Raw genomic sequence first — 67,911 nt, 5'->3', positions numbered from 1 at the left:
TCCATGGTGCTGGTGGCTGCAAGAGTTTCGGAGCAGAGGAGACTGATAGGGAGCTAATTATGACATATGGCCTAGTGGTCAATAATTTGAGAAGGTTCCCCATTAGGATCATGTGAAATCACTCCATGAGGAGGCCTCCCATCTTGACCTCAGCTAGACTGCTGCACTAGCCTTTCGAATCTCCCACTGGGATGTAGGGTCCTGGGAATCATATTTTAGAGTAAGCTTGAAAAAACAAAAAACAAACAAACAAACAAAAAAGTGAGATTGATAGGCAGTGACCTAATTGTACATTGGGGAAAAAGTGAAAGTTACAACAAACTTCAAAGAACAGGAATTATATACATTTTACTTTCTGACCATAATGCAATTATGTTAAAATTTAATATTTGAAAATGAAAACAGATCTAAATAATTCACAGGGCCATGCATGGTGGCTCACGCCTGTAATCCCAACACTTTGGGAGGTCAAAGTGGGAGGATGGCTTGAGGCCAGGAGTTCAAGACCAGCCTGGGCAACAAAGTGAGACCCTGTCTCTACAAAAAATTTTAAAAATTGGCTGGGTGTGGTGGCATAATGCTGTAGCCCCAGCTACTGGGGAGGCTGAGGTGGGAGGATCCCTTGAGCCTAGGAGTTTGAGATTGCAGTGAACTGTGATCATGTCATTGCACTCCAGTCTAGGTGACAGAGCGAGACACTAAATAATGATAATAATAATAATAATAATAATAATAATTCATAGGTCAAAGAAGAAAGCACAGTGAAAATTTTAAAGTACTTAGAACCTAATTAAATGATAAAATGGTATAAAAGTTATTCATCCTTTTAACAGATTAACAGAGAAAAGCCATATGATCAACTCAATAGATGCAGAAAGAAATTTTTAAGTTCAATGTTAATTTGTGATTTAAAAAACGAGCCTTAGAAGATTAAGAATAAAAGAGAACTTTCTTAACTTGAGAAAATATGTCTACAAAAATCCTATAATAAACGCCATCCTACATGGGGAAATGTAAGCATTCCCTTTAGAATCCAAGGCTGATGAAGTTGTGGAAAGAGCTAGTGAAGCTAATTTGACATTTTGGCAGAAACCAGAAACCTAATCTTTATTTTAAAGCATATAATCCTGAATTTATCAATTTTGGAATGGAACAGTATGTTAAAACACCCTCAGAAATTTGTGCTATCTTTATGAAATATGTTACAGAAAAATGAAGGTATTAGCAAAGGTGTCTTGCTTTGTTTTTGCTAAAATGTTTATTTTTTGTTTTTTGTTTTTGTTTTTGTTTTAAGACAGAGTTTCACTCTTGTTGCCCAGGCTGAAGTGCAATGGTGGGATTTCAGCTAACCGCAACCTCCACCTCCCAAGTTCAGGCGATTCTCCTGCCTCAGCCTCCCGAGTAGCTGCGATTACAGGTGCTCATCACCATGCCCAGCTAATTTTTTGTATTTTTAGTAGAGATGGGGTTTCATCATATTGGCCAGGCTGGTCTCGAACTCCTGATCTCAGGTGATCCACCCACCTTGGCTTCCCAAAGTGGTGGGATTACAGGTGTGCGCTATTACTCCTGGCTAATTTTTGTATTTTAAGTAGAGACTGGGTTTCGCCACGTTGGGCAGGCTAGTCTCAAACTTCTGGCCTCATGTGATCTGCCTGCCTCGGCTTCCCAAAGTGCTGGGATTACAGGTGTAAGCCACCGTGCCCAGCCCCCAAATTAAGTGTATTTCTATAGACCAGCAATGAATGATCAGAAATTGAAAATTCTGGCTGGTCACAGTGGCTCACACCTGTAATCCTAGCACTTTGGTAGGCCGAGGCAGCCCGATTGCTTGAGTCCAGGGGTTTGAGACCAGCCTGGACAACATGGCGAAACCCTGTCTACAAAAAATACAAAAAACTAGCTGGGCATGGCACACACCTGTCGGGGGCTGAGGCGTGAGGATCACCTGAGTGAGGGAAGTCAAGGCTGCCGTAAGGCTGCAGTAAGCCAAGAGCGCACCACTGTACTTCAGCCTAAATGACAAGAGTGAGACCCTATGAAAGAAAGAAAGAAAGAAGAAAGGAAGGGATAGAGAGAGGGAGGGAGGGAGAGACGAAGGAAGGAAGGAAGGGAGGAAGGAAGGAAGGAGGAAGGAAGGAAGGAAGGAAGTTGAAAAATTTTAAAACACCATCTTTGTGCGGTGGCTCATGCCTGTAATCACAGCACTTTGGGAGGCCAAAGCAGGCAGATCACCTGAAGCCTGGAGTTCAAGACCAGCCTGGCCAACGTGGTGAAACCCCATCTCTACTAAAAATACAAAAATTAGCCAGATGTGGTGGCAGGTGCCTGTAGTCCCAGCTACTCGGGAGGCTGAGGCAGGAGAATTGCTTGAACCTGGGAGACGGAGGTTGCCGTAAGCCTAGATCGCGCCACTGCACTCCAGCCTGGGCGAAAGAGCAAGAGTCTGTCTCAAAATAAATAAATAAATACATAAATAATAAAACAATAAAAACACCATCCCATCTTCAATGGCATTAAAATATGAAATACTTGGGGAAATGGAACAAAAGATGTGCTTGATCTACACACCACTGAAACCTATAAAACTTCCTGAAAAAAAATTAAAGAAGACTTAAATAAACATAGAAATATGCCATGCATATGCATCAGAAGACTCAATATTGTTACCGCGCTAATTCTCTTCAAATTGAATATAAATTCAACGTGATCCTAGCCAAAATCCCAGCAGGCATATTTTTTGGTAGAAAAAATCACATGCCAATTCTAAAATTTATATAGAAATTCAAAGTACTCTAAACTAGCCAAAACAATTTTGAAAAAGAAACATGAAGTTAGATGAATTACACTACTTGATTAGACATTATACATAAAATTGCAATAATCAAGACTGTGTGATAGTGGCATACATAATATAAACAAATAAATCAATGGAACAGATTGAAGAATCCAGAATAGATCAACTCCCCAAAGGTATAAAGGCAATTCTGAGGGGGGAAAGGATAGTTTTTCAATCAAAAATGTCCTCAAATGGATCATAGACATACATGTAAAACTAAAAACCTGGAAGAAAATCATAGAAGAAAATCTTTGTGGTCTTAGGCTAGCCAAAGATTTATTAGACACACCACCAAAATCTTGATTTGTAAAATTTTAAAATGAATAAATTGGGCTTCATCAAAAGGGACAGAAGACTTGAACAAACACTTCACCAAAAAAGACATACTATTCAGATGGCAGTTAGCACATGAAAAGATGCTCAACAATATTTGTATATTCTATGTTATTAAATCTCATTTTACTCAGTATCTTCTGTATCCTAAGTCCTTCTACAAACGGAGATGCTACTTACTGTCTTTGTACTACGACAGGTGAGTTTTATTTTCTTATTTTTGTATTTGAAAACTTTTCTACAACGAACATGCATTAATTTTATCAGCAGCAAAAAGATTTTTTGTTAAACAAAAAAATGTAAAGAGAAATTGACGACCTGTATCACAACCTCCATCACTCATCCAGCGGGATAGGGGTCCTGCATTACTTGTACTTTCAACCACGTCCCCTACTCCAAAATTCTGCGCCTCCTCCGCCAGTTTCTCCTCTGCTTCCTCCTCGCAGCAGCCGGCGCGTCCTCGTTCCGTCCGGGCATCTTCAACGCGTCCCTCCCTCTGGACGCTGCCGAGGAAATACTGAAGTGGTAGAGGGTGTGGGGAGGCCGTCCAAGAGTGGAGGTGTCGCGGGCCTGCTCTCTCCAGGAGGAGGAGTGCAGGCTGGGGTCCATCTCCCCGGTCCAGCAGTGCCGGGTAGGGGACCCCGCACGTGTGCCCGGAGCGCGGACGCGGTGATGCGGCTGCCCCTCGCCCCGGCCCCAGGCTCGCTGCGCCCTCCCTCCCCGGTCGCCTCTGCATTTCTCCCGCCAGCAGGACACCGAGTCTGAGCGCAGCCGCCGACCCTGCGCCTTCCCTGTGCACTCAAAGACCGCCAGCTCTGGGGGAGCCCGGGGACCCACGCCGCTCTGGGTACAGGCGACCGAGGCCAAGGCACTCCGGGTCTCTCCAGTTCCGGCGTCTTCTGGTCCTCGGGCTCCGCTCCGCGGCCACTGGGCCCGCTGCACCCAAGCGCGCCGAACTCTGCCCCCGCTGCTCCTGCGAAGCTGGTGTCCACACCCGCCACCCGCCGTCCTGCAGGCACCTCGGGGCCCACGTGTCCCCCGGCCACATCCCACCTTGGGGCCACCTGTGTCCATCCCAGAGCGTGCGCGGAAGGTGAGGCCTGGGGGCAGGTGCCTATTTTTGCCCCCTCAACCTGCCTCTTTTCTATCCTGGGACTTACTGCTCTTCAGAACTTTCTGGCCCCTGGTAGAAGGAGATGTCTCTCCTGTGTCTGAGATGGGTGGGGCAGGAACTCCCCACAGCCCCGGGCTTCTTAAGTGGAGAAGGGGTGGGAAAGTCAGGAGTTGGACTTTCTGGATTGGTCCTGTAATTTTCTTGTCTTTTTTCTCCCATTTCCATTCCATTTGTTTCATTTGCTTTCTGAGAGATTTACTTGTATCTTCCAACTCCTACTGAAATTTTAATTTCTGCTATCCTGTTTTCAATTTCCAAGAGAATATTTTTATTCTCTGAAGATTCTTTTTTAAAAATAACATTCTATCTTGTTTCTTGAATGCCATATTTGACCTAATCTCTTTGATCTAATCTCAGCGTTAGTGAGATTTCCTTTTCCCTGGATGTCTCTGTTTCCTCCAAGTTGCTCTTTTCACTGTGTGTATTTTGGGTCCCATTTTTCACATTATAGGGTTTCTTTAGAGGTTTCAGGTTTTCAGTCAATTTTACCTTCTCTGAAGAAATCTCTTCTGAAGTCTAGCCTGCTCCCATTTGAAATGTCACAAGCCACACTTGGTGATCAGCTGTCATTCTGGGAATGCCTTGTCTGCCCCTGTTTGAGAACAAGGCACTAAACACGTACAGGGCTGGCTGAGTTCATGGCTGGGCTTACCCACAATGGGGTCACTGTAGTGATCTGACTGGAACTTTTAGGGGGAACCCTTCAGAGTCTTTTCGTCATGAGCTGGTCTGATTCTGTAAGAAGGACTCTTAAACCCCTCCCGTATGGGGTTTAATAATGTGGACAGGGTCTGGGTGCTGAGTGGAAGAGGTTTGGGAAGGGTGGTCTCGAATTTTAACTCATAAAGATTCCCTGTCCCCCTGTTTCCTGAATGGTAGCCCCAGCCCTCGGCTGCATCTGGCATCTCGCAGCTTAGAGACTGTTTATTTTAACCTCTCCACAATAAACCTTCATCTTTTGGGAATTGGAAGGGGAAGTTACCCAGCTGTGTTGAGTGTGGAAGAGAATCTGAGAATGTACCTGTTTCTTAAATAGGCTTTTAAACAATCTTTTTTTTTCTTTTAACCTTACCTTCTTCTCCACTTCCAGAAGTACCTGGTACCTCATATAGCAGGGTCTTTAGGGAGTTATGTGCAAAGCAGAGCTCTGACTGTGCCTTCTCCACTGCTCGTGTCAGAGTCAGTTATTTCAGGTTTATCACTCACTGTTTGTTTCCAGCTTCCACAACAGCCTCCTATTTCAATCACTGTGTTTGCCTTTGTCTGTTTTTTTGTTTTGTTTTGTTTTGTTTTTTTTGACAGAGTCTGTCTCTGTCACCCAGGCTGGAGTGCAGTGGTGTGATCTCGGCTCACTGCAACCTCCGCCTCCTGGGTTCAAGCAGTTCTCCTGTCTCAGCCTCCCAAGTAGCTGGGACTACAGGTGACACCACCACGCCTGGCTAATTTTTGTATTTTTAGTAGAGATGCGGTTTCACCATGTTTGCCAGGCTGGTCTTGAACTCCTGACCTCAAGTGATCCACCTGCCTCAGCCTCCCAAAGTGCTGGGATTACAGGTGTGAGCCACTGCACCTGGCCTCCTTTTCCTTTTAAGGTCTACAAAGATCTTGTTAAAAGAACCCTTTGAATGTGATAACCAGACAGAACCTTGGCTCTACCCAAAGAAATGAAGAGTGGCAAAAATGGCTGATATTAAAGATAAAATTTATATCTTTTACATTTTGTATTTATCTAAAGAATAATTTACTATAAAAATTAACTCCAAATGGATCATACACTTAAATGTAAAACTATAAAACTTCTAGAAAAAAAGTATAACATATTTTTTACTTTCAGTTCGGCAAAAAATTTTTGAATACCACACCAAAGGCATGAGCCATAAGAGAAACTATTGATAAAATTGGACTTCATCAAAATTAAAAATTTCTGCTCTTCAAATGACATTGTTAAGAGAATAAGAAGACAAGCCACAAGCTGGGAGGAAGTATTTGCAAAACATGTATCTGATAAAGAACTTGGACCCAGAATATAGGAAGAATTCTTAAAACTCAGTAATAAGAAACAAACAATCCAATAATAAATGGACAAAAGATTTGAACAGGTGGTTCAGCAAAGATACATTAATGATAAGCACATGAAAAGATGCTCAGATCATTACTCTTTAGGGAAATGCATATGAAAACCACAATGAGATACTACTATACATCTATTAGAATGAGTAAAAACAAACACACAAACACTCTAAAGCCCTGACAATACAAGTAATGATGAAGACGTGGAGCAATTGGAGCTTTCATATATTCTTAGTGGGAATGCAAAATGGTACAGCCACTTTAGGAAACTGTTTGGCAGTCTCTAATAAAATTAAACACACACTTAACAACTTTTATAAAGTTAAATATACACCTAACATAAGACCCAGCAATTTCACTCCTTGATATTTATCCGAGTAAAAGAAAACAGGTTCACTCAAAAATTGGTACATGGGACCTGGCTTGGTGGCTCACGCCTGTAATCCCAGCACTTTAGGAGGCTGAGGCAGGTGGATCACTTGAGCTCAGGAGCTCAAGACCAGCCTGGGCAACGTGGCAAAACCCCGACTCTACAAAAAATACGAAAATTAACTAGTCATGGTGGCTCACGCCTGTGGTCCCAGCTGCTTGGGAGGCTGAGGTGGGAGGATTGCTTGGGCCTGCGAGATGGAGATTGCAGTAAGCTGAGATTTGCGCCACTGCACTCCAGCTTGGGTGACAGAGGGAGAAAAAAAAATTGGCGCATGGATGTCTATAGTGGCTTTTTTCATAATGGCAAGAACTGGAAATAATCCAAATGTCCCTCAACTGGTAAAGGGATACACAAACTATGATACAACCATACAATGGAACACTATTCCACAATAAAAAGAAATGAACCATTGATACACACAACGATACAGATCTCAAATGCAGTATGATAACTAACCAAAGCCAGACTCAAAAGGCTATATATTGTGTTATTCAATTTATGTAACATTCTGGAATAGTGAAAACTTTAGAGACATAAAACAGATCAGTGGGTGTCAGCAACTGGAGGTGGGGAAGGGAGCTGACAACAAAAGGGCAGAAGAGAATTTGGGGGTGATTGTGAATTACAACTGTGTGCATTTGTCAAAAATAATAGAATTGTCCTCTAAAAAGGAAGAATTTTGCTGTATGATCATTGTACTCTAAATAATGCTAAAGTTAATCCATTTGATCTTATTTAGTTATGTTTGGCCAGGAGACAAAGTACATGCATGTGTTCCATCTGTAGTTTTTACATGAACACCATTCTGTATGCATGTTTAATGTAGCTTTAGAATTTCCATTGTGTTGTTTATTTATTCGCTTATTCCCATATGGGATATTAAGGTTTTTGCTATTAAAACCAATGCTAGGCCGGGTGTGGTGACTCATGCCTGTAATCCCACCATTTTGGGAGGCCGAGGCAGGCAGATCACCTGAGGTCAAGAGTTCAAGACCAGCCTGGCCAAGATAGTGAAACCCCATCTCTACTAAAAATACAAAAATTAGCCGGGTGTGGTGGTGGGTGCCTGTAGTCCCAGCTACTTGGGAGGCTGAGGCACGGAGAATTGCTTGAACCTGGGAGGAGGAGGTTGCAGTGAGCTGAGATTGCGCCATTGCACTCCAGCCTGGGCAACAGAGCAAGACTCCATCTCAAAACAACAGCAACAACAACAATGAACAATGCTACAATAAATACCTCCTTCTCATTTGTGCATTTATTTTATGAGATACAGTTCTAAAATTGGGATTCTATGTTGAAGGGCCCCCATTCTCTCCATGAGCGGGTGAAAACAGTGAGTGTGGTTTTAATCCCAAGGGACCGGCAGGAGTGAGTGGAGCTGCCCCGCTGCAGCAGAGCCCCCCATGCTTACCCACCCCTCCATCCAGGAGGAAATCGAGTCTCTCTCCTATTACCTGCCAACCTTACCTCAGGCTCAAAAGTTTTACTAATGGCTGACAGTCAGTACTTTGCTGCAATTAAACTGATGTTCATAAAGTTTTAATCATGCCTGAAGGAGCTTATGTGGTTTATAAAAATTTGCATCAGTGTGACCACAGCAAGGAAAAAATCGAATGCACTAAATGGGAGGAAGCCATCAAAAGACTGCATTTATCATTGTCTTTGGCGGCAAGAATATGAGTGATTATTTTCTCCTCTCGGCATTTCTGCATTTTTCTATATATTAAGAGAGTTGGGGCCAGTGCAGTGGTTCATGCCTGTAATCCCAGCACTTTGAGAGGTTCAGGCAGGTGGATCGCTTGAGCCTGGGAGTTTGAGACCATCCTGGGCAACATGGCAAAACCTTGTCTCTACAAAAAATACAAAAATTAGCCGAGTGTGGTGGTGCATGCCTGTAGTCCCAGCTACTTGGGAGGCTGAAGTGGGAGGATCTCTTGAGCCCAGGAGGTTGAGGCTGCAGTGAGCAGAGATTGTGCCACTGCACTCCAGCCTGGGCAACAGAAAGGTTGATGGGTAGCTTTATAATGGAGGCTTCAAGATGTCACCAACTGAAGCCACAGGTCACTCTTGGTATCACTAAGAATGGGACAACCTGACATTCAGTGCCTCTGGTGGCATGATGTGAAGTACTTAGTACTATCTCTGAAAGAAATGTTCTTATCCAAAAGAAAAGTTAAACTTGAATCGAATCAAGCCTTTAGATCTAACTTCCAGTTCTCAGGAAATACAGAGGATAAAGGAACAAGTTGAATGCCATCACAAAGGAATAAACAGGCTAATCTAGACTATGGGACATTCCATAGGACAACCGGCCTGGTTTCTTCAACAAGACAATAGTTTGAAGGAGGATGAGGAGAGGATAGATAGTCTGGGTTAAAAGATATTTAAGAGACATCATCAAATACAATCTGCAGACCTTAACCAGATCCAGATTCAAACCAACTGACTATAAAAAGATATGCTTGGAACATTTCGGAAAATTTGAAAATGGTTTAGATGTTAGAGAAAGCCAAAGAATGTTATTTTCTTAAGGCATGATACTGGCATTGTGGTTCTGAAGAAAATGTCCACATATTAGAGATGAATAGTGAAATATGTAGGGTTGAAAAGATGTGAGGTCTGGAGTTTAAAACAACAAAACAGAATGAACAGATTAAGCAAGTGGGGCAAATGTTTGACAATTGCTCATTCTAGGAGATGGAAATATGAGGATTTATTATATGTTCCCTCTATAATGTTATTTTATAATGTTTTCATAACAAAAATTTAAAAGAAATACAGTAGGTGGTTATGTTGTACAGATTACAGATAGCAAATGGGTGTCTTGGGATAAAATTTCCAGGGATACCACCATACATGATGTAAAAATTGCTTATTCTCAAATAGCTGAGATAGAAGAGCTTAAACAGCCCTAGCAGTGAAAATAAAAGGGATATGAAAGGAACAATTTGGATCAAATAGTTTCATAAAACGAGAAAGTGACAAAGTTGAATTTCTAAATTAGTCTATAATGTACTATATTATTTTACAAAATGTCACTTTCAATATGAACGTGTACTAAAATTAACAATATAGGCCTGTCGCGGTGACTCACGCCTGTAATCCCAGCACTTCGGGAGGCTGAGGCGGGCAGATCACCTGAGGTCGGGAGTTCAAGACCAGCCTGACCAACATGGAGAAACCCTGTCTCTACTAAAAATACAAAATTAGCCGGGTGTGGTGGCACATGCCGGTAATCCCACCTACTCGGGAGGCTGAGGCAGGAGAATTGCTTTAACCCGGGAGGCAGAGGTTGCAGTGAGCCAAGATCGCACCATTGCACTCCAGCCTGGGCAACAAGAGCAAAACTCCATCTCAAATAAAAACAAAAACAAAAAACAAAAGCCAAGCTAAATATTTTCAACAGTAACAAACCAAGGATGTGAAGATTACAGAGCAATAGTTTTCATTTCTTTGGGTGGCCCAATTTTTCCAGTATATAAACACATTTCTAGGTTTAATTCTTTTCGAGATTCCTTGAGGTATATTCCATATCTTTATTATCTTTTATTTTGCATTTTTGATGCATATAAAATAAGATTTGTGGCATATATTTGGGATATAAATTATAATATTAAAATAAATTCCTGTGAATCAAACACCCTAAGACCAAAACGGTACCAATAATTCTGCATCTATCTGTGTACTCCTTCCCTCTCCAAATCCCTTGGTCTCCCCTAGGTCTCCCCGAGAGTTTACTACTATCCTGAATTATGAGTTTATTTCTTTTTTCTTTCTTTCTTTTTTTTTTGAGACGGAGTCTTGCTGTGTTGCCCAGGCTGCAGTGCAGTGGCACGATCTCAGCTCACCGCAAGCTCTGCCTCCAGGGTTCACACCATTCTCCTGTCTCAGCCTCCTGAGTAGCTGGGACTACAGGCACCTGCCACCACGCCCAGCTAATTTTTTGTATTTTTAGTAGAGACGAGGTTTCACCGTGTTAGCCAGGATGGTCTTGATCTCCTGACCTCGTGATCCACCCACCTCGGCCTCCCAGAGTGCTGGGATTACAGGCGTGAGCCACCGCGTCCGGCCTGAGTTTGTTATTTCTTTGTTAAGAAATTCTTAATCTGGCCAGGCGCAGTGGCTCACACCTGTAATCTCAGCACTCTGGGAGGCCGAGGCAGGTGGATCACTTGAAGTCAAGAGTTTCAGACCAGCCTGGCCAACATGGTGAAACTCTGTCTCTACTAAAAATACAAAAATTAGCTGGGCGTGGTGGTAGGCGCCTGTAATCCCAGCTACTCGGGAGACTGAGGCACAAGAATCGCTTGAACCCAGTAAGCGGAGGTTGCAGTGAGCCGAGATAGCGCCACTGCACTCCAGTCTGGGTGACACAATGAGACCCTGTCTCAACAACAACAACAACAACAAAAAGATTCTTAATCCAATATTCATATATCCTTCAACAAAGTATTATTTAGTTGTGCTTCTTTTTGAGCTTTGTAACTCTTTTCAAGTTTCCCTGGTGATATGGTTTGGCTGTGTCCCTACCCAAATCTCATCTTGAATTCCCACGTGTTGTGGGAGGGACCAGGTGGGAGGTAATTGAATCATGGAGGCAGGTCTTCCCCGTGTTGTTCTCATGATAGTGAATAAGTCTCACAAGATCTGATGGTTTTAAAAAGGGGAGTTTCCCAGCACAACTCTCTTCTCTTTCCACTGCCATGTAAGAAGTGTCTTTCACCTTCCACCATGATTGTGAGGCCTTCCTAGCCACATGGAACTGTACATTAAACCTCTTTCTTTTGTAAATTGCCCAGTCTCAGGTATGTCTTTATCAGCACCGTGAAAGTGGACTAACACACATGGTCTACTGGGTTCAAGACAGGCTGTCTTTGAGTTAATTGAATTAGGAGGAGAAGAATCTGGACCCTAAGTTCTCCTTGAGACCAGAAGTCAAGAGGCCATGGGAGCCAGTTTCATAATTGGCCTTAAATGGGTCCAACCAATCAGCACCCTGGACAGATCAGGGTCATTTCAAGTATTCTGCTACCTTCCCTTTCCCTGAGGTCAAAATAATTTCTCCTCTTTCCTGGCTTCAGGATTTTGCAACACTGTTCCAGGTCCTTACCTGTTGGTTCTGCTGGTTCTGGATTTTTCCCAAGGTGAGAGTCAAGGAATTTGTACTAGGTCCGGGCTTGGGTGATTAGGCCTTCCTTCTCCACCCAATCCTGGACAAAGATCCCAGTTTTCATTGTTACCCCTTCACCACAAATGGCAGAGAGAAAATAGTGGGAAAAAAGTATTTCCAACAACATCCTCAGAAGAGTTATAGCCCAACCTGGCCTCTTTCAATTAAAAAAAAATCAATGAGGGGAATAAACAGGAACATTATCAAGGCCTGGATCGCTCCCATGGAGTATTTTGCTGGATATCTCAAAGTCTCGGGAAGATTTCTGGGCTGCAGAATTTTTTTTGAGCTCAGGCAGGAGGAATTTTATGACACTGGATTAAGGATTATTCCCCTAAATTAACTCAGTCAGTGTTATCACCCAGGAATTACTCTTCCTGTTATAGGAAGCTGAGCCAGCTCCTAACTGGTTTAGGTGGCTGTCCTCACCAAATCTGACCTAAATCATTACCACAACCTTTGCCCTGCTCCTCCTTTTTTCAAGCTTTCCTGCCTTCCCCATCACCGTAGGCGTGGGTGCCACCTCCAGCATATGGTGATAATTGTAAATGATAAGCTGGAAGTGCACTTTCATACATAGTCACAGTAAGAAAAACACTGAATGTTGTTGTTTTGTGTTTTTGTTTTCTTTTTGTTTGTTTGTTTCTTGAGACACAGTCTCGCTCTGTCGCCCAGGCTGGGGTGCAATGGTGTGTTCTCAGCTCATTGCAACCTCCGCCTCCGGGCTTCAAGCAATTCTCCTGCCTCGGCCTCCTAAGTAGCTGGGATTACAGGTGCCTGCCACCACACCCAGCTAATTTTTTGTATTTTTAGCAGAGACAGGGTTTCATCATGTTGGCCAGGCAGGCTTCAAACTCCTGACCTCAGGTGATCCACCCGCCTCGGCCTCCCAAAGTGCTGGGATTACAAGTGTGAGCCATCGCACCCGGCCCTGAGTTTTGTTTTAACCAAAAATTATCGTATAATTATATGGAGAAGATAAATGGGGAGGAAGTGAGTATACGGCCAATGTAAGAGTGCTAAATCCTCATCTTCCTTAATAGATCAATTATTAATAATATTGCTTAAAACTGATAAATCAAGACATTAATATCAGGAGGAGCATGGTATTCCTATATAGGGAAGAAATACCAGAAAAAAATAGCTGAAAGGGTTTGGGCTGAATGACAAAGGGGCTGAGAAAGAATGAAGCAAAGAACCATTGTTTTTTGTAATAAGCACTTTATACACTTAACATTTTTAAAAAATTATTTTTAGTTAATCAATAGTAGTCTTGATAGGCCGGGCTCAGTGGCTCACACCTATAACCCCAGCACTTTGGGAGGCCGAGGCAGGTAGATCACGAGGTCGGGAATTCGAGACTAGCCTGGTCAACGTGGTGAAACCCCGTCTCTACTAAAAATACAAAAATTAGCTGGGCGTGCTGGCAGGTGCCTGTAATCCCAGTTACTTGGGAGGCTGAGGCAGAATCGCTTGAACCCAGGAGGTGGAGGTTGCGGTGACCCGAGATTGTGCCACTGGACTCCAGCCTGAGTGACAGAGTGAGACTCTGTCTCAAAAAAAAAAAAAAAAAAAAAAAAATACAACTACATTGAGAGTGGTCTTGCTATGTTGCCCAGGCTGGTCTCAAACTCCTGGCTTCAATCAATCCTGACACCTTGGCCTCCCAGAGTGTTAGTATTACAGGCATTAACCACTGTGCCCGGCCATATTTTATAAGTTTTAAAACACACACATATGTATGATAAATGTAAAAGTAAATTTTAAAATAGAAAACCCTTAAAAGAGTTTTGCCCTAGTTTTCTTTGACAGGAGGAGGATTTTATACTGTGCAAATGTTACTATGATTTAGATTGTATAATTAATCAATTCATTTCAGGTTAAGTGTGAGATTTTTAAAATCCCTGTTAATATCAAGAATGAGAAGGGATAATCACAAAAGATCCTACAGGCATTAAAAGAAGTTCAACTTAACAACAAATTTGACTATTTGAATTTGAATGGACACACTCTTCCAAATAAAAACCAAAAACTTACCAAACTGGCAGAAGAAAAGGTAAAAGCCTTGAATAGTTCAATATCTGTTAAGCAAATTGTCTCTGTTATTCAAAGTGTTTCCTCAAATAAAGGCCCAGATTGATTTATCAGTGAATATTTTCTTTCTTTCTTTTCTTTTTTTATTGAGACAAGGTCTCACTATGTTGCCTAGGCTGGTCTCAAACTCCTGGTTTCAAGCCATCCTCCCGCCTCAGCCTCCAGACATGCTGGGATTACAGGTGTGAATATTTTCACATTTAAGAATGAGATATCAGCAATATAATCAAAGTCTTCAAGAAAATAGAAAAAGAAGAGGGAACTCCTCCAAACTCTTTTATGAGGCCAGGAAAACGTTTACAGAAAAATCTAGTATTATAAGAAAGAAAAATTAGTGTCCAATTTCTTTCATAAGCATAGATGCAGAGTCCACGTAAGAAAAAAGAAAATTGATTCCAGTGATACATAAAAGGGATAATACCTCATGACCAGGTGGGTTTATTCAAGAAATGCGAAGGTATTTGAAAATAAAATACCCTTGTGGGGCCTTCGCCGCTCCAGGCACAGGCGACCGAGGCTGCGGCATGGCCCGTCCCTCCTGCTTGGGCATCGCTGGTCCTCGGGCTCCGCCCCACGGCCACTGGGCCTGCTGCACCTGAGCCAGTCTGGTTGGGTGGCCGGGCTCTGTCCCAGCTGCTCCTGGGAGGCTGACTTTCACACCCGCCTGCCTGCAGGCACCTCAGGACCCATGTGTCCCCCGGCCACATCCTATCTTGGGGCCACCCTATGTCGGTCCCAGGTGTGGTACCTGGGGGCAGGCGCCCATTTCTGCCCCCTCAACCTGAATTTTTGCCAGGCTGGGACTTCCTGCCCTTCCAGAACTTTCTGCCCCCTTGTAGCTGGAGATGTCTCTCCTGTGTGTGAGCTTCCCACAGCCTGAGCCTCCTTAACTGGGGAGGGGGATCAGTCACCTGACAGACACAGGATGCTTGGTTGTCTAAGGAACTGATGGTGAGAGGGACCACAGAGATAAGGGGTGCTGTCCCCTCCCCTTTGACCATGCCAGAGCCCCCAGCCTTTCTGGGGAGACACTTTGCATCCTCCTATTTTTGGCAGAAGTCTCAGGAGAGTTAAGGCACCAATTGGTGTCTGCAGGTTCACACGCTAAACTCTGCTTCTGTCTCTCTCAGGGGGAATTGCTGCTGCCTTGGGAAGGCCCCCAGGTGTGGGAGCGGCAGAGCTGGTGGTGACCCTGGCCCAGGTCATCTGAAGCCACCCTTGTCCTGTGCTCCACAGCTAAAACAACCCTCAGTCCTCCTCTGTCCTAGGACAAACAAGACACTGTTGAAGGGGTAAGGCCAGCAGCATCACCCCCAAGCTACAAAGGAGGAGACTGAGGCTCAGGAGGTGAAAGGAATAAATGGCAGGGCCAGGACCAGAACTCAGGATTCCTGGCTCTTGGTCCAGGGCTCTTCCCCGCCCAGGCTGCATGGGAGGTGGTGGGAGGTGAATGTGCCAGACTGTGAGGGCTGCGGCCCACTAGGTCCAGCTTGGAAGAGAGTGCCTCTCTTGGGCCTGTAACATCTTGCTAAATGGAGGAGAAGGGAGGGAAGGCCAATGTGACCTGCCTTCTCCATCTCCCACATTTGCCCTCCCTCCTCAGGGGTCCTAGGTGACATGGCTTCCCACAGAAGCCAAGGCTTCTCTGCTAAATTGGCACTGGCTCAATAGCTCCCTTCCTTCTTGTCCTCATTCTCATCCCTCCCAGGAGGGCACCGTGGACACCCCCTCCTTCAAACCATGTGCACGCGTGTGCACACACACACACACACTTCACCCAACGTTAGCCTACAGAACTAAATGCAGGGGTTCCCATCCCAGTGTGTGACGGGCTCTGGGGTGACAGAAGCAGGAGAGGTTTTAGTGGAAACTTAGGGAAAAGTCCGTCTTATGAGGGCTCTGGAGGAGGGGTGTCCTGACCAGCTGTCCTTGGGAGGGATGTCACCTGGAAGTGAAGAGGCACCAGCAAAGGGGGCCTGACCTCCTTCCCCCAGACCATCTGGGCAGCTTTTGGGAGTGACTAGGGACACCTGGGTCTCCCAGAACAGGGGTTTCCTGACTTGTGCGTTCTCTTTGAAGATGAAGATGGGCAGGCAGGGATGGCCGGCAGTCCGTAGGAATGTGGCTGTAACAGTGTCTGCTGCTGCTGTTGATCACTGCTGGGCTGGGTCCAGCCAGGGCCACATCCTTGGAGGCCTGATACGCCACGCAGCTGGTGGTGCAGCCACCTGTCAGGTGGGGCTTGGGATGAGACTAAATTGGTTCTTTCAAGAGCCTGGGGTGCCCTCTTGAGGTTGCCTGGAGAATCTCACCACCTTCGTCCTAGACAGACTGTGGCTGACTCTCAGGCTTTTCTCTCTTCTTCCTGCTCCTGCCCTGGCCCTTCCAATCTCTTCTTCACCCACACCCCTCCCAGAGCCCAGCCCACCCACCTACCCTCCTCTGGACAGATGCTTCATTTTGAGGGGCCTCTCATATTAGGGGTCAGCAAGGCCCAACATCTCCAGGGGCCTGGCATCCTGGGGCATAGTGCCCACGGTTTGGACTTGCTCATCAAAGCCACCCCTCCACATACCTTAGGGCCTGGAGGCATCTTTCAGCAACCTGAAGACTTTGCACCACGTGATGACATGTGTTAATGAGACGTGGGCCGTGCAAGGTGGCTCACGCCTGTAATTCCGGCACTTTAGGAGGCCAACGCTGGAAAGTTGCTTGATCCCAGGAGTTTGAGACCAGACTTGGCAACATAGTGAGACCCTATCTCTACTAAAAATTAAACAAACAAACAAACAAAAACTAGCCAGGTGTGGTAATGTGCACCTGTAGTCCTAGCTAATTGGGAGGCTGAGGTGGAAAGATTGCTGGAGCCCAGGTGTTCAAGGTTGCAGTGAGCTATGATCGCGCCACTGCACTCCAGCCTGGGTTAGACCCTGTCTCTAAAAGAAAAGAGAGAGAGACATGAGTAGTGCTCTAGAACCCCCACCCGTGGAGCCACGCCACGCTCTCCCGGCCCCTGGAACCAGGTGAGACGCCCAGCCATTCACATTCCCTCCATGAGTCCCATGCAGACCTGACTCTGGCCTGTCGGGATCTTGATAACTCTCAGTGTTCCCCTCTGATGGTAATGCCTCTTAAGGTACAGATGAGGAGAAGATGAGGGTATGTGTGGCAAGAATCAGGAAAACCAGTCCCTGGTCCACCACATAAGGCCAGGTGATCTGGTTAAGTGTCTGTACCAGAAATAGGTCATTGGATGAGCGAGACCTGGCCCAGGCCAGCCTGTGAATGTCTCTCTGAAGTCCTACACTGCCCTCCCTGACCACCTTAAGGGGAACAGAGATGGGTCCCAGGGGGAAAGTGCTAAGCCTCTCCTCCTTTTCTACCCCTGCTAGTACTAGAGGGTCTCTAAAAGGGGAAATCACTTACAAAATGTGTCCTTTGCAGTAAGGAGACACCATTAAACTAAAGACCCAATGGCAAGGTCCCTTGAGCATTCCCTAAAGGGATTGGGCATGGCTGGGCAATGTAATCGAGGATCTTTAAGGTGCCTGTGTCAGAACTGGGGCTAGACTAGGGCAGCCTAGAATAGGAGAGCTGTGCACCATTTCAGGGGCAGACTGGAGCCGGTGGAATTGAGGTCGGACGTAAGATCTCTGCATTCTCAGCAGGCGTTGGTCAGGGGCTGGGGGTCACCCCACCACTGTCCCCACTACCTTCATTCTCCCCGAAACAGGGAGGGTGGGACTCCCCTGCACACATCCCCCTGGGCTGCATGCCATCCAGGTGAAGCTGGGAGGCACAGTGCTGGCCCAGCAGCCTCCTCCTGCCCTGAACACCCCTCCACTTTGACTTCATGGAGGGAATGTGAATGGCTGGGCGTCTCACCTGGTTCGGCACTCTTTCCCCTCTCTGTTTACTACACACACACACACACACACACACACAGACACACACACACACACCCTTTATTCAGAAGATGCAAGGAATTGGGGGTTTTATGTATTTTTGACTTTTTTTTTTTTTGCTCCTTCCAACCCAGGTGTCCCTATCAGCTATTCAATAACGATTAATAAAAATTTTAAAAATTGCTTAAATCCCTCTGGGTGGAGCAATTTGGGGGTGGAGGGTCCAAGGAGGCAAAATGAGGACTGAGACACCTCCTGCCTACCTTCCTCTCCCTCTGCCAGCATTGCTTGGCCCGAGCATTTCCCTTGCTGTCCAAGCTCCATCCTCCTTTGCTCATGCAGGGAAGCGGGTCCCTGGTTCTCCAAACTACTGCACTCCAAGCCTAGTCAAGGGCCATTAAGCCCCCAAATTCTCCCCTTTGCCCCAAGCCCACCATGTCCTCCAACCAAGGCAGGAGATCTGGGTCTGTGCTTGGCTCCCCACGACCCAGTGGTAATGGGTACTCCTGTGGGACATCTGGACTAGGCTGACAGGCTTGAGAAGGGGGCCCACCATTCCCTTCTCAGATCACTGACTTGAGCACCCCACCCTGGGATTCTTGGCAGCCAGGAGCTGGCACCGCTCCCTGAACCCCTGGCTGGTGTGGGCCCCTCACACTCTGTCCATGGAGCACAGACTGGGGCCAGAACCCCAGGCTCCCCTCAGCCTGGCCTGAGCTCCCATCAGCAGTGACCCACAAAGCCCTGGCCAGATGGGGAATGTTTCTAAGGAGACCACAGTCCTTCAGATGGCACTGCCCCCTCATCTGCTGGGCCCCAGAAGAAGCAAAAACAACCTTACCCCCTGCTTCCAGCTGTTGAGGTGGCACCTGGGCTGTGCCTGGGAAAGGACTCGGGGGAGGATGCTGGTCTAGAGGGCACAGCCACAGAGGCAGAGGAGTTTTGAGTTTTTTTGGTCTCCCCTAGAAAAATAACTTGGGAATTTGGTCTATTTTAAACTCTGGTTCTCTCTCTTTTTTTTTTAGATGGAGTCTCACTGTGTTGCCCAGGCTGGAATGCAATGGCATGATCTTGACTCACTGCAACCTCTGCCTCCTGGGTTCAAGCAATTCTCCTATCTCAGCCTCCCGAGTAGCTGGGATTACAGGTGTGCACCACACCTGGGTAATTTTTGTATTTTTAGTAGAGATGGGGTTTCACCATCTTGGCCAGGCTGGTCTTGAACTCCTGACCTTGTGATCCACCCGCCTCTGTCTCCCAAAGTGCTGGGATTACACGTGTGAGCCACCGTGCCCAGCCTAAACTCCGGTTCTTAAAATATGTGGCAGTTGTCACGGGCTAGTCGGTCAGGTGCTGTGGTGCTCTGAGGGGAAAGGGCCTGGAGCAGGGCAGCACATGCTATTTAAAAATATCCTGAATGTGTGCGGGCCTTGGCTTTTTTTGGAATGGGTTGAGGTTATTTCTGGCATGTGGTGCCGGGACAAGTGTGTTCATTTTAACTTTGACATTCTCTGTAAATAAACTGGAAACGTGGACCACCGCTCCTCCGCAGGGGATGAGGAGGAAGAAAAAGACGACAATGTGAAGGGCTGTCGTAGCTCAGGCGTCCCCTCTGTTCCTGCCACTCTGCCACCCCCCAAAGAAAGCATGACTTCCTCCTGGGACACTCATCGGACCAGAGCAGGACTGGGGTCGCTGTTGCTGCGGGTGGTGGGGTAGGAGTGGGGGAGAGGGGCTAAGAGAGAACGAATGAAATGAGGAGCCTGGGTTACCTCACATGTTCTCCTTTAAGACACAAAAGGAGCCAAACGAGAGACTGAAGCCTCTAAGCAGAAGGGGAAGGCAACCTGACCAAGATCACACAGCTTCAGAATCAGAGCTGGCCCCAGGGGCCAGGGCAGTGGGGAGGAAAGGCAGCTGGTCCTGTTCTTCCTCCCTCCCTTCCACCCTTGAACACTCATTGATCCTGGGGGGTCAAAGCGGGGTACTAGCACAGACCTGACTTAGGGTGCTGAGTTGGGGGCCAGCACTCTGTGCCAGACAGGGGGCCAGGGGCCATGTGGTTTTCTACCGGTTGAAGAGTTTGGATCTTCCTCTAGGCACTGGGGAGCAGGGGATGTATTTTAAGCAGACATGAGGTGCCACATTTTCTCTTGAAATACCGCCCTGGAAGCCAGGCGCGGTGGCTCATGCCTGTAATCCCAGCCATTTGGGAGGCTTAGGCGGGCAGATCACCTGAAGTAGGGAGTTTGAGACCAGCCTGACCAACATGGAGAAACCTCGTCTCTACTAAAAACACAAAATTAGCCAAGCGTGGTGGCACACATGCCTGTAATCCCAGCTGCTCAGGAGCTGAGGCAGGAGGATTGCTTGGACCCGGGAGGCACAGTTGCGGTGAGCTGAGATCACGCCATTACACGCCAGCCTGGGCAACAAGAGTGAAACTCTGTCTCAAAAAAAAAAAAAAGAAGAAGAAGAAATACCGCCCTGGAGGCCACTGCAATAGTCCAGGCAAGCGTTGATGAGGGCCCAGCCTAGCCAGTGCAATGGAGAGAAGGGGCCAGTGCAGACAGACACCTGGGGTAGAAGTGACAGGGCATCAAGCGGGAGGGAAGATGGCCTCTGGGCTTTTGGCTCAGGTTGGTGGTGGCTGTATTCAATTCCTGAGGTTGCTGTAACAATGCACCACATATTGGGTGACTTAAAACAACAGAAACAGAAATGTATTCTCTCATAGCTGAGGCCAGGTGTGAGCAGGGTTGGCTCCTTCTTGAGGCTCAGTGGGAGAATCTCTCTCAGCCTCTCTCCAAGCTTTGGGCGGTTGCCAGCAGCCTTGGCACTTTTGGCTTTCAGATGCATCGCTCCCATCTCTGCCTACGTCTCCACGTGGCCGACTCCCGTGTGTCTGTTTCACACACTTGTCTTCCCTTGTGTACGTCTGTGTGCCCAAATTTCACTCTACTTATAAGGAGACCAGTCACTGGAGTAGAGCCACCCAAATCCAATGCGACCTCATTTTAACTTGTCTCTGCAAAGACACTTTGCAACTAAGGTCACATGCACGTGCCTGGGGGCTAGAAACATTTCTTGGGGACACAATTCATTTTACCCATGACAGTGGCAGAGGGCTTTCCACTGACCTTGAGCCCACATGTTTTTCAATGAATGGTCACAGGCCAAAGTCTGGGACAGTCTTTATTGGAGCTTGGAATGTCATAGCAATTCGCCCTCATCAGAGGCAGACTGTGAGAAAGAGCAGCGATGTGGTGGACCCCCAGCAGGGGGAAGGCCGGGCTACATGAGGGAGCCCTGCTCGCCTGCAAGCAGGGCACAGGCGCACACACACACACTCTCCTACATGAACTTACACTCACACCTGCGCACTCGCTGCCGGTGGGTCGGAGGCCAGGTGCCTTGGGCTGCTCCCCTTCTCATGGAGAGGCCTCCTCCACTCTGGGGGATCCGCTGAGCTGAGACGGGAGGGAACCACTTGAGGATCAGGGACGAAGGAGCTGGAAGCTGCAGGCATTTTGCAGTTAGGGAGAAGGGATCCAGGACAGGAGGGATGGCCAGGGACCAACCAAAGGGAGCTGGAGAAGGCCCTGCAGGGCCAGGGAAGGGGAAGAAGATGCTGGAGATGGGCAGGGGAAGGTGAGGGAGAACAGATCATCTCCTCTCCTTCACTCACTGCAACCTCACCACCGGGGACAGAGCCCTGGGCACAGAAAGCCTGGGGAGCGTCAAGGGGTCCCCTGTGTCCTAGGAAGGCACTGAAATGGGGAACAGATCCTGGGAGCCAGAGTCTCCCCCAGGTACCCCAAAGGGGACAGGAAGGGGAATGGTGAAGCGGGAAGGGTCTTACATGCTGGTTGTCTGGGGCAAGGAGACTGGGGAAGCACAGATTCTGCTTCTCACCCCAAACGGTGGGGTGGGGGGTGGGCTGAGATGCAGACCCTCTGGCCAGCAGAGGGGAGGGAGGGCCAGGGCTGCCCCTTTGGTCTCAAGGGCAGTGAGGCGGGGAGCCTGGCCTCACCCATGTGTCCGTGGTAGGGGGTGGAGGCAGGAGGAGTGAGGAACCAGAGCCTCCTGCCTCCGGGGCCAGGGCTACCAGAGCACGGCCCCATCCATGTTCCCGTAGCCTGGCTCAGCCCGCAGCCTCCAGTAGGTATTGTTGGTCACCCACCACTCCTTCCCGCTGCTATCTCTCTGCCGCCTGGTGGGAGAAGGCGGTGGCAGTGAGGGGTGAACATCTAGAAGGCAGGCTAGGGTCCTAAGGTGCTGCCTCCCACACCTGCCCTGCTCCAAGCAGGGCTCATGGGGAGACCCAGGGTGGAAGGCGAGGCCGAGGCACCTGAAGAAGCGAGCCTGGTGTACAATGTTGTTTTCCTCCATGACTTTGCGCCTGTCTCGCTGCAGCTGCTCGATCCTTCTCTTCTGGGCCTCAGCGGCCTGTATGTTCCCCTCCTCCAGGTACCTGAGGATCCAGATCAAACTCAGGGGAACTGCCCATCTGCAGGGGCCCCCAAACCCAAGGCCTCTGTCCCTGCCCAACTCAGTCCTCTAGACAAGCCCCATTTCTCTGAGGCCACTCAGTGAGGGCAGGACAAAGCCCCAGCTCTGTACTCTGTGGAGGGAGTGAACTAGATGGTTCTAGGCCGGCACCCATCCGGCACTGACCTCTGGTCTGGCCGGAGCCTCGTGTCGGTGGAAGGCAGTGACCGTTTCAGCTCTGCTGTCAGCTCATTCAGCTCCAAGGCAAACTGGGTGAAGCCGAAGTTTCGCTCATGGTCGGGGGGCATTGAGTCTGAGGGAAGGCAAGGAGCTGGGGCAGGTGCACCATGCCTGAGCTGCTCCAGCCTCCCCCAGCCCTCTGTGACCCCTCCACTTACTGGGTTTCCAGATGCACTGGCCACCTGGCGTGGGTCCCCGGTACAGCCCCTCGTGCCACTTCCCAAAGAGTCGGTGGAGGACACGGCCACTCCGACTGAGCACAGCGCCCTGCACCTCGTGGACATTGGAACTCCAGTACTTGGCCTGGGGTGGGGAAGGCAGGGTTTAGGGAGGTGTCCCCTCCCCCTTAGCCAGGGTGACCTCCAGAGACTGAGGCTGCCGGGGGTGGAGGGCAGGGTCAGGTTGGCACACACACCTTGCAGAAGGTGATCTTGCAGTGGCAGGAGCTGTCCTGTGTGTTTCGGATGAGCACCTCCCCATAGTGCTCAATCCAGCGCTGACCGCTCAGGACATTGTGAATGCAGGACGTCACCTTGTTCCACTCAAAGTGGTCCCCAAACCTGAGAGAGACAAGGTATGGAAGGGCAGCTGGCTGGCCCCAGGCAACAAGTGAGTCAGGGGCCTCCTGTCTTGCTGGAGCAGGTCACATGGGTCTGTGACAGGAACCCTGGGGTCCCAGCTCCAGTTCTGCGGTGAAGGATGACTTATATTCACAAGGCAGAGTGGCCTTCACAGAACGTATTCAACGAACACATCTCCACTCATCTACAAAGCCCCTGAGTGCCTGAGCAACAGGGATGAAAATACACAAAGTGTCCTGCCCTTGGGCACCAGGAACCGTGTGTACGTTCACATCCATTATCCTGCTTAATCCTCACCTCTCTTGGGTATTACTTCTTACTGTCATGTCACAGGCAAGCAGGCTCAAGGCTCTGAAGTGTCAAGTCTTTTTGCTGCTTGCATCACTATTTTTTTTTTTTTTTTTTTGAGACGGAGTCTTGCTCTGTTGCCCAGGCAGGCTGGAGTGCAGTGCAGTGGTGCAATCTCAGCTCACCGCTACCTCCTCCTCCCAGGTTGAAGCAATTCTCCTGACTCAGCCTCCCCAGTAGCTGGGACTACAGGCTGGTGCTAATTTGCATCACTACTGAGTGGCAGAACTCAGGGCTTCTGACTCCAAAATCCAGGATCTCTACCACAACACCCAGACCACTCTCTATACCCTTTTTCTTTCTGGCTTCCGTCCCCTGCCTGTAAAATTAGCTAGATGAGAGTTTTTCAAATTTTGTCTGTGACCCCTGAGTCCTGAGATCAATTTAGGTTTCTGTGTGCGTGTATGTGTACACGTTGGCTTGAAGTCTCAAAGGCATTTCTGACTGTGAGACTGTGAGTCATGGTCAAAAAAGTGTGAAAACCGCTGAGTCAGATGACCTCGATGGGCCCTTCCAGCTCTACTACGTTCCAAGGCTTTTCATCTTTCTCTACTGGCAACTGCTGTAAATATAGGTGTAAAACCTATAGACACTGACCCCACTGCAAGCAGCTTCAGGCCAGACCTTCCTATCCCATCCTTATCCTGTCCCTAAGGCCACGCCCCCTCCAGCCTGAAGGATTGCCTATGGCTTGGCCTGGCTACTGAGAGTCTAAGAATCCCACCTGGGCAGGCTGACGTTGACTGTTCCCACAGGCACAATCTCCAGGGATTTGCCCCAGAACTTGTTCTTCCACTTCATATCTGGAATTGGATTAGGGGAGGGAGAGAGAACAACAGAGATAAGGCCAGAGAGTGTTCCCTTTGCCCAGGGCCACCCCGGCCCTGCCCTCTACTCCTCACCTTGCCAGAAGGCGAAGTTCTCAGACTCTGCATGGCAGGCGGAGATAGGGGGGTGGTGGGAGACCTTGGTGAGCAAAGAAGTTATCTTGAGGCTGTCCCCGAGCACCATTAGGGCACCCCAAAGTCCCTTATTCCCACCCCTAGTTCCCCTAAGTACCACAAGACCAGTTGGTTCCAGATTTCTTGTCCCTATCACCCTTGGCCACCTCCCAAACCCATCATCCTCTCTTCTTCCCATGAGGCCCCTATGTTCTCCCTTTTCACTCGCTCTTCCTCAGGAGCTCCCCTGGCTGGCCCTGTCTATGGCGTCCTCCAGAACCCCTGCTCAAGCCTGAAAAGTTCCCAAAACAGTGATGGGTGGGGCCTCCACCCCATGCCCTGCCTGAAACCCAGCCCTCGCTGATGACCCTCTTCCCCACCATCTCCCCCACTGCACCCCAAAGCTGATCATCACCCTGTAACCACCTGACAGGTGGGAACCCCATCCCCTGCCTGAAATGCAGCCCTTACTGACGACCTTTTTCCCCACCATCTCCCCCCTACCCCACCCCACCCCAAAGCTGATCATCGCCCTGCAACCTCCATCCCACACCCTTGGAAACACTTGGCCTTGTCCCTACTTGGAATGGCTCCACATCTGGAGCCTTCAATTCCAACATCCCACAGCCTGCCTGCCTTGCCTCTCTCTCCGTTCCCTGTCGCCCACGGCTCCAGCCAAGACATCCAGGTCCCTGACTGCACTGCCCTCCCATGGTCTGCCAGCCCCATCCTGCCCTTCACAGCACTCTCACCTAATACCCTCAGCCACCTCCACCACTTGCCAGAAATGCCAGCACCGGCCTCCTCTGTGCACCCCTGGCTCTGACTCTGTTGCCAGAACACAAGACACGACCCACACTAAGTAACTGCTAAATCTACAATGTCCTGTATCTGGGGCCTTGACATCCCTCACCAATCCTCCTCTGAGGACCTAGGCACAAGCCAGGCCCTTCAAACTTCATTCGCCTCCCACAGTCTGTGGCAGAACAGAAGTGGGTCAGGGAGGCGATTCCTTCTGCTCCGGCCGCAGTCAGCCTGCTCCCACCGATGCCCCCCAGGTTCCCCTCCTCCTCCTTCTGCACCTTCAGTCTTTCCCTCTTTATTTCTCTTTCTCTCTGAATATAAAGATTTTCTGTTTCTTCCACCTTAAAAAATAGCAAACCTTTCTTTGCTAGACACACACATCTTTGTTCACATATGCGTAAAACATTTCTGGGAAGAATCCCAAAAGCTGGTAGCAGTAGTCCCTCCGGAGTGTTGGGATGAGAGGGAGGCTTATTTTCTGTTGTACGCATGAGTGTACTGTGTCAATCTTCACCATGTTTCCAAAAACACTTCAAATCCAAACAAACAAACACACAAACTGCCTCGACCTTTATCCCCCACCAACTGCCACTTCTCTCTCCTCTGTCCCTCATGGTAAAATTTTTGGAAAATAGTCTGCTTTTTTCTCTATTTTTTATAAAACCTACACTCTACACCCTCTGTAATCCAGTCTCTGTCCCAATCCTGTCTCGGAAAGCTTCCTCACACAGGAAGCCGATGACACCCCTCAGGTCCCAGGGACCCATGCTCCCTCCCCTTCGGGGCTCCCCAGCGCTCCTGCCTGCCCTCCTCCCTAGACACTGTGAGCAGTCCTCCCGAGGGCAGTCCTCCCTTGATGTCCTCCTCCCTCTAAGCTGGCCACTCCTCGACCTGTTAGTGCCACCTGGTGCTCTTGGAGGAGCTCCAGGCCAGCGACTCCAGAGCCTCCTGGCCATCTCCCGTGGAAGTCGAGCCCACATAGACAGTGTGCTCCCACACACATTGTCCACCTCACTAACTGGCACCACCATGCACCCACTGAATCCCCCAGACCAGGCCGCCCAGACTTCTCCCTCTCGACAAAAACCTCCCCATTCCCTACACGGGAGAGTACCCTGCTGAGCACCAGGCCCTGTCAGGGGCAGCACATAAACAGCTCTTGAACCAAACACACCGCAGCTTAAGCGCAGGGTCTCATTAGCTCTACAGAGATGACAAGATGGACCCTGTCGGCCTCCGCCAACCAGGCACACGCCACCCGGGTGTGCTTTGCACACTGCGATTCTGAGCAGCCACTCCACTGCTTCAAATCCTCCATGGTGCCAATGCCTTCAGGATTTAAAAACACACATACAAAAGCCCAAGGCCTCTTTCCCTTCACTGGCAGGGCTCCTCAGCGTTTGGCCCGCCTTGTCTTCCAGCCCCATCTCTAACCTTCCCAAGCCTGCTCCATGCATTCCTCTATACCATCAAGAAGGAACATCCCATTCTTCCCAGCCCCTGTACTCCCAGCTCTCTCTAATTCATCCTTCAGTTCATCCTAGCCCAAGATTGCCCCCTAGAGCATGAGTCCCCAGGTGGAACTCCTGGGATTCAATGGCTGGACCTCAGAACGTGGGCCAGGAGCACCACAGAGCCCGGCACAGAGCCAACTGCCCACGCTGCTCTCCCAGGCCCTGGTCCCTCTGCCCCAGCTCTGGGCCCAAAGGCCAGGTCCCTCCTTGCCCCAGACACCCAAGGCCAGCCCTCTTCTCCCAAGGCCACACCTGCTCACTGATGAAGCGGAAGCCTCGGTCAGGCCGCTCACACTCATAGGTCTCCCCCAGGACGGGGTTGAAGGGCTTGCAGCCGGCTCGGTGATATGTGGAGGAGTAGGCCGAGACAGCAAAGGCTGCGATGTACACCTGCGGGGGGCAAGGCAGGTGCAGGGTACTGAGGACGGGGCTGCCACCCCAAGCAAGCAAAGTATGGGATCTTGGGGTGGAACTTCAGCAGTAAGGAACAGCCCAGCCAGGATTTTCTGGGAGAAAAGGTCCCAGGGAGAAGGAAGCAGCCTTGGGCTGGGCATGAGGACAGGAAGCAGGTACCATGCGCTCGCAGGGGTCGGCGATGCGGCTGGCCTGGTCCAGGAGGCTGCTGTACTCCAGCTCCTCGCAGAGCCGCTGCAGAGTGTTGAGCGGCTCGTTGAGCTGCACAGGCATTGACACCTTGGACAGGTCTTTGCCGATGTTATTGCGCAGAATGTTCCACAGGCTCACGTCAGCCCCGGGCCCGCTGGCCGCCGGCAGGCAGCGACGGCGGGGTGGCCCCATGGGTCTCCCTGGAATACACCCTCCTGGGGCCGCCCTGCCATGTCACTCTCCATCTGGGCACCAGGCATCCCAGACATGGCAAGCCCACAGCCCAGTCCAGGGCCCAGCTGCCTCCCAAGCCCCTGGGACACTCGCCCCTGAGCCCTTGTCTCTACTCACAGCAGGGCAGGGTGACTGGGGCTCTAAGTGCTGACGAGTTCCCAGGGACTGAGTTGGCTGGCAGGGGTGGGAGCCATGCAAAGGGGCAGACAGTTCCCACTGCCAGAAACCCTGCACCCCAGGACCCCCTCCCGAGTCCTCACCCTTGCCTTTTGTTCCCTTTATAAACACAGAAACAGAGGTCAGAGTGCAGATTATCCAGCCCATTTTATGGATGAGGAAATAGGCTCTCAGAAGTAAAATGACAGGTCCAGAGCCACACTGCTAACAAGCAGCAAAGTGGGATCTCTTGCCTCCCTCCGAGGCCCTAGGCAAGCCTGCTGCAACAGAGGCCAGCCCCAAGGCCTGAGCCTGGCCCACCCCGGCAGAGCTGCTCCTGGAACGTTTCCCAGTTCATGACCTGGCCTTCCTCAGCTCCTGGGGTCAGCATCCAAAGCCACTAGCCCATCAGTCACCACAAGGGATGGCCTTTGCATGGGCCTGGGCTATGGACAAACCCTGTTTTTCCACCCGCCTCCCACCCGTCCCTGCCTGCCCACCCAGCTGGCACCTTTCTGACAGCGCTCAGCTCCCCTGAGGTCCAGCATCTCCTCAGACAGGCTGGTGGTGATTTCACTGGTACATGACTCCTCCTCCTCTGAGCCCTGGGCCAGGACAGATGACAGGCCGGGCAGACTAGGCCTCCCCTGGGCAGCTGGGCAGTGCCCAGGGCCTGGCAAGAATCTGCCCAGCTAGCCCTTTGGTGGGAAGGGGAAGAGAATGTATTGGGGGGGCTCTGAGCCCTAAGACATTGCCCCGGGATGCCTGGCATCACAGAGTGTGCCCAGCCACCTTGGGAAGGGGAGGGCTGGGCCCTGTGGCTGGTGGGAGAAAGCTCAGGGACTTGGTGGCACACAGAGGGAAGGGAAGTTGGGGATTACTGAGGGTCAGGGTCTGAGAAGAGGGGATCAAGGGAGTGCTGAAGCTGAGACAGGGTCATAGGAAGATGACTGGGGTTGCAACTGTGGCAGTAGTTTCAGGAGAACCCAATGGGGATAAAAATGTTACACTCCTCTAGGAGAAGAGTCCCTAGCAGAGATTTCTGAGCAGGGCCACACAAACCCAGCTGATCTGGACATAGTCCCAGAGGTAGCAGCTGAGGTGGTGAGAAGGGGCTGAGGAATCTATGGTCTCTGTGGACCCCACCCTTCTGTTCCCAAGGTCCCCCCACCGCCTCACTGCCAGCTTCTCTCCTCCCTCACCTCATTCTCAGAAGAGCTGGCGGAGAGGAGAACCTCACAAGCATCGAAGAACTCCGTGTGGGAATCAGCAAGGGACAGGATGCTGGTCTGCGACAGCTGGGGGGTAAGCTCGCGCCCCTTCATGTACAGAGCTTCTTGCTGTGGGAGCAGCCAGATGGATGTCAGGCTCCAGGGCCAAGCCGGGGGGATCAAGCAGGGCACCCACTTGCCTGACAGTTCCCTTGAGAGGGAGGCATAACCGGGCACTTTTGCTAAGTCAGACATCTTCTGAGCAGAAGAGGCAGAGGGGAGTGAGAGGGGGACAAAGGCATAGTAAAACGAGCCCTGGCCTGGGAGTGAGGGGACGCAGGCTCCATTATAACTGTTTACACTTCCTGGCACTGACCCTGAGCCCCACTCCAAGCCCTCTGTGTGCACTAACTCATTCAATCCTGACACCTACCCTGTGAGGTAGGTGCAATTATCACCCCCACTTTGCAGACTGGGATGCTGAGGCTCAGGATCACAAAGCTGGCAGGCAGGAGAGCCAGATTTGAATCTGTGGAACGCAGCCCCAGCGTCTGTGCTCAGAGCCTGAGTCTCAGTTCAGCCCGTCTATAATTGCAGGAGCCTGAGCCCACCCATTAGATCCTTTGAGCCTCAGTTTTGTTATGTTGAGGGTGAGAATCACTGCATCAGAGGACTCTGAATTAAAGGTAAAAGTACCCTGCACGTTGTTACACAATGATCGAGATGGGGCTGCCGCCTACCTTATGGGAAAGACAGTGGAGCCAGGATTTTTGGGCTGTCTTTGGGACTAAAAACCAACTTTGCCCACTGCCCTGGGCCTTGGCTTTCGCTGGGAGACAAGGCACAGGAGAATCGGCCCCCACAACCCACCCTGGCTCCGTACCTCCTCAGGGTTGAGGGAGCTGAAAGAGTCTGCTGTGGTGTCGGAGGAGGTGGACAGTGAGTGGAGGCGCCTCTGGCCAGTGGAGGCCTCAGAGACCTGCAGGGAGAGGGTGAGGGACACAGTGCCAGGAGGATGAGGTCCTCCCCACCTTGCCGCATCTCTGCAGAGACTTCCTCTGCCAACCCCCTCCCAACCCTGACCCAGATCTGCTATCGGACCCCAGGCTGGCAGTCCTCAGCTTCAAGCCCTCTCCCCCCACCAGCCACCCTGTCCCCCAGGCCTCACCGCCATCCTTGACAACTCTGAGCCCTGGTGCATGTCCCTCAGTCGGTCCCGTTCCGTGGTGAGGGCGGCCAGGACGCTGCTGAGGGAGCTGTGCACTACAGGAGGTGGGGCAGACCATCAGAGTCCTCGCTCGCTCCTGTCCGCTCCCCATCAGCTCCCCCAGCATGCACTTACCCTTCTGGGCCAGGGCCCAGAAGCTGCGCTGCAGGTGGGCATAGTCTGTGGGTGGCAGCCCACGGGTGCCTGAGGAGTCCCGAGACTCCAGGTAGCGAGACAGGTTGGGAACAGAGCCGTGGAGACGACCAACCTGTAGGTGAAGGGGAAGGGCTGAAGGGGCCGGCCGCCTTAGAGCATCCTGCCCCAGCTACGTGAGGTGCACGCCCCACCTTACCCGTCCAATGGTGTCATCCTTGGCAAAGCTCTGGGTGCACCACATGCGGCTGGTCCGTTTCCCCTTCTTGGGTCTTTCGGTTGTCACTGAGGCCTGGCAAGTCAAGGTGGGGGCAATTTTACTCACAGGGTGGGGAAAAGGGGCAGCAACCATCACAGCCTGGGAGAGGTAGACGGCCTCCTGCGCCATGGAGGAGGGCGCAGATTACCCAGCACAGAGGATACAGCCGCTCAGGCAAGGCGACAGAGACAACTGATATCCCAGTGGAAGATGACAGCCGCCCTGGCAGAGGCGTGGGCATGGAGGAACAGAGACAACATGGGGCAGGGGTGGGGAGGAAACCAGGCGATGCGTGGCTTTCCAGGAAACCGCAGCGACGTGGGATGAATAGGACCCATCCTGGGGAAGTGATGGGATCGGGGGCCTGAGCAGGACCCTGTGTGTCCCCCTGGATCTTACCTGGTGTGTGGGGATAACAGGGGCTGAGGGGATTCGGTGCAGGGACTCCAGGCTCTGGAGGAGCCTGTGTAGTTCCTGGAGCTTCCCCTGACACTCAGAGAGCTCTGCGGGGAGAAAGAACAAGGACATCACTCTCTCTATTTTTTTTTTTTTTTTTGAGACGGAGTTTTGCTCTTATTGCCCAGGCTAGAGTGGCATGGTGCAATCTCGGCTCACTGCAACCTCTGCCTCCTGGGTTCAAGTGATTCTCCTGCCTCAGCCTCCTGAGTAGCTGGGATTACAGGTGCCCACCACCATGCCTGGCGAATTTTTTGTATTTTTAGTAGAGATGGGGTTTCACTATGTTGGTCAGGCTGGCCTTGAACTCCTGACCTCAGGTGATCTGCCCACCTTGGTCTCCAAAAGTGCTGGGATTACAGGCATGAGCCACCGGACCCAGCCTCAAGGACATGACTCTCCTGACACTGACTTCATGGAGATCCCGATACTGCTCCCTGTTCCCTGCTCAAGAGCTCGGGTCCCTACCCCTGTTGGTGTGGTGCCCCCTGGTTTCCTGGGAGGGCCTGAAGCCTAATTTCTGCTCTGTCTCTAGACCACGCCTCACCTCTTGCTGCCTTTGAGCAGACTGGGGATGTGCTCACCCTCTCTCTCTCTCTACTTGGTTTACACTTCTCCCTCTAGGCCAACTTCACAGACCCTACTGCAGGAACCCTTTCCTAGAGCACACCCCTTCCCTGGCACTACTCCTCAGGCCCCTGCCCTGTGTGGGCATTCAGTATCTGCTTTGTCACAACTCCTGTCCCTGCATCCACGTCTGTCTATGTGCCCAGACAGACTCTTACTCCTCTGTAAGACTGGGACTCCCCTAGACAGGGCCCAAGTAGACTGGATCTCCTTGGAGGCAGAGGCTGTCTCATTAAATTGGGGCTCCCTGAGGCAGGGATGGAGGTAACATTTTCCCCTCCTGCTAATGCTATCTAGACCTGCCAGCTTGGGCCCTACCCTTGGAGGTGCTGTGCCTAGGGCCCCTCACCATGAGAGCAGCGGTCCAGCCCATCACTGTCCCTCAGCCAGGAAGACACTTTCTCCCGCGGTCCAAGCCCAGGTAGGGCTGAGGCAGTAGCTGCTGTTGGAAGCTGGGCACCAGGAACCTGTGGGGTGAGCCCAGGGTCAGGAAGGATGATGCCCACCTCCCTGGGTCTCACAGTTCCCCATAACCCCCGCCCCTGAATTGCCACATTACCTGCCCCCACCCCAGGGTCCACCTTACCTTCCGGTGAGCAGTACTGGGCAGTGAGCCACGGGGCATGTCCAGGCGGTGGGCTAGGCGGTGGGCACGCAGCTGCGCCACCCAGCTCTGGAATAGGTCCTGGGATTTGATCTGCAGAAGTGATGGAGAGGGGGAGGGCTATCTGAAGAGAGGGACCACTTTCCAAGAGCAAGAAGTCAGGGCTCTGGTCCCCAGACAAGCAGGGTCTCTTCTTACAGAGCCTGGTTTGTGCAAGGCTCACTTGCTGGGAGACAGAGCGCAAGGCGCCCAGGTGTCTGAGCCCTTAGCTCTGTGCCTGTCCATACAACAACCAAGAAGTGCAGGTTTGCCCTTGGCTGTTTTTACAGAATGGAAACTTACTTCTTGTCAAACTCAGAGACAGACCCTGAGTTCCACAGACCCTCAGCCCCTGCCCCTGTGTGTTCCAATGCCTCTGCCAGGCTGGGGGCCGACACACATCCTGCCTCCCAGGGATGTCACCTTGAGGTGGTAGATGTTGTCTTCAGTGTCAAGGTCAATGCGCTGGGCCTTTTTGTTGATGGACATGACCGACAGCCGGACATCGATGGAGCCATGGAGCTTCCCCTTGGTGATCTGGGGGTGAAGCGTTGGTAGGGGGACAGGGGACCTGTTTTAGGCTCTCAGAGCCATACAGCCACCATCTCCTTGATGCCATTCTAGGCTCAAGGGCCAGGTGGCAGGTTCACCCTCATGTCCAAGTCACACTATCAGTAGAGACTTGTCAATCATCCTCCCATGTGCAGAACGCTCCCCTATGTCAAGTCACATCTTGGGCTCTAAGAAGTCACAGATCAAGAAAAACTATTCCCACCCTCAGGGGTCTGCAGGGTTGTGGAAGGCAACACCCTCCCAGAGAGATCCTGGGTACCCAGGACTTCAGTTCCTTGTTCCCAGCCTGAGAATGGTACCAGGATGAGGGTGGTAAAGCCCCCATTTCTTGGGCACTTATTCTGCCCTGTCCAGAGAGCCTTGTATGTATGACCTCCCTTACCATGACAGCTCTGCACCTGGGGGATGGTGCTCTCCCGTTAGAGATGAGGAAGCTATGGCCCAGGGATGTAACTCGCCCGAGATCACACATTCAGCAAGTGGTAGACCTGGGATTCAGACCCTGCTCTGGTTGATTCCAGATACCCCATGCCTGCCCAGGGCATACTGGGGCCAGACTCCTCCTACAACCCCAAGCCACTGCCCAGACTCACATCTTGCCGGGTTGTTGCATAATGAAGGATCCCATCCTCGAGCACAAAGTATCTCTGTGATGTTGCCCAGAAGTGACAGGACCCAGGAGGCCGAGAGGAAGGGCATGAGGGATAAGGCCACCACACAAATTAGCTTTTCTTTTCCTGCTCATCATGCAAACACCATTGGACTGCCCGGCAGCTGACCCCCATTCCCACCCCGCCCTCCCATGTCTGGCCCCTCCCTTTGCCTGCCCACCCTACCTTGTGCCAGCCCTTCAGAGGCCACTTCCTCTTCTTGAGCAGGTGACCTTCCTGCCTCTCAGGCATGACACCCTCTGTCCCCAGCCTGCCCCGAGGCTCCTCTACCACCTCCCACAGCTCAGAGGCCTGCAGTCCAGGACAGAGGGAGGGGAGCACTGGTGAGACGTCCGCCTTGGCCCCTCCCGGTCTGGTTCAAGCTTGGCCCACCCACCACTGCTTTCCCACTCTCTGACCTGCTGAGCACTGCTGGGCTTTGAGGACTGAGCACTCTCAGGCAGGAAGGGCGGGTCCCTCTCTTGGAAGTCCATGGAGAAGGGAGAGGCCACTCCCTGCTGGGGACGTAGAGCAGGGAGCAGGGCGGAAGGGGAAGGATGTCACCTGCTCCTGACGGGGTCCTTGAAGCAAGAGAAAGACCCCCTTAATGCAAACTCTGCTATCACCTTCCCCACCTCCTGCCCCTCCCACACCCTCTGAGATAAGAGCTCCCCAACATACCCTCTGCTCACCTGCCATGCCTCTCCCAAATCTGCCCCTCTGTCCCGACCCCATCCATTTTCACCTGATATGGACACTGCCCTGAGAGTGAACTAGCACACAGCAGACGGGCAGGTGCCCAGGGAAAACCACAAGACATATGCCCAGCCCCGCCTTGGGCACATACTCTGGGGCTCCAAGAAACATTCAGTGCTTTCTTTAGAGGCTTCCCTGGGAGTGCTCAGAGGTGAAGGAAGGGAGTGACAGAAGAGGCTCCAAGAAGAGACAGAGGGGTTCAGAGACTGGACAAGCGAGACCTCCTCAATCCAGCTGCCTCTGCCTTCAGGACCCCTCCACCCTGCCACTGTAGCTCAGAGACTTCTCTGCCATGATCCCCTTGCAGAAAACTCCCTAGCCTCCCACCAATTAGTCTCCATATTCTCTAGTGCTTGGAGAAACTGAGGTCTGAGATAGCCCCCATTTTCCCATGTCTCCTCCCACCAAACATGCCCCAGGATGTTTGGTGGGATGCCCTCTTTGGACCCTCAGTGCCCCCTAAAGCCTCACCATCCCCTGTCTACCCTCCCAGTCCTTGGGGCTCTGAGAAGTGCCACCCACCCAGAGAGGGCAGGACACTGGGCTAACGGAGATGCTTCATGAGAGAAGAGGGGGCCCAGGACATGCCCAGGTCTGCACAGGTCCTGCAGCAGTGCCCACAGGCGCCCTTGGCACTGGCCCTGGCCATCCTGGCTCCACCGGGAGATCAATAATGCATGAGGCTCTGCGTGTGTGAGACGGGGGAGGGGACTGGAGGGGCGAGGCTGGTTTGAGGTGGGGGAAGCAGCCCAGATCTTCTAATGGAGCTAGCAAGCCCCTGAGGAACTGAGGCCCAGAGGGGACAGGGATGTGGCAGGAACAGGTGCCCAGGAGGTTGGGGCAGAGGGACCCTTGCTGTAAGAGGCTGACCTGGGAGGAAACTCCTGCATTCAGCCATTGAAAGTTCTCAAACTCTTCCGGTGTTCAGGTATCTCTGTGCCCTTCTCCCGGCCCTGTGGAGATCCTGGCCCCTCACTGCTTGTGGGTGGAGGGGGAGGCTCTATCGGTAGGCAGGTGAGGGGTCTAGGTGAGCCAGGTGGGTGCCCCCTCTCCATCTCCATTCAGGAGCAGACCCACCAGCTTCAGGTGGGAGGAAGCTCTTCTCAGGAATGTCAGCTGCTGCCACGCAGCCCCCTTACCCCAGGGTCCATGGACGCCAGTGCTCCTTGGCCCTCACGCCGCTCTGCCTCTGAGTCACCGTCTCCGAGTCACCGGCTCCCTCCTCACCGCGCTGAGCAGTGGCAGCAGCTGCTGCAGGAACCAGGAAGGAAGGAGACGTCGGAGCCTCCCCTCTAGCCGGATCTCCCCACCTCCCTCTCCCCTGTCCCCTCCTCCCGCCAAGCTCCGGGCAGCCGCTCAGCTCTGCCCCCCTGCTCCCCGGAGGACTCAGGGCTGAGCAGACTGCCCTAGCATCGATGTGGCTTGGGAGTGGGGGCACAGTCCCCACTGGGCATGGTTCCAGATAGATCAGAGGACGGGGGAACTGCTGGCTGTACGCCAGTGGTGGTAAAGGATTTATTCAGACTAGCATGGCAGTGACCCTGTTAGTGCCCAAGTCCAATTCCTAATTAACCCCCGCCCCCCGCCTCTCATTTTACATCTGAAAATAGACTGCAAAATTTGGAGCCAGCAAAAGTATCAGGTTGATGGTGGAGGGACAGATGCCCCCTCTGGGACCATAAGAGAGTGCCAAGAGCACAGTCAGCAGGGACAGTCAAGCCAGGAGAGGGACAGCCAGCAGTCCCCACACTGAGGCCCTTCATTGGGGTGGTTCCCCACTAGGTCAGGCCCCATGGAGATCTGAAAGTGCCTGTGCGTACGATGACATCCCACAGCCTGCAGTCTCTGATCAGGAGCAGGCCTGGGGCAGTCACAGCTACTGTTAAAAGGGCTGCAACGCTGGTCCCCTCCCTTCCCTTTACCCTTCTGCTGGAGTAATGTGCCCAGCTGCTCAATTCTAATGAAAAATTGGCTCTTAACAAAGATCTAAAATTCATTCAAATGAATGTGGCACAGACCTACAGTTTCGAGCGCAGTTAAGTTTTCTGGAAAGAAGTAGTCTTTTCTGGAAAGAAGTAGGTGGGGCCTCAGGTGAAGGATGTGATTCAATTTTCTTCTCTGACCCCAAAAGTGACATAGGCCACTTATCCCTTCCACTTCATCCTCACCGAGCTTGGTTTACGTTTCAGGGTCTCACATATCTCTCAGGGACACCAACTGTCTTGCCTTTATTCAGAGCCTCAGCGCTGCTCCAGCCACCCCAGGAGGAGGGTGTTGTTAGCACCTGGCAGGGTTCTGGGAGGGACAGGAGCACTGGGCAGCACTGACCAGGCAAGCTCTAGCATCCAGGAGCCCCAAGAGCCTTTTAAGCCACTTCCCAGTGATTGAACAGCCCTGGGCATACAGCACATGGCGAGGCACTGTGGGAAGCTGGTCCTGGCCCAGGCCACAAAAGAGCTGCTGCAGATCATCCCTGCCAGACAGTGCCTGTCCAAGACTAAGGAAGCGGTGGCATTGCTTCAAGTCCGAGAAGGAATGTTGAACAGCCACCTTCCCCGGGTCACCCCTGCATCCACCCAGAATGTGCTCCAATCAGGGATGATGGTGGACTCCGAGTTAAGCATCCCATCTCCTTTATTAGGAATTTCTGGTTCATGAAGACTTGCATGAGGCCTCCTACCCTAGAGCTCTCAGAATTCCCCATTAATAGAGAATCCTAGTTTTCCCACAGGCCTTTTGTCCAGAACCACCAGAGACACATTAGCTAGTGGGTACAGCTGTCAGCTGCCTTTAACAGGGCAAGCATGCACGGGATGCCATTCGTGGGACAGGTATAGGGGAAGAGGATTTTCCTAGGAAGGGAAGCGAGAGTGAGGAAAGTCAGATGACAGAGAAGCCCCTGAGTAAGTTTATAGGGAGGACAACCGTGTAAACCACAAAATAAAGGAAGTAGAATGTATTTCATTTTATTATAAAGCAGTGCTCCCAAACTTTCCACAGCGTACACCTCGAGGGCAGAGAACTAACATCCAAGCACCCCTGGATGGTGGATGGGACCCACTTCTGGGTAACCTGATGAGGAAACTCTAGTGTAGAAATTAGGGACGTGGTCTTCAGAGCAGAGGGCTTGGTTCAAGTCCCTGTTCTGCCACTTACTAACTGCATGACCTTGAGCAAGCCACTTAATTTCTCTGCTCCTTCTCTGTGAAATGGGCACAATGTGGTCAGGAGTAAAGGAACTAATACATGTACAGCACTCAGCACAAAGCCTGGCACACAGCAGGCTCTCACCAGGTGCCATTCTCAGCACAACTGCTTGGTTGAGCTACTGTGGCAGTGGCAGGTTGTGCCCCAAGGGGGTGGGCTCAGGAGCCCATGCAGCAAGAGGCAGTGACCAAGGAGGCAGGGGATAATAGCCTTATCTTTTCAGGATCTCTGCTTTGGACCTGGAGAATAGAGAGAGACTCTGCTCCTATCAGATCCCAAGTTGGGAAAACTAAGGACGAAGCTGGTGACTGACATCTGAAATGGAATCCTCTGCATCTCCAAGTGGCCCTATACCTGACAATATCATTATTAGTGAAAACCAAGTGACAAACGCACTCCCCGACCCCAAGTTCTTCCACATCTCCCATGGAGGAGAGCACAGCCAATAGGGCAGAGTGTATTTATGTGCAGGGCTGGCTAAACAGGCTGGCTATGAGTCCGGAACAGGGTCAGGATCTGGCTTCCCATTGGCCGACATGATAGAATCCTTCTCGCGTTGCTCTCTGATGTACTGGTCCAACAGAGTGGTCAGCTGGAGGGGCTGGTGCTGGAGCAGGGAGTGGGTCTGGGCTGTGAGGCGGGTGAGGCCTCCTACAAGCTCCCCCTGCACCAGGGGCAGGCTGGGGAGCTTGGAGTAGTTGATAAAGCCCTGCCTGCTGAGGATGGTGTCATCAATGCAGCCACCTGGAAGAACACAGGGTCAGTTGGGCTCCTTGCAGATGCCTTTCTTCTCTGAAAACAATGTTCTGACCCTAGGAACTTGCTCTCCATTGCCCTTCTCAAAATCCTGCCTTCCCCAGGACCTGGGTTCCACTGTGCCCCACACCACACCCACTCCGCTTGGGATCGATCCCTACTTCTTCACTCTTCCCTCAGAAAACTCTTAATGTATCCACCTGGCCCTGACCCCTATTAAGTCAGTGTTTCCTAAACTTCCTTGTAAATAAGAATCAGGCGGCCAGGTGTGATGGCTCATGCCTGTAATCCCAGCACTTTGGGAGGCCGAGGCAGGCAGATCACCTGAGGTCAGGAGTTCGAGACCAGCCTGGCCAACATGGAGAAACCCCGTCTCTACTAAAAATACAAAAATTAGCCAGGCGTGGTGGCGAGCGCCTGTAATCCCAACCACTCGGGAGGCTGAGGCAGGAGAATCATTTGAACCTGGGAGGCAGAGGTTACAGTAAGCTGAGATCGTGCCATTGCACTCCAGTCTGGGTGACAAGAGCGAAACTTCGTCTCAAAAAAAAAAAAAAAAGAATCAGGATGAGGTCGGGTATGGTGGCTCAGGCCTGTAATCCCAGCACTTTGGGAGACCAAGGTGGGTGGATCTACCTGAGGTCAGGAGTTTGAGATGAGCCTGGCCAACATGGTGAAATCCCGTCTCTACTGAAAATACAAAAATTAGCCAGGCATGGTGGCAAGCGCCTGTAATCCCAGCTACTTGGGAGGCTGAGGCAAGAGAATCGCTTAAACCCGGGAGGCAGAGGTTGCAGTGAGCTGAGATTGCGCCATTGCACTCCAGCCTGGGCAACAAGAGTGAAACTCCATCTCAAAAAAACAAAGAATCAGGCTGGATGCAGTGGCTAATGCCTGTAATCCCAACACTTCAGGAGGCCAAGGGGGGATAACTGCTTGAGCCTAGCAGTTCAAGACCAGCCTGGGCAACATGGTGAATACAAATACAAAAAATACAAAAATTAGCTGGACATGGTGGCATGCGCCTGTAGTCCCAGCTACTTAGGAAGTTAAGGTGGGAGGATGGATTAAGCCAAGGAGGTCCAGGCTGCTGTGAGCCATGACCGGACCACTGCACTCCAGCCTGGGCAATGGGAGTGAGACCCTGAATCATGGAATGGAGGGAAGTAATGGGGAACTATTGTTTAATGGGTGCAGAGTTTCATTGTTAGAAGATAAAACATTCTGGAGATGGACGGTGGTGATGTTGTATAGCATTATGAATGTACTTAACACTGAACTGTACATTTTTAAATGGTTAAGATGGCAAATTTTGTGTATTTTACAATTAAAAAATTGAATAAATATTATGGAGTGTTGAGGGGATATTAAAATTGCTGGGAGCAGTGGCTCATGCCTGTAACCCCAGCACTTTGGGAGGCTGAGGTGGTGGATCACCTGAGGTCAGGAGATCGAGACCAGCCTGGCCAACACGGTGAAACCCCATCTCTACTAAAAATACAAAAAAAAAAAAAAATTAGCTGGGCGTGGTGGCAGGTGCCTGTAATCCCAGCTACTTGAGACGCTGAGGCAGGAGAATTGCTTGAACCCAGGAGACAGAGGTTGCGGTGAGCTAAGACTGTGCCACTGCACTCCAGCCTGGGTGATAGAGGGAGACTCCATCTCAAAAAAAAAAAAAAAAAAAGAAATCAGATTCCTGTCCCGCCCCCTCCCTACAGAGACCTGTGAAATCTGGATTTCCAAGGGACATGTGCAGTATTCTCTGCCCCTTAAGTGAGTCAGCATCAGGGGAGTCTGGGAAACACTGGTCACTGGCCCTCGGCACCCTTTACTTGGGCTACTTGTTTTAAATACCTTCATCTGTAAGGGTTTCAGCACCTACTACCCTACTGTTAGACTCAAGGTATCTGAATTTTCTCTCCCTGCTCCATGTCTGCCTTTCCTAGTCTTCCCTCCAGTGCAGAAGTGACCTGCGGTAGTGAGACAACACAGGTGTGGGAGTGACAGTCGGCCCTCAATAAATGTGCTGTTTACTCAGGCTCCATCCGTGAAAGGATGCTCTCTCCAAGAACGTTCACGGTTTTACCAAGACAAGCCTAGCAGATGGCAGCAGGCCCCTCTTCACCCCACCCCTAACTGGCAGGGGTGCTTGCTCACCTAGCAGCGGCAGGAATGGCACAGTCCTTAAGATCCGTACCATCTCCTTGACTTTGGGCTCTTCACTGACCAGCAGCATGTTGTGCCCCACAAAAAGGGGCAGCAGATTTTGGTACTTGGAATCCTCCAGGAAGGGCTTCAGGACCTGGGACAGCAGGAAAAAATGGCTTATCAGGGACAAGTGGGAGGAAGAGCTACCTCGTGGGTCATGGGCCACATTAGGCTGAGAGTGCAACCTAAGGGTCTTCTCAGCCCCTAATCATAGGTTAGACACCAGATTAGAGGGTGACTCATGGAGAGGAGGAGTAAGAAGTATCATCACTGGGGAGCAGATGGTGAGGTATGAGTCTGGTCGGGGTGGGGGGAAGATGGGCAACCCATGCCAAGGGGCCTGCTCCCTACCTGGTTGGGGAAGACCTTCATCAGGATCTTGTGTTTCCGCAGCTGGTGTCGCATAAGAAGCTTGTCCTCTGCACTGAGAGCCACATTCTGGCAGACGGCTATCATTCGGTTGTCCTGGAAAACTGCTGCTATCTCCCGGCGGAGAAGCCTGATGAGGCCTGTCTCCTGAAGTTGGAAAGCAATGACCAAGGGTACATCAGCTGTCACTTCTCCTGGCAACCCTGCTCCCTCTGTGGTAGGTTCTAGGGCTTCCAGTGATGTCCAGATGTGCAAAATATTGGGGAACAAGTAGGATAATTGGGCCTCTGACTCTCAGAGACATGTAACATCTCCCACTACTCTAACCTTTTCACTTTCATTAGATAATTGCAGTCTTTAGCAGTGTTTTTCAAACCTGAGGATGCTCAGTTCCACTCCCCCGAAAACAGGCCTGCAGTCTGCCTCAGTCAACAGTGCTTGACAATAATATTGCTAAAATTACTTCAATTATCAATCTGATACTATACTCATGTTGAATTATTTTGCCAATCATAAATATAACTCTTTTGCAGTGTTAGTTTAAAATTGAGAAATTTGGCTGGGCACAGTGGCTCATGCCTAAATCCCAGCACTTTGGGAGGCCAAGGCAGGCGGATTGCTTGAGGTCAGGAGTTCGAGACCAGCCTGGCCAACATAGCGAAACCCTGTCTCTATTAAAAATACAAAAAATTAGCTGAGCATGGTGGCATGCGCCTATAATCCCGGTTACTCAGGAGGCTGAGGCAAAGAATCACTTGAACCCAGGAGGCAGAGTTTGCAATGGGCCAAGAATGTCCCACTGCACTCCAGCCTGGGTGACAGAATGAGACTCTGTCTCATGAAAAAAAAAAAAAAAAGGCCAGGCGGGGTGGCTCATGCCTGTAATCCCAGCACTTTGGGAGGCCAAGGCAGGCAGATCACGAAGTCAGGAGATCAAGACCATCCTGGCTAACATGGTGAAACCCCGTCTCTACTAAAGATGCAAAAATTAGTCAGGCATGGTGACGCACGCCTGTAATCCCAGCTACTCAGGAGGCTGAGGCAGGAGAATCACTTAAATCCAGAAGGCGGAGGCTGCAGTGAGCCAAGATCGCGCCATTGCACTCCAGCTTGGGCAACAAGAGCAATACTCCATCTCAAAAAAAAAAAAAAAAAAAAGATTGGAGAGATACTCTCTCCCCAACCCCACCTGCTAGGGTAGCTCTCACACCCACATTTTTGGAGACAAGAAGGAAATTCAGGAGGCTCACCCAATCCAGAGCCCAAAAGCCAATATAGAATCAAGTGCGGATTTCATCTTAAAGTATCTGGATCAGGCAGTCAAATTGAAATAATGACGTGAGTGACAATGGCTGAGTGTCCTACTTCACCATGCCCAGAGACAAGATTACTTTAATCCACCATCCCACCACCAAGTGACATGTATCCAAACTCCTCCTTACCTCCTGTGGGGGGCTGGGAGGAGATGGCAGGCATGATGGGTGGATGGCTGGTTTTGGGGGGATATATTCAGTCACAGCCATCAGCTTCTGCCGCTGAAAGTGCATCACACGACGGTGGCGGGTAACAGCCTTGGAGCCATAGCGGACAGTCTGGAGGGTAGGCAGCCGGCCTGGGTGGGGATATAGCAACATGGTTAGAGGCAACCTCTTGGAGGCCCTAGTTTATCCCAGATGGAGAAAAACCACACCCTCCAGCAGAGAAAAGCACAGCTCACAGAGCTAGACTCAGCACAAGAGTGGGACAAGGAACTGTCTGCCAAAAGTCCTGAATTTCCAAAGCTTCTCTTCTCTTTCAGTAAGTGACCCGAGGTCAATTACTTAATCTCTTGAGGCTCCCATTTCTCCAGCTCTTCTCAATGTGCAGAAATGTGAGAAAAAAATTAGAACAAAGGAGAAAATATTTTGAACACATTAAGAAAAGGGGGGGCTGGGTGCGGTGGCTGACACCTGTAATCCCAGCACTTTGGTAGGCCGAAGCAGGCGAGATCACCTGAGGTCAGGAGTTCGAGACCAGCCTGCCCAACACAGTGAAACCCCATCTCTACTAAAAATACAAAAATTAGCCACGCGTGGTGGTGTGTACCTGTAATCCCAGCTACTTGAGAGGCTGAGGCAGGAGAATCGCTTGAACCCAGGAGGTGGAGGTTGCAGTGAGCCAAGATCATGCCACTGCACTCCAGCGTGGGCACAGAGTGAGACTCCGTCTCAGAAAAAAAAAAAAAAAAGAAAGAAAGAAAAAGGGGATAAGGTTAAATAAACTTTTTCTTAAAATGGTCAAACAGTAAATATTTTAAGTTTGGGGCCCATGTAATCTGTCTCTAACACTTAACTCTGCCAAAAGCAGCCACAGACAATATGTAAAGAGATAGCAGAAGCTATGTACCAATAGAATTTTATAAAACACAGTGACTGGCCCTGCCATAATATGCCAACCCCTGGTCTAATCTAGTGGCTCTCAAGGTATGCCCCACCTCCACCCCAACCAGCAACATCAGCATCATTTGAGAGCTTGTTAGAAATAGAAATTTTGCTGGGTGTGGTGGCTCACGCCTGTAATCCCAACACTTTGGGAGGCCAAGGTGGGCAGCTCACTTGAGGTCAGGAATTCAAGACCAACCTGGCCAACATGGTGAAACCCCGTCTCTAACTAAACTACAAAAATTAGCCAGGCGTGGTGGCACACACCTGTAGTCCCAGCTACTCGGGTGGCTGAGCCATGAGAATTGCTTGAACCAAAGAGGCAGAGGTTGCAGTGAGCCGAGATTGTGCCATTGCACTCCGGCACTCCGGCCTGGGTGACAGAGCAAGACTGTCTCAAAAAAAAAAAGAAAGAAAAATAAACATAAATTCTCAGGCCCTGCCTAGACCTACTGAATCAGCAACTCTGGGGTGGAGCCTAGCAAATAGTGTTTTTTCTTTGTTTTGTTTTGTAGAGACCAGGTTTCACTATGTTACCAAGACTGGTCACAAATAGTGTTTTAACAAGCCCTCCTGGTGATGCTGACGCATGCTAAAGTTTGAAAACCACTGCTCTAACCGCTGCTCTGACAGCCTCTCCTATGATTTCAAGAGGAGAAAAAAATGTTACACCATTCTCACAGCTCTCAGACAAGTTTCTCTTTCCTCCTCTCTTCCTGTTTACAGGTAATGCTACAGAGCACCCCACAGAAAACAAGGGAGGCACTCAAAAGCCCTGAGACAAAGTGACCACTTAATCCTCAACACAAGGGCCAAGACTAGAACTTTCCACTTTCAGTCATTCCCAAGACTGGGATGTGACCTCAGAAAAAGGTCCAGATAGAAGGCGGCTCTAACAGTCAGAGAGTATGGATATTTGCTAGGGTAAGAGGTCTTATTGCCAGCAGCCACAAAACCTAACTGTTAAGACCGCAGGCAGGCTTTGGAATCAAATTAAACTGGAATTTTTTTTTTTTTTTTTTGAGATGGAGTCTCGCTCTGTCGCCCAGTCTGGAGTGCAGCAACGCGATCTCGGCTCACTGCAACCTCTGCCTCCTGGGTGTAAGCAATTCTCACGCCTCAGCCTCCTGAATAGCTGGGACTACAGGCACGCGCCACCACACCCAGCTCATTTTTGTATTTTTAGTAGAGTTGGGGTTTCGCCATGTTGGCCAGGCTGGTCTCAATTTCTTGACCTCAGGTGTTCCCTCCGCCTCAGCCTCCCAAAGTGCTGGGATTACAAGCGTGAGCCACCGCGCCCAGCCGAAACTGGATTTTAATCTCTCTTCCGCCAATTACTAGCTGTGACCTTGGCCACCCAACTGGTCTGAACTTCAGTTGCTGCGTCTGTAAAGAGGAGATGCGAATGTCTTTCTCACAGGGTGCTTTAGATTTAAATGATTTAAAAGATTTAAATTAGCTAACACATATAAAAATAGTTATCACAGTGCCTGGCCTATATTAAGTGCTCAAATCCATTCATTAAACAAATATTTACTGCACGCTTACTAACATCAAGCACCATGCCACCTGCTGGCTATGCTGAATGACATGGTTCTGCCCTTACGGAGTTTAATAGAGGAAACAAGCAACTAAACAAATGCAAAATTACAGATTGCGACGGGGCTAAGGAGTCAAGGGAAGACCTGAGGTGACATTTAGGCTGACACATTAAGATGGAGACATAATGCAAAGGTCTGGGCGAGGAGTGGTCCAGGCAAAAGAAACGCTGGAGACAGACAACAGCTGGACGTTGTTGCTGTGATTACCAATCTGGAGTCACATGGAACCGGACGGGGTAAGGAGGCCAGCGATCTAGCTGGGGTCAGAGATTATGGGAAGAATCAGTAGTAGAGGAGGGCAGATGAGGACTAGAGAGCGGCAGCAAGACACGCCGTGAGGAACTGCGCCACTCCTTACCCGCCTGGGGCAGGAGACCCCCTCGCAGCATCCCCGCCACGGCCGCAGCCATCGCCACCGCAAGAATGGACGGAAGCCGAGTGGAGACGGAAAGAGCTAAGGATTGTGGGGTAGCGAACCCCGGGGCCGGAAGCAGTGGGCGTACCCGCCGGCTGTAGCTGTAACACGCATGCGCTAAGCCGGGCCAACGGAACTCGCCTTTACCTCCCCACTCGGCGTCCAGTCTCTTAGCAACGACTCCGGCTTCCTAGGAACTGCTCCTTTCTCAACCATTCCTGCCCACAACACCCCAGCTTGCTACAAGCAAAGCCCCTCCACACCCCTCAAACTCCAGACCCTTCACATCAATTTACTGTTGTCTTCGACCTCACCCAAGCAATTTTCTCTGAATCAACCCCTTTTCCTCCTCTCCCAAGTCTCTGAGTTTCTCTCTCCTCCTGCCATCCTGAGTTCTGCCATCCTTAGGGGCCGCCCAGGCTGCTAGGCTCCTTTTCGTTCCTCTCCCGCCTCAGACCAGCAGCCTTTTATTTTAGATCATGTCTGGAGGTGAGTAGGGAGGTGGGACGGTGGGTAGAACAGTTGGAAAACAGCGGGGTAAGGCCTCCAAGAGTGAGGAAATGTCACAGTTGGACTCATCTTTTCACAGGGAAGTCAGCCCAGGGTCCAGAGGAAGGGGGCGTCTGCATCACTGAAGCCCTTATCACTAAGCGGAACTTGACTTTCCCTGAAGATGAGGAACTGTCAGAGAAGATGTGAGTGCATGGGGGAGAAAAGGTGTGCTAGAAGTTTGAAACACTCAGGTCCCTGAGGTGTACTGATTTGTCAACTGATCTTTGTCTCTGTCCTTACTTACTCCACACAGTCAGTGGTAATGCCCGGTTGATTTTCCCTTCTTAAAAATAATTCCATTTCTTTTTCACCATCCTCACTCAACTGTCTTAGATAAGGCCGTGTTCACCTCTCTCCTATACACCCAGCACTTTGGGAGGCTGAGGCAGGAGGATCACTTGAGCCCAGGAGTTTGAGACCAGCCTGGGCAATAGAGACAGAATCCTGTCTCTAAAAATAAAAATAAACTAGCTGAGCATGGTGGTGCACACCTGTAGTCCTAGGTGGCTGAGGCAGGAGGATCACTTGAACCCAGGTACCTGTGGCTGCAGTAAGCTATGATCATGCCATTGTACGCCAGCCTGGGCAACAGGGTGAGACCCTATTTCTAAAACAAACAAACAAAAAGTAAAATATTTTTAATTACTTTTTAGAGATGGGGTCTTGCTGTGTTGGCCAGACTAGTCTTGAACTCCTCAAACAATCCTCCTACTTCAGCCTCCTGAGTAGCCAAAGTGATCCTTTTAAATAACAAATCTAATCAGGCACTCACTGATAGAAACCTCCTCCCAAATAAATCCCAGTGCCTAAGCATGAGTTGACTTCTGTTTTTCAGCCTTATTTCTGGCCACTCTCCACAAGTGTACAATTTCCCACACTGTGTACTCACACCTTAGTACCTTACTACTCAGAGTATGTGTGGGCGGGAGGGGTGCAGGGGTAGGGCAGCAGCATTGGCATCACAGGGGGCTTGTTAGAAGTGGAGCATCTCAGCCCCTCCGCCCGATCTACTGAATTAGAATCTGCATGGGCATATCGGAGTTTCGGAAGGGCTGTATTAGCACATACTATTCCTTCTGCTTGAAATGCCTTCTCCCCATATCCCCCTACCTTCATGGCTGATGCCTACTCATCTGTCACCTCCTCTAGGAAGCATTCCCTGATTCCTCCTACTCTGAACTTAGTGCACAGCCTATGTACTCCCTTTGTCCCCTGTACTTGCTTCTGTTATCCACTTGTCAGAGATGCTTGGCCTTGTTCTTCTTTCTTTCTTTCTTCTTCCTCTTCGTTATTCTTTCTCCTTCTTTCCCTTCTTCCTCCTCCTTCTCCTCCTTCTTCTTCCTTTCCCCTGTACTTGCCTCTGTTATCCACCTGTCATAGATGTTTGGCCTTCTTCCTCTTTTTTTTTTTTTTTTTTTGAGACGGAGTCTCACTCTGTTGCGCAGGCTGGAGTGCAATGGCATGATCTTGGCGCACTGCAACGTCTGCCTCCTGGGTTGAAGCGATTCTCCAGCCTCAGCCTCCTGAGTAGCTGGGACTACAGGTGTGCGCCACCACAGCCGGCTAATTTTTTTGTATTTTTAGTAGAGATGGGGTTTCGCCATGGTCTTGAACTCCTGACCTCAAGCAATCCACCCGTCTCGACCTCCCAAAGTGCTGGGATTACAGGCGTGAGCCACCTCGCCCAGCCTCTTTTTTTTTTTTTAAATGACATAGGGTCTTGCTCTGTCACCCAGGCTGAAGTGCAGTGGCATAATCATGGCACACTGCAGCCTCAACCTCCTGGGCTCAAGCGATCCTCCTGCCTCGGCCTCCCAAAGTGCTGGGAGTACAGGGTAAGCCACCATGGCCAGCCTGCCCTGCTTCTTTAATAGTGGTGGGCATAGACTCTGTCATTTGTCTCTAGTAGGCACTCAGCAATGTTGTGGAATGAATGAATGGGTGCATGGAACAAGTGCTTTTTCCTCCATGAACCACTCAAAAGGAAGGTGAGGAAGGATCTTTCTGCAGTGTCTCACCTCTGTCCCACCCCTGCCTCCACCATCCAAGCTGGCCAGAGGAAGGTTTCTCTTGCCTCTGAATCTCTCCAGGAACCATAAGCTGCCATCCCCAATTTCCCAGAGGGCCCTTACTCCTCTCTCTCACCCTTCCCAGTGCTAACAATAGAGATACAAGTCTGCAAGTCAAGCTAGTTTCATGATCTAGACACCACCTCAAGATGTCAAGATGTTTCTCACATCTGATTAAAATCACTGTCAACTACCGCTCCTTGAAACCCCTTCCCTCCTCCCTCTCTCCCATCCTCCCTGCTAAGAGACCACATGAGTGGTGCTCTAACACCACCCTTACTGACTCTTCTCCCAGGTTTCACACTCTTGATGTACTGCAGACTGTCCGCCTGGACCGGGAGGGGATTACTACTATCAGGAACTTAGAAGGCCTCCAGAATCTTCACAGTCTCTATCTGCAAGGGGTAACTTCTTTCTCCACCCTTCCCCTCCCCTTGACCCCTGTGGACCTAATCTCTCTCGTCTGAAAGGAGCCAACCAGGTCATCTTGCCCATCCCCTGGTGTTCAGGCAGGCAGACCTTCATTTAAACCATTCCCAGATGAATGACATAGGGTCCTGAATTGAAAGACTAATTCCCTCAAAATAGATCCTGAACATGACCTGTGCTCCCTCCACTGTTCTTTAGGCACTTCTCTTGATCTAGAAGTTCTTCTTGGCATCTACTCTAAATCTTTCATGTTAAATAGCTCCAGCCCATTTCCTGTTTTGAAGAAGAGGAAACTATGAAGATTCCTCTACATCATTCAGATCCTACTTGAAGGCTGTTTGGTGGTGGTGGTGGTGGTTGGTTGATCTTCAGCCTTTCCCTGGTTGAATATTCCCAGCTCGCTTCAACTTTCCCCATAGAAACTTTACCCATCAAGTTCCTGTATGCTCATTGTTCTCTCTGTGTATGCAAGCCACCACCAAGGCCCTTTCCATTTTCCTGGTGGCTTCTTGGTTTCCTTTTCTGATTCCCAGGCCACTCGTTGGTTGTGGAATCAGAAGAGTATACTTAGTCAGGTTTAGATACCCCAGGTTTACACCCTTAACCATCCACATGGAGAAAGAAAATCATCTTTCTTAAGGTAGTGGCAACCTGTTCAAGGAGTGGGGTGATCATTCCCAAAGTGCCAGATCTCCAGCTGCAGGAGTAGACATGGTCTTGGGGCTCTGTCCCTGTAAAGGGCCCCCGACGCATCTGATCTCAGCTTGGTTTCCCCACTTCGGTTTCTTCTTGCAGAATAAGATCCAGCAAATTGAGAACCTGGCTTGCATCCCCTCCTTGCGGTATGTGGTGGCAGGGCTCAGGCAGGGGAAGAGGGGTCGGGGGGACCTAGCCATACCCCAAAGAACTGGTTCAGATTTCTCCAAGCCTGGGTCCTTGTCAGTCAAGGACCAACAAGCCTAGATCTACTGCCTCACCCCAGAAGGCCATGTGTCCCCACTGGTCATCAGCTGCCTAGCCTAGGGGCCCCGGTGTCAGGTGCCCTCCTCTTTTCCTCCAGCTGTTCCATGATTCAGCTCTGCCTCTGTACCCCTTCCTTCTCCTACAGCTTCCTATCTCTGGCAGGAAACCAAATCAGGCAGGTGGAAAACCTCCTCGACCTCCCATGCCTCCAGTTTCTGGACCTTTCTGAGAACCTGATAGAAACGTTGAAGCTGGGTAGGAACCCACTTGCCCTGGCTCAACAAACACATCCCCTGTGGGGCCTGCCCTCCCCTCTGCACCCATCTGCCTGTGCTTCTATTAGCCATGCCCCCGCAGGTCCACATTTCATCCTCAAGGGAGTTCAAAGGGTTGTGCCTAGAGGTACTGGCTTTGGACTAGAAAGTGGGTATGAGAACCCCATTCCCATCGCTTCATGGTCTTTTGGCTAAGATCAAGTGAGAACCCCATTTCCTCTCTCTTTGCCGTGTGCAGATGAGTTCCCCCAGAGCCTTCTCATCCTCAACCTGTCTGGAAACAGCTGCACCAACCAGGATGGCTACCGGTAAGGAGTGGAGGGTGGGAAGAAAAGTCATGGCTGAGCTCCACCTGCTAACTCAGCCCAGGCCCCTCTCAGCCTGCAAACCTGGGGTCACTGTCCATGACACCTTCTCCCCCACCTCCTACCTAGCTCGTGAGCCACCACCCCTCCGGGTGTGGGTGCTGTGGTGCGTGTCTTTGCATCCTCCACGCCAGGGTGCCCTCCTGGGTAACCTCTGCTCCTTCTGCTCTGCAGCGAGCTGGTGACAGAAGCCCTGCCACTTCTCCTGGACCTGGACGGGCAGCCTGTGATGGAGCGCTGGATTTCGGATGAGGAGGATGAAGCCTCAAGCGATGAGGAGTTCCCAGAGCTGAGTGGCCCATTCTGCTCAGAACGAGGTGACCCTGCTTTCCAAGGCTTTCAGCCTCCCCAGAGCCCACCTCTGCCCTGTGGGACATGAGGGAAGCTAAGATGGCAGTGGAGTCTGGGGAGGGGAGCCCCAAGTTCAGATCAACATCTGGGCCAGAGCCAGGTGTCAGTCCTGGGCCCCAGCCTCAGGCTCCTTCCCACGAGGGACAAGGGGCCAGCCAGAGACTTCCCTGAGCCCAGGGACCCTCCTGCCGAGCCCAGGGCTCCACCCAACCTGTACCCTCCACCCCCTGGCCCCTCACAGGCTTCCTCAAGGAGCTGGAGCAGGAGCTGAGCAGGCACAGGGAGCACCGGCAACAGGCGGCCCTGACAGAGCACCTGCTGAGGATGGAGATGCAGCCCACCCTCACCGACTTGCCCTTGCTACCTAGGGTGCCCATGGCTGGGGACAGCAGCCCTTCTGCCACTCCTGGGCAAGGGGAGGAGACAGTCCCTGAGGCCGTCTCCTCACCCCAGGCCTCCTTTCCCACCAAGAAACCATGCAGTCTGATTCCCAGGGGCCACCAAAGCTCTCTCTGGGGAAGGAAGGGGGCACGAGCAGCCACAGCCCCCAAGGCCTCTGTGGCTGAGGCCCCCAGCACAACCAAAACTACGGCCAAGAGAAGCAAGAAATGATTCTCTGTCGACCTTTCTCTACTAGTGGAGAGGAGTGGGGCCTGCCCGCCTTCTCAGACCTCTGACCTGTGACAGAAGCCCATCCCCAGTAAAGTGTCTCTAGGCCCTGAGTATGCTTTTCATGTCACTTGGGGTATCTCAGGGGAAGCAACCAGTGAAAGCTCCAGGAAACAAAATACAGAGCCCAGTGAGCCACCTGATTCTAAAGAGTGAGTTTGGAATCTTTTGGGAGCTACCCACAGGGCAGGCATGCCTCAGGCCCCCCGCTGGCTTCCTGGCTCCCACATGGGCAGGAAGTGGGCACCACCTCATGGAAGATGCCATCTCACTGCCACCCCTAGGGAGTGCCCTTCCCTGGTCCAAGCCAAGGACCAAGGAGCTGTGGTCCTAGTCATCCCCAACAGCAGCCAGCTTCTGTCCCCTCCCTGTCCTCCTGCCTAGTCCCCATCACTCACCCACTCATAGGAATGAGTACACAACCACAGGCCCCGCAGCCAGCCCACAGCTGCCTTTGGGCCTCATTTGGCTCTCCCACCCGCACTGGTCCTGGGATAAAGTTCACTGAAGAGAAAATAAAGCACATTTATTAAGGCAAAGGCCAAGCTGGCCGCTCAGAACATGGCCAAGGAGCGTGAAGGGATTGCTCCAACTTCACCACCACTCAGGGCAGTTGGCCCCAGGGGTCCTGGGTCCACCCCAGGCCAGCAGAAGCTATGAAGCTTACGCGTAAGCCTGGCTCTCCCTCTTCACGAAGGCCTGGAAGAGGCTGCCCAGCTCCCGGAGGGGTGGGGCCCACTCGCCGGCCAGCAGCCCCTGTGTGGCCTCGAGGCCTTCCTGCTCCAGATCCCGCTGTTTCTGCTGGAGCTGCTGCCCCCGATCCTGCCCCAAGGGAAAGCTGAGATGAATCTGTCCAGGACAGGCTTCCCGCCAGGTGAAGGGGGGACTGTGTACCACCTCACACAAGCAGGAGAAAGGAGAGACCCCCCGACATTCCCCAAAGGCAGATGCTGGCTTTGAAGGGAGGAACTCCTCTCCCCAGCTCTGAAATCTCTTCCACTCCCAGGTTCCCTCATATTTCCAGAGTCCCACTGGGAGTGAGGGAGGTCTATCATCCCCTCAGGATAGCCCCTATTCCCTGGGGGATACCTGATCACTCTCCATCAGCCCCAGGGCTTCCTGGTGTCCACGGTAGAGGGTATGCCGACGATCTACCTGAGTCTGGAATCGGGGCAGGGTCCGAACAGGGTCCTGTGCTCCAAAAGTGGGGGACAGCACCTGGGGGGCCTGGGCCACCCCCACCCCGAAGATGAAAGGTTTGAACACAGACCTAGAGGGGCACAGATGGAAGGACGGAGATATATCAGATCCTCTCTTCTCCCCAGCCTTCCCCACCCTCATTCTTCCCACCTGGATGGGTCTGGCGTGGCGGTAAGAAAGTGCACACAGGGCTGCATGGGATCCTGGGGCAGGACAGACACCATGCTGGCCGTGGTGCGAAAGCCTCCCGAGTCCATACAGATACCACTCTCCTTGTCCCTGAGGATGCCCATCATCACCTCTGCCGTGATGCCCCCTGCCAAGGAGTAGAGGAGGAAGCTGTGGAAGGGGAGAGTGGCTGGCACTGCTGTGGCCCTCCTGGCCCCCAGCCCCCTCCACCGCTCGCTAACCTTGCCGTTGCCGCAGCAGCTCCCGCCCTGCCTGGAAGCGGGCCTTGGCAGCCTCCATGCGCGCAGGCTGCTGGGTCAGGGAGAAGACCTGAGCAAAGTCAAAGGCGCCCTGCCCATCCCACCAGCCCTTGGCCTGGGCATGAATCCGCAGCTCCGGGTGTTGGGCCGAGATGTCTGTGCCAATGCTCAGCTGGTTGGAGATGTTGCGGGCCCCCTCTGTGGAGGAGATGGGGGAGTGGTTCATTTACCATTGAGCATCTATTCTATGCCAGGCACTGGGCGAGGTGCTGAGAACATGGTGGAGAAGAGAACGACCTACCCTCATGGAGCCTACGGTGTGGTGGGGGAGGCAGACAAAATAATCACAGAGATAAATGTAAACATGCAACTGTGTTGCATGCGATGAGAAAGAAGTACCTGCTTGCATATAAGCAGGAAACCTGACCACCCAGGGAAGTCCAGGAAGGCTTCCCAGAGGAAGCAACAGGCTATAGCACAAGGAAAACTTAACCAAGTGAAGGGGAGGGGAGGAGAATTCCCAAGTGGGCTCATCTCCCATCTCCCTGGATGTCCCGACAGGCTTGCACCTGGATCGGGCCCCTCCCTGCCCCTACCATCTCTCCCACTTTCCAAAGCTGGCAGAAAGGGAACACCTCACCCTGGATCCTCTGTGCAGCCCAGAGCCTCCCAGCTGTCTCCAGCACCCATGCCTCAGTGCGGTCAGCCAGCAGGAAGGTGCTATGGTAGGAGAATGATGCAGGGTCCTCCAGGCAGCTGCCCCCCTGCCCATAGCGCTCCAGTAACCTTGTGATCACATGCAAGGCCTCCTGGGCAGAGCTGCTCCGTTCCAAAGCCAGCCTGGCAAGAGACAGGGCCAAGGGACAGAAGGGTGACAGAGGGATCAATGACTGGTGGCAGAAGTTCCAGGGGACAGAAGAGGCCCGGAGAGGTTTGGTGATAGGCCCAAGTCACACAGCAAATCTGCTGGCACTGATCGTATCAAACGCAATTATGCCACTGGCTTTCAATGCTCTGGTTCCATGTGCTATGCTTTGAGGATTCCATGAAAAGGCCTGAAACACAGTTTCAGAGAGAGAAGTGTCCTGAGCCCCCAACCTCTCTCCACCCAGAGCTGCTCCATCCACTATTACTGGCTTTATAAATCGGGACTCTACGTGAGATTTCAACTGAAAATAAATAACCACTGCTCTATTTCTGGGCCAGGAGAGGCCCAAAGGTGGCTGCTGCTGCAGCCTTCCTCACGAAGGCACAAGGGCAAAGTCTGCAGAGAGGAGGAGGCCCCTGTGAACCAGGCTGGGGGAGGGATGGATGGGCCCAGGTCAAAACTCAGCCCCCAGATTTCTGGTGTGTCAGGCAGATGAGGAAGGGCAGGGTCTGCACCTGAGTAGGTCCATGCCCAGCAGGGCTTCCCCCTCCCCAACTGGCTCCTTCGTCCACACAGCCTCGTTGCCAATGCAGACACCATGCTCGTTGGCGCCCATCTCAGCCCCCCATAGCCAAGAAGGACGGCTCAGAATCACAGCGTGCGTCTTCGACACCTGTTCCACTTCAATGTAGGTGCACTGGAGGTGAGGGAGGAGAAAGAAAGCGTCCACTCATAGAGGGGCGGCCCCTCAAGTGCTGGCACTCTGCCAATCACCTTATAGATCCGTTTGAGGAAGGTCTCATTCCCATTTGACAGAAGAGGAAACTGAGGTAGACTGAGGCTACATAATGGGCTCAGGCCAGGTTGGTAGACCTAAAGCTCATGCACTTCCACTACTTCTGGCAGCCTCTCAGGTGTGGGGAGCAGGGAAGAAGGTCTTAAAAGAATGCAGAGATCTGCCACACCTCCCAGCACCCCATAAAGTCTAACCCACCTGGAGCCGGCTCCCAGGAGTGTGAGTGCCTGCGGGGACAAACACCACCTCCTGCACCTCGTCCCGGGGTCGGTCCGAGTTCTTGGCAAAGATCACAGCCGGGATGGCTGAGGCCGGGGGCACGGAGACAAAGCAGTCGCAGGAACATGGGGAGTCAGGGCTCGACGATGCCATCTGGGGAGAGGCGGGCCTCTCCATAACCCTGGCCACGGCTCAGCCCCGAGGAGCCGCCTACCCCCACACGTGTAAAAGACGCGCAGGGAAGACACCGCTGTGGCTCCTGGACGCTTGGCGCACACACCATGCACGGGTGTGCGGGAACGGAGGTGCCCACCCTCTCCCCAGGCTCCAGGCTTGGGAGTCCGCAGGCGGGCACTCCGAGGGTCCCGCCCCCACTGGGAGTCCCAGCCCTTCGGAGCAGTCGTGGGACCGTCCCCCTCGCTACCCCACCAAGAGTCCCGCGGCCCTGCGCATGTCCAGATACCCAACCCTCTTCTGTCCAACCCTTCTCTCACCCCCAATACTGTATTCCCCTCACCCTCTCTTCCTCCAAGACCCCAGCTCGGTCCCGGGTGCCACCTCCTCCGCTTCTGGCCAGGGCCGCCCCATTGGGCGGAGACTCCCGGGTGACCTGGAAGGCCTTCGGCCTCGGGGTAGGAGCCGGAACGGAGCCTGCTGCTCCGCCGTTTTCCACCAGAGTGCGCGCCTGCACCACTTCCCAGAGCGGAGCGGCCTTGCGAGTCCCACCTGGCTCCCTGTCCTACCCAGGCGCCCATTTCAGGCCTGACAAAGGCTGCTAACCCCACGGAGTCACTGCGGGCAGCTGGAGCTGGGGGTGGTAAGGAATCCCGCGTGAAAAGGGAGACTTTGTCAGAGAAAGGGGACTGTTGGGACATCTGGAGATTAAGGAAGAACCTCAGATACTTGACTCCTGGTTTGAATCCCAGAGGCTCAATCCCAGGCTGGAGGCGCCCAGGGGAATAAGATACAGAATACGAGAGTGGTGGAGGCTGGGTACGGGGGCTTCGCCCCTGTAATCCCAGCACTCTGGGAGGCGGTAGTGGGAGGATCGCTTGAACCCAGGAGTTCAAGACCAGCCTGGGTAACATAGCAAGACCTCGCCTCTACAGAAAATATTTTAAAATTAGCTGGGCATGGTGGTGTGTGCCTCTAGTCCCAGCTCCTCGGAAGGCTGAGGTGGGAGGATCACTTGAGCCAGAGAGGTCGAGGCTGCAGTGAGCCAAGATCACACCACTGCACTCCAGCCGCGGTGACAGAACAAGACCCTGTGTCTTAAAATAAATAAATAAGGGAACATGTGCACAAAACCCATCTGATCCCAGAGGGCCAGTCTGTCCGATAGTGCTCAAACCCATAGGAAGATCTCTTTAAAAGAAAATTTAGAACTTTCTAGTTCAAAGATTTGGTGCCTTTACCTGTGGTGAAACTGAAACCACAAAGAAGTCTTGGCCAAAGGTGACACACAGTCATGTGGAGGTACACTCTGATCACAAATGTTTTGATTTTCAGTTCATTTTTCTCTACAAACCATCTCTCCATAGCCATCATTAAGACAAATGCATCTTACACCCTTTTGCTCTGTGGAGCCCTACAGAATGGAGGGAGGGGAAATGCTGCAGGTTATCTGCTTCCAGGGGTTGCACTGAATCTATAGATGGCTTTGAGTAGTATGCATATTTTAGCAATAGTAATTCTTCCAATCCATGAACAGGAAATATCTTTCCATGTCTTTGTGTCTTCTTCAGTTTCTTTCATCAATGTCTTATTTTCAGAGTACAGATCTTTCACCTCTTTGGTTAAATTTATTCCTAAATATTTTATTATTTTGGTAGCTATTGTAAATGGGACTATTTTCTTGATTTCTTTTTTGTGTAGTTTGTTATTAGTGTATAGGAACACTATTGACTTTTGTACATTGACCTTGTATCCTCTGACTTTACTGTATTTGCTTAACAATTCTAACAGTGGGCCGGGTGCGGTGGCTCACGCCTGTAATCCTAGCACTTTGGGAGGCCGAGGTGGGCGGATCCCCTGAGGTTGGGAATTCGAGACCAGTCTGGCTCACATGGAGAAACCCCATCTCTACTAAAAATACAAAATTAGCCAGGCGTGGTGGCACATGCCTGCAATCCCAGCAACTTGGGAAGGCTGAGGCAGGAGAATCGATTGAACCTGAGAGGCGGAGGTTGCGGTGAGCTGAGATCGCGCCATTGCACTCCAGCCTGGGCAACAAGAGCGAAACTCTGTCTCAAAAAAAAAAAAAAAAAGAAAGAAAGAAAGAAAAGAAAAGAAAACAAACAATTCTAACTGTTTTAGTGGAGTTTCGTTTTCTTTCAAGCCTACTCTGCTAGGGTGCTGGCAGTCAGTCACTCTAGGATTAATGGGAAGGTGAAGGCTGTTTCTGATACAATGTTGGGGAGGGGTTGTGAGGTTGCCAATTAATGTAATTCCAGAAGCAAACATCGAGGCTGTGTGCTGAGAAATCCGGGCACCTGAAGCAGCTTGCAGGAAAGCGGGTTCATCTCCTGCAGTTCCCCGGCTTCCCACTGTGGGGCGGAAACAGGCAGGAGGAGAGGCAGAGAGAGGCCACAGCGCACCCCCAGGTTGCAGTTCCCAGGCTGTCTTCTCTGTCACTTTCTCATTTCTTATTTCATTCACCCACCCTAGAGGGTAGGAGTAGATTCTACTTCCACATCCCACGAGGGGAACCCAGAGAGCCAGCCCAGATGTTCTGATTTCCCTAACCCCTTCCTGGGCCCTCCACGATCCTCCTGCAAGGCACCCCATCTGAGGGGGTCAGAGGTGGCCTTGAGTTCCGTCATGGGGGGGGGGGGGGCAGGCCAGCCAGGAAGCATTTCCAGCAAGCAAGCAAGCGTCAGAGCCCCACCAAAGGCCCCTGCTAAGAATGCAGGTCAGCGGGAGGAGCTGCATGGGGAGGAGGGGTGGCCCCAGCCCTGCCCAGACAGGCCCAGCCGGCTGCACAGCTGCCCTCCTGTCCCTGGGGGCAGCGATGGGGGTAAAGGAGGAGGGGACTCACCAAGTTCCTGGGGTCTAACTCCCCTACAACCAGGAAGACAAAAGAGGCACCTGGAGGAGTGGGGCTGGCATAAAGTCTTGGGAAAACACACCTGTCCTTCCTCCTCCCAGCCTTCTAAATCCAGCAGCAGGTGGAAACAAAACAATTGGCCCCAAACCAGTCTGGTTTCCTCTACAACCCCTAAATCATTCATTCAGATGCCCCTATCCTAAGGTAGCCATAAACGTTGTGACCCCAGGATCCCAAATTAAGTTATGGGATGGGCCAGCCTGAGTACCAGATTTGGCTTTGAGAAATTGGGTTAGGGTTAGAGTGGTAGATCTAGAAATCCCACTAAGGAAAAATAATACTTTTGGCAAAAAGGTAGAATGAGAAGGTGAAAGAACACAGTAACCCTCGCCCCCCAGTCCCCTTGGAGCCCAAAACCTATCTTCTGTCAACCTTCCTGGCTTTGGGGCTCTGGAATCATGAGGCTTTCTACTCATTTGATATGAATTAGGCACCAACTTTGTATCAAGCACTGGGAGGCCTGGGAAGATGTGTACAGATGGATATTTCTGCATATCTCTGGGGGCGGGTGCACGTGGGTCCAGTGCAGGTATGTTTGTGTGCCTTGTGGTTGTGTAACCATGGTGGGTCTCTAGCTGTGAGCTACAGTAGGAGCCTTTCCCTCATACTTTCCAGCTGGGCGGGAGCCCATCAGATAGCTCGGCTGCCTTTCATCGCCTTGTCCCTGATAAGGATCATCCTGGGTGAAGAAATCACTGCCAGTCACCCCCAGCTCAGTCACAGCCAGGGGATGGACTGACATGCATGCTCCATGGGGATGGAGTGAGGGAGCCAATGCCTGGGAAAGAGGGAACCAGCGTTCTTAGCAGGGGAAGGGAAAGAAGGGGCTTGTATGTGGAGGAGGAAAGAGATATCTAGAAACTTCTCATAACCACAGGTACGAGACCAGAGAGGGACAGCCCAGGTATCAACCCAGGGGAAGCACCTCCCTCCTTCTGTACCAGCCACCCCTGGGGCAGGATCAGACCCCAGCTCCAACCCAACTCAATAGACATGAGGCTTTCCAAGGGGCTGCAGGATCACTGGGAAGCATCCACCCCACTCTGTGGCCCAGACCTGGTCCTCACTGCTGAGGGACACTGAGTCAAAAAGGAAACAGAGCTGGAACACAAAGGAAGCATGATGTAGTTGATGACTTTATTGCATAAAAAACACAGGCTGTTTCTCCCTCCTCCTACCCCTTCAAAGTGAGTTCACAGCAGTTAAAGAAAAAATAAATTCCTACATTTTTCCTCTAGGGGGACTGCCTAGAAAGACAGGCAGCCAAGCAGCCTAGATCTATAAAAGAGGGGAGCAGAAGAAAACCTATCCAAAGCCTCTACCCGCATACCTCAGAGCTTGGGGCTTCCACTGGGGGGAGCATCTGTGTCCACCACCAACACCCATTTGGGAGTTCCCCTTAGGATGGCCACTGGAAAAGGCTGTCTTGGTGGCACAGGGAGGGGGTGGCTGGTTTCGATGGGTGGAGGAGAAAGGCATCCTACACCCATGGTGCCCTTCCTCTCTCCCCCTCTCCACCTGGCCAGGCAACTTGCAGGCACTGCCAACTCTCCTTCTGCCCCCAACCCTCTCAGCAAGGAAGGGGATCTCTGGTTGGGTTAGCAGGAGGTAGGGAAAAGAGAAAGAAAGAAAGAACATTACTTCTTAAACTACCCCAGGCCAATGAGTCCCTCGGGAAGGTCATCCTGTCCCTTTTAAGGAGGGCCCCTTTGTATACAAACACATATTCCCACCCAGATCCCAGCCCCCACTTCCCATATAGCTCCCAGACCTTCGCTGGGCTCCAGCATCTACAAGGGAGGAAGAGATGCTGGGCCCAGATCCCAGGATCTTGGACATGGTGAATAAGATGGGGTCTCCCTGGCTAGAGACCCCAGGCTCAGTAGAGAAACACACATACATGCACTCAGGTACACACAACATGCAAACACATAACCTAATATTAAATAAAATACCCTTTGCTTATAACTTAAAAATCAATAAACAGCTAATCTCCGCAGAGGGCTCCGGGTGAAGAAAGGGAGCAAGGGGAAGGGGGAGGGATGTCAGAGGGACTGGGGAAGGGGGAGGGGTGTCAGAAGGACTGTAAGCTCCCTCTCTCCAGCGTGGGAAAGCCCTCCAGCTGCAGGGGCTGTGGCCTGCCAGACCCTTCCTCATATCAGCTTCTTTCCCCTCTGCCTGGCTCAGCCTCTGCTGGGCTTCTCCCCTCCCTCCCTTCCTTTCTCCCCCACCCCATGATCAGAATCAAAATGTGTTTCTAGCATCTAAAGGAGAAGGGAATGGGGACAGCTTCCTGTATGTCACCTCAGAAGGCAGAACCCCTTCCAGTGGGAGAACAACTCTTTCTTCTCCCTTCCCCTGTGAGATGAGGGGGAGGAAGGAATCCCCTAATGAACATGCTATGGCAGGGGCAAGGGAAAAACAAGGGCCAAGCTAGAGAGGCAGTGGGGTTTATTTTCTTGGTGATGGCTAAAGAGATGGTCAGGCAGGCTGCAGGCCTCCACTCTGAGTGGGAACCAGTGGAGGTCCCTCTGCTGAGACACCCCCAATCTGCCCTCAACCAGCCCAAGAAACCCTCTTCCTTCCATCCCTGAGGGGAAGGCAACTGGTGGGAACTACATGGATTCTACCGCTGGCTGCCTTGAAAACACACCTAGGGTAATAGATGGGGAATGTGACTACCGAACTTTATTTATCATAAAGACCAAGAATTAAGGGCTGAATAAGAGGTGGAGAGGGAAGGGGTTAGTTCCTTCCATACCCCACCAAATCCCTATCTCTCATTTTAGAAGGGGACTTCCCTACTCGCCCCCTACATCTAAGTCTGTCCTTTATCGCCCGCCCTGGCTGGGAGGCTGCCAGGAACGCCAGCCCTCTTTCCCTCGTCCTTCATGGCTCCCTCAGACTGGGTCTGAAAGGGTTAATAAGGAAGCTCATCAAAGGAGTTATTTTTACAGCAACAACCTTCCAAACCAGAGAGAGACACCCCTGCCAAGGGGGACCCCCAGGCTCCCCCATCCCATCTCTGCTCTCCCTCCGGAAACCCTAGGGGCAGAAGCACTTTAAGTGGGATGAAAGGGACCCCGCCGCAGGGCGGCTCCGGAGGCGCTTTTATGTCCTGGTTCCCAGGCGCTAAGGACGTGTCCAGACAGCCACCACCAGCGCCCCGGGCCGGCCCCACTTCTCTCTGCGCCGGGGACTGGGACTTGCTGTCTCCTCTAGCCTGTCCCCGCCAGCCAGCCGCGGTACGGGTGTCCCACCCCAACCCCCCAGCCCAGGGGCGAGGGAAACTGTGAGGCAGGGGAGAACAGAGGGGCATTGCGCAGCTCCTACCGGCCCAGTCAAATGCATCCTGCCTAGTAGCCCCAGAGACTAAGAACCCCTAGCGCCCCATCTCCCTGTCCCTGCACCACTTTTCCTCCTCCCTGAATAAATACGCACCTTCCCCTCTTCCTCAAGCCACCCCCAAGGACGTCAGACCTGGGGGCTCGCATCCAGTGCCCCCCGGGAGACCAGCAGGGAGGCGGCATCGAGGAGCTCAGTTGGAGGGAGCCGCGCTGCCCTCGGCCTCGCGTTTGCCTTTGCCCCCGGGGGGCTCCACTGCGCCGCCGGCCTTGCCCTCTCCCGAGGCCGCCCCGGCCGCCTCCTCCTTGGCGCCCTCGTGGGTTTTCATGTGCTTGGCCAGGTGATCGCTGCGCATGAAGACGCGGCTGCAGACTGCACAGGGGAACTTCTTGGTGCCGGTGTGGGTCTGGAGGTGGCGCTGCAGCTCGTCCGAGCGCGTGAAGCGCTTGCCGCAGAAGAGCCAGTTGCACACGAAGGGACGGTCGCCGCTGTGCCAGCGCAGGTGCGCCTTCAGGTGCGACGTCTTGGCGTAGGCTTTCCCGCAGCCCGGGATGTGGCAGTTGTGCAAATGCTTCTTCTTGCCCCCATCGGGCCCACACGGAGCACCCAGTCGCTCCGCCTCCAGACAGTTGGGGCAGCGACAGACGGTCTGGCCTGAGCTGCGGGGCACCGACCGCCGGGAGCCTTTGGGACGCGCCGCCCCGTCCAGGCTGGAATCCAGCCCTTGAGACTCCGGGGCGGCTACTTCCAAGGCCTTAGCCCCGTCGGGCGGCCCTAGGAGATGCTGCCCTCCGGCAGCTGGAAGGAGGTGGTGCGCATGCGGGTGGGGTGGCGGGGCACAAAGCTGGTGGTCTCCGACGTAGCCCCCCAAGCCCGCCTGAAGCGCCCCCGGGTGGCCAGGTGAGGTCAGCGCGCCCTGAGTGTGGGGGAGGTCCATCCAGCTGGTGCCCGGATGAAGGTCCCACCACGAGCCATCCTCCGTGCCTGGGTGAGTCGGCCTGAACCACGATTCATAATGGTGTGACATGTCCGGCTGCAGGAGCTTGGAAAAGGGGCCCGGGGCCAAGGGACTGTCGCTTTCCAGGTCCTCGCAGGTTACCCGCGAGGAGGCCCCTGGCAGCTCATAGCCCTGCGAGAAGTCCACCTCTGGGCCCAGCGGGAGGCTCTGCAGCTCTCCAGGCTGCAGCGGGGAGGGGTAGTCCCCGGCCTCAGGGCTCGTGTGGCCCTGGTAAGTTTGGAGAGGCTGCAGGTCGAGGCGCGGCGGGGAGGCGTGCGGCGCTTCCGTGTGCTGGCTGCCCAGAGAGCCGCAGACAGCGGTTAGCATTGCCGGGATCCGGAGTGGGGTGAGGGCAGGGACGGTCAGGGGCACCTCAGACGGGACCTAAAGGAGGCGAAGAAGCAGAAAAGTAAGGGAAATAACCAGTTCACTTTCCCTCCTAACCCAGGTCCTCCTCTCTGGCCCCAGGTGTAAAAGAAGGATGCACCTCTGAACGAGGACTAGAGATGAGTTTAGAGAATTCGGGAGTGCGAGGAAGGGTCGAAGATGTGAGGTTCGCATCCAAGCACAGAGTATGATGGAGGTCTACCTTCCTCTGGGTGATCCCTGCCTTATGACCCAGCTCATCCCTAGAGTTGGGCCACTCCCAGGATGGTAGGTCAGATACACCTACAGCACAGTGCTAGAACCATCCCCACCCCAGCTGCCCAGGCCAGCACAAGGGGGCAGTGGCATTTTCCCCCTGCAGACCTGCTGTCAGCCCAAATGGAGGATCTAGACCCATCTCAGCTTCCCCAGTTTAACTCAGGATACAGATGGGAGAGGGGATGGTCTATCTCTGAAACCCAAAGCTTCAGGTGACCTGCCCCTCATAAAGCCCCAAACGGGTCCTGAGTCTTTAGAGAAAGAGTTCTCATGCCATTCCCAAAGCATGTTCAGTAATGAAAAGCATTTCACCGTCTACGCTGCTCCCTGCCTGGCCTGGTCACATCTGGCCCACTAAACCGATTCACATGCCCCCACCCCCTTCCCTCAAGCAGGGACTTCACCTCCCTGGGGAGCAGCTCTCTGGCCACCAGATACCCCCGGAATTTGGGAGATACCCCCACCACAGAAAACCAAATTTCCATCCCTCTCCTGACTCATACCAGACTCATACCAGTGCCAGGCAACTCTCTGACTGCTACCCATCTTCTTCTCCATGCTAGAGGAGGCCCAGATATAAAGTTGGGAGGGAATGGCTTCCCCAGAGAAGAGCTTGACAGCAAGCTCTGGAAGGTACAATTGCACCCCTTTAAATGATACAGGGTCAGAGTGCAGGAAAAGGAGGGCAACAAGAGAAGTCATAACCACAGAACTTAAGAGCAAGAATTGCCCAAAAAGATGACATAAGCGAGCGCATCCCAGGAATGGATCATTTTTTAGAAGCCCCCCCCCTCCCCGCCGCAGATGATTCTTAAATGCAGCAAATGTTGAGAACCACTGCTCCAGGTCAATCTTCTTATTTTGAAGAGGAGGAAGCAGACTGAATGACTTGGCACGGTGACTTGGACAAGGATGTTCATTTATTCATTCAATAAACCAGGTCTCCTAACTCCTGGACTCTCAGTCTGTTACTTTCTGTAAACCAGTCTTTCTGTAGACCCTTAGAACACTAAAGACCCCCAACCCTTTCTCAACCACATATCTGTGGCTTGAAATTCACTCTCTTCTCACCACCTCTCCCTAAGGCCTGGAAGCCCTGGTGCCTCAGCTGGGCAGGTTTGTGTGCCTGGGTCTTCTCTACTGGTGGGGGAGGAGATCAGTGACTTAGGGCAGGATTGTTTCCTTCCCACAGCAGGGCTTAGCTGACCCTACCATCTTCTGCCTCTGGGACCAGGGAGGTGGCACTGATAGCCTGGGAGAGGGAGGGAGAGGAGGACGGGAGCACCTACTCAGGCTCCGGCTGCCTCACCACAAGACAAAAACAGGGTGAAGCTGCAGGAACGGAGCCCCAGGCCAGGGTGGGGCAGCACAGAAGGGGCTGGGCGGGAGCTTTGAAGTCAGGGACCCTAACAGCTTTTGGTGCCTGGGAATTGCCCCAGGGGCTGGAGGGTGGGAAGGTTAGGATAATCTGGGCTCCAGAGTGGCTTCTCCTGGCAGAGAGCTGGAGAGCCCAGGCCTAGGATGCAATGGCCTGCTACCAAGATTTCGGAAACCCAAAGTGGGGTGATTCTCAGGTTCTAAGACCCGTCCCACTGGGTGGAAAACTGCTCTGGAGCTGGCTCAGTCTAGCAGAAGATGCAAGACTAAGACCCAGGAGAATAGAGGAGAGGGCAGGTCTTGGGGGTGATATGGAGCCACCCTTAGGTGGCAACCCTTAGGTTGCCTCTATGGTCCTTGACCCACCTGCCCCAGACGGGAAGCGCTGCCCTGCCCCAGAACTGAGAGGAAGGAAGGGAACAGGATTGAGTGCCAAGTACGTGTCCGGTTCACTTCCAGGCCTAGAAATATTTCAGGAAAGGAGAGAGCACAGCGCACATCGCAGGCTTCTGGCTTCCCGAAGTGGGAAGGCAAGTCGGTGCACCCTTATGCCCCATTCGGCTCTGCCTCTCTGGATCACCGGCTAGTACTCCCAGTTCTCAATGTCCCGGTCCTCTGGTTGTCCCAGTCGCTCCAGTTGCCCCGGTTTCCAGCCTCCTCGGTCCCTCCAGTCTCTCCTGTCCGCCCAGTTTTCCCTTCATCGGGGTTCTAACCCCTCAGATCCTTTAGGACCACCCCGCTCCCAAGGCCATAGGAGGCTGGGGCGTGTTCGGAGTGCTTTTTTTAGAGACAATCTCCGTAGCGCTCACCCCTGGCCACCCCGACCCGCGCTCCTACCTCGAGGCTGCGGCGGGCTCCGGGCACGGCTGGCTGGTGCGCTACGGACGGTCGCTCATGGGCCCTGTGCGCCGGCGAGCTCTCCAGCAGTGAGGGGCAGGAGCCCAGGGCGAGCCAGACCCGGCGGCTGGCGGCAGGCGGCAGGCGGCGGAGGAGGTGAGCGCTGGCGAGAGGGCGGAGGACGGAGGGCGGGCAGGAGCCAGCGAGCGAACAAGGCCAGCTCCGCCCGTGACTCACCCGCGCTCTGCCTTCATCCTCTCCCCAGCGCTGCTTTTTCCCCCGAACTCGCGGCCCCGCCCACCTCACCTGCCGCCGCCTTTAACCCTTGCGGGCTCGGCTGGACCAGAGGCCCAGCCAGGGCCGCGAGGAGGGGGCGGGCGGGAGTGGGGGAGGAAAGCTAACTAGGGCGTGCGCCGCCCGCTCCCTCGCTCCTCCCTGGTCCCCTCCACTCCCAGGGCGAGGGGCCCGGGTGGGGTGATTCCCAGGTTCTAAGACCCGCCCCGCCGGGTGGAAAACTGCCCTCGAGCTGGCTCGGTCTAGCAGAGGACGCAGGACTAAGACCCGGGGGGAATGGATAAGGGGGCAGGTCCTGGGGGTGAGATGGAGCCACCCTTAGGCAGCATCCCTTAGGTTGCCTCAATGGCCCTTGACCCTCTCTGGACGGGCAGCCCTGCCCCGGAACTGGGAGGAAAGAAGGAAACAGGATTGAGCGCCAAGTATGTTTCCAGTTCGCCTCTAGGCCTAGGCCGTGTGAAATTTGTCTTGGCTGCCCTCCTTCGCCATTCCCCCGACCCCTGCCCCCCGTCCCCTGCCCCGCCTCACCCCCCCGCACCCCACGCCGCTTCTCTCCACCACCACCCTTTCCCGTCCTTTTTTCCCTCTCCCTTTCGGGGTCTCCCTCTCTGACCTTTCTGGGTGACCACCTCCTCTCTTCCCCTCTCCCAGCCTCTGCCCACCACCGGTCTCTGCTGCCCCCCTACTCCGGTCCCAGGTCCCAGCAGCTCTCACTCTGCCCCTCCCCTTAGGTAGCAACCCCAGTGCCTCCGAAATCCACCTCTCAAATTCGCCTCTCCTCGCCCTCCTGTCCTTCGGGAAATGCTCAGCCTACGCACATCCTCGCCCCCGAGCACCCGGTTCTGAAGAATGGGCAGGCGCCTGAATGGCCCTGGGAAGGGACACTTCTGGAAGGAATTGAGCTATCCCTTGCCACCATTCCTTCCTAATTCTCACCAGAATAACTAAACCCAAGGTTCTTAACTTTGGGGAGGGGTCTTGGATTCCTTTGAGAAAAATGCACATGCCCAGTGCAATATTCTGGTAAAATTTCAGCGCGCTCGCGGAGCTCACAAAAACTTCTCTCAAGATCTGGATGGGTCGACATTTCCGAGACCCGCCAAGCACCGGTGGGTAGGGAAGTTCCATCCTCCACCCCAAGCATTCTTCGGCCTGGCCGCCGAGGTGGCCCCATGCTTCACTCCCATGCCGCAGTGTTGATCTCTCCATGTGACCCCTTTTTTCACAGGGGAACGCCGATTAATTTCCCTATTTCTTTCATTTTGCAAGTTGGTCTCCTCTGTGCGCTTTGCCGTCGGCTTTTTAAAATTTCGTTTTCCTTACAGTCGATTTCATACTTGAATTTAGGCTGATTTAATCTCGCCTCTGCAGCCCCTATTCCACCCCCATTGGTTTACCTGTCCTGCATGTCCGTTTGGGACACACTCAAACTGCAACTAAAAAATAGCTAAACCGAGTGCATAAGCGGGGCGAAAATCAATCCACGTGTGTTTGCGTATGTGTGTGCTACCCGTCATTCACGCACACGTTCTTATCCAGAATCGATGTCGGATTCATCTGTGCATCTCCCTCTTTTCTAAGGCTCATTTCCCTCATCCGGACAACCTGGGTACACATTGGTAGGGTCTCCTGGGGGCTTAAAGGAATTGATGTGCCTAAAAATGCTTAGCCCACGGGGCCCCTGGTAAGCGCCGGGTAAATGGAAGATATCCTTGTTATAATTATTAAATAAGTCAGTTCCCAGTAAATATTGGTTGGATTAAGGTGTATGCACAAAGACCTGTGGACTAGAAGTTGACGGATTTAAATTCTAGCCCCAGCCCTGCACCTGCTAAACTGACCCTGGCAGGTCAGGTGCCTCTAAGCCTCAGTTTCTTCCTTGGTGAAATGCTGTAAGAGCAGCCACCAAGCTAGGGAAATGACAGGTATTTGGAAGCCAGAGGTGCCGCCTGACATCGGGGGATTGAGATTTCTGATCAGTCGGGGTTTGCTTTTTGCCTTCTTGTTTCTTGGGGCTCTGGATGTGGATTCACAGGAACTGCTCTGGATCTTTGTGGCCATGGCTAAATTGACAATCCTCTTCATCAACGCAGCTTTCTCTCCATCCATTCAGCCTACAAATCCTAGCCAGTTGGGTTTGTATCCTAGTTCACAGCTACCTCTGGAATGGAGTAGAAGCTCATCAGGTCCAAAACAGAGCTCCCAGTGGGGGACTCTGGTTCCTGATTTGACCTCTGGGCATTCCTGCCTCCTCCTCCAAGCTGCCTGCTGGTGCTGCATCTACTGTTCCTAAGGTGCTAAAGCCTGTGCAGGGGTCTGACTCTGGGTAGGGGGACCAAGTTCCCTCTCCCATTTATAGGCATCAGATTGCCTTCTCTTCCTGGCCCCTTCTGCCTTTTCCCTGGAAAGCAACAGGGATTCAGCCCGAGGATGGTAGACACTCCCCACTACTTTCACTCTAGGCCCCCTTTAGCCCTACCCCGATCCAACCAGACCTGTAGCCATCTGGAATCCCAAGAGCAAAGACTCTCCATCTGCCTGCAGCTCATCAGCAGGAAATTCAACAACAATGCAGTTGTCTCTGGAAACTCCCAGCCATTCTGATTTCCTGCTCTGCCTAGGTTTCTGCTGCTCACTCAGGGTACTGACACTATCTTTCCTCCAGTCCGCCTCTACTTGCAG

The 67,911-nt window shown here is 52.3% G+C and overlaps 5 protein-coding genes across 17 annotated transcripts; 1 reads left to right on the top strand and 4 right to left on the bottom strand.

Annotated features, from left to right (window-relative positions):
• Positions 1-21,195: 21,195 nt before the first annotated feature.
• Positions 21,196-35,790, bottom strand: OSBPL7 (oxysterol binding protein like 7). Of its 8 annotated transcripts, none has more exons than XR_653964.4 (24): positions 35,608-35,769; positions 34,132-34,293; positions 33,899-34,024; positions 33,656-33,709; positions 32,913-33,026; positions 32,433-32,543; positions 32,196-32,313; positions 31,163-31,266; positions 30,704-30,796; positions 30,487-30,619; positions 30,313-30,407; positions 30,028-30,123; positions 29,136-29,273; positions 28,445-28,538; positions 27,511-27,758; positions 27,190-27,327; positions 24,581-24,644; positions 24,403-24,481; positions 23,165-23,309; positions 22,908-23,052; positions 22,696-22,822; positions 22,370-22,492; positions 22,052-22,231; positions 21,196-21,537 (listed from the first exon to the last, which is right to left on the bottom strand). XR_653964.4 is itself a non-coding variant. In XM_054546508.2 (23 exons), the coding sequence occupies exons 2-23, from the start codon at positions 34,204-34,206 to the stop codon at positions 21,516-21,518; spliced, it is 2,442 nt and encodes an 813-aa protein (XP_054402483.2). In that variant the 5' UTR covers positions 34,207-34,293; positions 35,608-35,790; the 3' UTR covers positions 21,196-21,515. The 8 variants fall into 8 exon arrangements, 5 of the variants coding, with proteins under 5 accessions (XP_054402483.2, XP_002834280.3, XP_063574234.1 ...); XR_653965.4 differs by having other exon boundaries at positions 21,196-21,488; XR_010137985.1 differs by lacking the exon at positions 33,656-33,709 and having other exon boundaries at positions 21,196-21,488.
• A 1,619-nt stretch (positions 35,791-37,409) lies between these two features.
• MRPL10 (mitochondrial ribosomal protein L10) lies at positions 37,410-45,515 on the bottom strand. The gene is made up of 5 exons (XM_002834235.5): positions 45,388-45,515; positions 42,451-42,620; positions 40,991-41,155; positions 40,589-40,733; positions 37,410-38,419 (listed from the first exon to the last, which is right to left on the bottom strand). Exons 1-5 carry the CDS (start codon positions 45,437-45,439, stop codon positions 38,166-38,168), a joined length of 786 nt encoding a protein of 261 aa, XP_002834281.3. The 5' UTR covers positions 45,440-45,515; the 3' UTR covers positions 37,410-38,165.
• On the top strand, positions 45,491-51,170 carry LRRC46 (leucine rich repeat containing 46). 2 transcript variants are annotated; one of them, XM_002834240.6, is made up of 8 exons: positions 45,491-45,933; positions 46,034-46,139; positions 48,361-48,469; positions 49,290-49,336; positions 49,603-49,712; positions 49,971-50,040; positions 50,272-50,414; positions 50,690-51,170. In XM_002834240.6, exons 1-8 carry the CDS (start codon positions 45,924-45,926, stop codon positions 51,058-51,060), a joined length of 966 nt encoding a protein of 321 aa, XP_002834286.1. In that variant the 5' UTR covers positions 45,491-45,923; the 3' UTR covers positions 51,061-51,170. The 2 variants fall into 2 exon arrangements, with proteins under 2 accessions (XP_002834286.1, XP_054402597.1); XM_054546622.2 differs by having other exon boundaries at positions 45,526-45,933; positions 46,034-46,161.
• A 458-nt stretch (positions 51,171-51,628) lies between these two features.
• SCRN2 (secernin 2) lies at positions 51,629-55,275 on the bottom strand. 5 transcript variants are annotated; one of them, XM_063718163.1, is made up of 8 exons: positions 55,146-55,275; positions 54,608-54,781; positions 54,129-54,310; positions 53,386-53,585; positions 52,728-52,943; positions 52,468-52,633; positions 52,207-52,387; positions 51,629-51,939 (listed from the first exon to the last, which is right to left on the bottom strand). In XM_063718163.1, exons 2-8 carry the CDS (start codon positions 54,779-54,781, stop codon positions 51,781-51,783), a joined length of 1,278 nt encoding a protein of 425 aa, XP_063574233.1. In that variant the 5' UTR covers positions 55,146-55,275; the 3' UTR covers positions 51,629-51,780. The 5 variants fall into 5 exon arrangements, with proteins under 5 accessions (XP_063574233.1, XP_054402595.1, XP_063574232.1 ...); XM_054546620.2 differs by having other exon boundaries at positions 54,129-54,316; positions 54,614-54,781; positions 55,146-55,265; XM_063718162.1 differs by having other exon boundaries at positions 55,123-55,202.
• A 3,577-nt stretch (positions 55,276-58,852) lies between these two features.
• Positions 58,853-65,311, bottom strand: SP6 (Sp6 transcription factor). Its single transcript, XM_002834237.5, has 2 exons — positions 64,936-65,311; positions 58,853-62,460 (listed from the first exon to the last, which is right to left on the bottom strand). The coding sequence occupies exon 2, from the start codon at positions 62,401-62,403 to the stop codon at positions 61,273-61,275; it is 1,131 nt and encodes a 376-aa protein (XP_002834283.1). The 5' UTR covers positions 62,404-62,460; positions 64,936-65,311; the 3' UTR covers positions 58,853-61,272.
• Positions 65,312-67,911: the final 2,600 nt, after the last annotated feature.

The sequence above is a fragment of the Pongo abelii genome, chromosome 19, assembly GCF_028885655.2.
Source record: "Pongo abelii isolate AG06213 chromosome 19, NHGRI_mPonAbe1-v2.0_pri, whole genome shotgun sequence".
NCBI classification, from domain to species: Eukaryota; Metazoa; Chordata; class Mammalia; order Primates; family Hominidae; genus Pongo; species Pongo abelii.
This window is presented reverse-complemented; position numbering and strand designations above follow the sequence as displayed.

Coding starts and splice junctions, on each gene's coding strand:
- OSBPL7 (XM_063718164.1), bottom strand. CDS start 34,206: ATGGACTTCCAAGAGAGGGACCCGCCCTTCCTGCCTGAGAGTGCTCAG. Junction 30,797..31,162: donor CTGTTATCCCCACACACCAG/GTAAGATCCAGG, acceptor TTGACTTGCCAG/GCCTCAGTGACAACCGAAAG. Junction 30,620..30,703: donor AGGATGACACCATTGGACGG/GTAAGGTGGGGC, acceptor CTTCACCTACAG/GTTGGTCGTCTCCACGGCTC.
- MRPL10 (XM_002834235.5), bottom strand. CDS start 45,439: ATGGCTGCGGCCGTGGCGGGGATGCTGCGAGGGGGTCTCCTGCCCCAG. Junction 42,621..45,387: donor GGGTCTCCTGCCCCAGGCGG/GTAAGGAGTGGC, acceptor ATCCCCACCCAG/GCCGGCTGCCTACCCTCCAG. Junction 38,420..40,588: donor GCCATTCCTGCCGCTGCTAG/GTGAGCAAGCAC, acceptor GTGTTCTTCCAG/GTGGCTGCATTGATGACACC.
- LRRC46 (XM_002834240.6), top strand. Junction 49,337..49,602: donor GCTTGCATCCCCTCCTTGCG/GTATGTGGTGGC, acceptor CTTCTCCTACAG/CTTCCTATCTCTGGCAGGAA. Junction 49,713..49,970: donor GATAGAAACGTTGAAGCTGG/GTAGGAACCCAC, acceptor TGCCGTGTGCAG/ATGAGTTCCCCCAGAGCCTT.
- SCRN2 (XM_063718161.1), bottom strand. CDS start 54,805: ATGGAGAGGCCCGCCTCTCCCCAGATGGCATCGTCGAGCCCTGACTCC. Junction 53,586..54,128: donor CTGGGCATGGACCTACTCAG/GTGCAGACCCTG, acceptor GTCTCTTGCCAG/GCTGGCTTTGGAACGGAGCA. Junction 51,940..52,206: donor GGCTGATGGAGAGTGATCAG/GTATCCCCCAGG, acceptor CCCTTGGGGCAG/GATCGGGGGCAGCAGCTCCA.
- SP6 (XM_002834237.5), bottom strand. CDS start 62,403: ATGCTAACCGCTGTCTGCGGCTCTCTGGGCAGCCAGCACACGGAAGCG.